Source organism: Lissotriton vulgaris, chromosome 9 (assembly GCF_964263255.1).
Source record: "Lissotriton vulgaris chromosome 9, aLisVul1.2, whole genome shotgun sequence".
In the NCBI taxonomy this organism is placed as follows: domain Eukaryota; kingdom Metazoa; phylum Chordata; class Amphibia; order Caudata; family Salamandridae; genus Lissotriton; species Lissotriton vulgaris.
Window position 1 is genome coordinate 308700724 of NC_141697.1, and position 72089 is coordinate 308772812.

Genomic DNA, 72089 nt, shown 5'->3' on the forward strand with positions numbered 1-72089 from the left:
TACACCACAGAACATACAATCATGTCTTGGTAAAACACCCATAAAACGGGAACAATTCCTTTCTGGTTAGCGCAGAAAATTACTCAAATAGAGGCAGTATTTCCGAATAATACCCCTATTGAGAAACACAGAATCCTGACCATCTGCCTTCCAATGGGGGTCGCACCACACGTGGAGGACTTTGACACTTGGGGTACAGTCTTTGCTGACATTTACACAAAAACGCATGGTGTTCCGTCAATGGCGGTAATACCAGATGTGCTAAAACAGATTCAGAATGAATACGGTCCAGAACCTGCTTTAACTCTTGGTATGAAACTACTGAAAGACTTCAAGCAGGTCTCGGCTATATTACTAGCCAATATAAAAGGAGAAGCAGCATCTGTGGCGATCCTCCAGAAATTGAAGGAAACAGATATAACAGATGAACAAATTGAGCTTGCCAGAATTATAGAAAAATGTTATGAAGAATTAGGTAGAGACAGCTTGGGTGGGAAACCAGTAAAACCCCAACTACTCGAAAATCCTGAAAAAATATTTATTAAAAATAATGCAAACATTCCAAAAAAGAACGGGGATGTAAATAAACAATCCACTCCCAAGGAAAAAGTTTTCCAGTCCAGAGGAAGGTCTCCTCGACGGAGGGAAAGAACTCTAACTCGAGAACACCAGTCTCCCCAGAGGGAACACTCTGAAAAAAGATATAACCTTAGAAATAGGGATAATTTGAAGAAGCCTGATAGATATCAAAGTATTGATACACGTCCCTCTTGATCTTTTTCGCAGAAATCGGAAAGAAGAGGACGGTCAGACCCAGGAGAGTCCAAAGACAAGGAACCTGCTCAAAGTAAAAAATCACAATTTCCAAGAAAGAAGGTAGCCAGTATTAGAGTAATCGAACATGCCGAGAATACTGAGGACACAGTTGAAAAACGGGGAGTGGGCACAGACAATGCTTGACAGTGCAGCAGAAATCAGCATAGCTCGCAAGATCCTGATGAGTCATCTGGAGACAGTGGACACGAATGAATACATTCAAGTAGAAACTGCCGACACCAGAGTTAGCGAACCTCATAAGATATACGAAATAACACTGCGTATAGAGGGCGATAAGACTAGGAAAATAAGGGGTCTGTTTTGGGATAAACTCTCAAAAGGCTATGACATCCTGTTAGCTGAAAAAGATCAGCCCCCAGAGTTTGTCAGGGAGTGCCCTCGTGGCGAAGAAATGATTATGCCTGCCTTCTCGAATCACATTCCGATTCACACTAAATATATATATGCAAGGAAATGGGCAGTAGCCCAGGCACCAGCATTATATAAAAATCATGTACGATGGGATGAGGACTCTCCTCCTCACAAAATCCAGTTAAAAAGTCAACCGACTGCACAAAGGCAGTATCCAATTAAGCAAGAAGCTAAAAAACAAGTCAGGGAGATTTTAGATCAACTTGAATACCAGGGGGTGATTGAAACATGCACCTCTCAAATGAACAATCCTTTGTTACCTGTCTCCAAACCGGACGATTCATATCGTCTAGTCTTGGACTACAGACACCTTAACTCATGTTGCAAAACATTTGCAGTACAAAATTTGCATAGTGCTGCACTAATGAATAACATAGTTTTAAAAAAATATAAAACGACATTAGACATATCTAATGGTTTCTTTTGTCAAAACATTGCAACAGAAAGCAGATACTTGACCGCTTTCTCAGTAATGGGGTCACATAAAAATTTCTGTAGGCTCCCACAGGGATTCAAGAACAGCCCAAGACTATTCTCAGCCAGAGTAACAGAGTTACTACAAATGTATGATGATGAGGCATTATCTTATGTAGATGATATCTATCTCACAGACGACGACTTGGAGACTCACTTGAAAAGAGTGAACCCCATAATACTTCGGGTTCGCAGCAGATGGTTACAAATTCAACTTTAAAAAGTCTCGAATTGCCCATCTGACAGTATTATTTTTAGGATACGAATTATCAAGTGAAGGAAAAAGCCTAGCGGACAACTTCTTAGAGAAGTGCGCTGTACTCCAAGCACCTAAAACGCCGAAGAACTTAGTATCAATTCTAGGCTTCCTGAATTTCGGTAGAACTTACATTTAAAATTATGCGGAGAGGGTTAAACCTCTCTACGAACTAATTAAACTTGATTTTAACTGGACTCAAAAACACACAGAAATGTTGAGATCACTGCAAACAGACATGTTAGCAAAACCAAAATTAGATACACGTGACAATACATGAAACCTTGTAATCCGAGTCATCCCAGGAAGATGCGGATTCACGTACCTGACCTCTAATGAGGAAGAAAAGGTACCAATAGCTTACAAATCACACCTGTACACACAAGCAGAAAAAACATTCAGTCTCACAGAAAATACTGTGAAAGCAGTGCAAACTGCAATAGCGAATGAACGAGAACTAGCACACGGCAAAAGGATCACTGTCTTCACTGCGAAATCCGCCTTCGAGGTGCTATTCAGCCCAGTAAACCTGCCTACAGTGTCACTGGATCCGAAATGGATACAGTGTGTAAATTCTCTTGGCGCAGAAGATGTGAAATACTATTTCGCCCCGCACATGAAAAAACTGAATGATTTAACCTTTGAACAAGAATATCCTCTGCCAATCGAAATTCTTCCTCTACAACAATACTCCTGTATAATCTATACAGACAGATTCGTACAGCATTAGAACGTAGAAAATAAATCCTACAATGCAGCCTGCGCGATTGTTAAAGGTCGCTGGCTGTGCGGTAAATTCAGACCGAAAATAATAAAAACGGAGTCAGTGAGAAACTGTTCGGCTCAGCGAGCTGAAATCAGATCTTTAAAGATGGCGCTTGAAAATGCCGAACGTGAATTCCCGACACTAATCGTGTGCGATTCGCATTTTTGCGTCAACTCTTACAATAACAAGTTGCAGAGCTGGGTTCAAAATGATTTCAAAGATGACACAGGTGCCACAATCAAGCATAAAATGCTTTGGAAACAGGTAGTTCTTTTACAGAAAGAACTACAAAAGACTCACGTGATACACACTCTGAGTCATCAACGTGATGGCGTTTACATTGCAGGGAATTCATTGGCTAATACAGCCACAGCGGAAGCAACTAAACCGGCTTCCGTAGCCACAAAAATCGTTCAGAAAAATACATAGACGGGGAAACCATGCTGGCAGTAAAAACGTCCTCAAAGGGCAGCAGTGCAGCACTAGCCGTGAACTATCCACACAATTATGCATACGTAATTGATGCAAACTCCGTTCCTTTTGCTCGAATCCCTGGAGTGGAGGATAGGGTAATTCCAAACATGAACCGGAGAAAGTTATTAATAGCAGACGCACACATGGGTGAAGGTCCAAGGCACAATGAAATGAGGGAATCTCTGACCGAATTACAGTAAGTATACTGGTGGCCGGGAATGAGCCTGCACCACTATAAATATGTAAAGAACTGCCCGGACTGCGACAGAGATCGCAGCAATGAGCCAAGCGCATTAATGCCATGGTAGGCATAATGCTGTCTATATGCCATCCTGCGTCCTAATAATTATTAAGGCTAAAATTCACTTAAAAAATGTGGCCCCAGCGCTCGGCTGACGCCAAAACTGTTATAAAAGATCTGCGAGTCTTTATCGGCACGTACGCAATTGTCATCTTCCATTCTGACCAGGGTCCTGCTTTCAGCTCTCGAGCTTATAAGGAGGCCATGTCCAGTATGGGCGTTGGGTTGCGATACTCTTGTCCCTCACACCCCGAAGGGAACAGTGTAGTGGAAAGAAAAAACCGGGACATAAAGCAATCTATAACAGCGAAGGTATTAGGTTCGGGTGATGGGTGGGTCAAACATTTAATAAGTGTCCAACTTAGTCTAAACAATTTGCCAAGAAGTTCTCTAAAAGGTTTCAGCCCATACGAACTATTGTTCGGAACTAGAACGCACATTCAGGACTTAGATAGTCAGGTATCTGTGGTAGAAGCTAAGAATAAAGACTTTGACATCAAAGATGGTTTGGCTGTTTTACAGGACTTGAATGAAACAATAAAATCCTTAAGCAACATAAAGTTAAAGCAACAGGCAACTACCACTGAAGAGGCACCACCAGCCCCAGCAAGACCTGTCTGGATTCCAAAGATTGGGGAGTCAGAGAAAAAATAGCAGTGAAGAAGGAATTTGGGCCTTCTTAAAGAAAAGCTGTACCTGTCTTGGCAATCAACGGAACAAGATCAGTAGTACTACCGCCCCTTGCTGGTAAAAAGGAGAACAGAGTTGTATCAATCGACCTGGTAAAACGACAAGCATGTGGCCTATAATCAACAGTAGGCCCAGTGGACTCCCGAAAAACAACAGAATACCCAAATTTGCAACAATCCAAGAGGTTCAAACTGAGAGACTAATCACATTTGATAAACCTGCAGTGCACAGAGAGGGACTATGCAATAATGCCATGGAACTCGTGCCACTTGAAACACAGATTGAATCAGTTCATCAAGAAACACCAGTCTACAATGATGTGGCATCAGAATGTGCTACCGAAAGACAAATTGAAAAACAATTCCTACAATTGACAGAGCTGCCTCTGGCTACTTCATCAACTTCAATAACTTTTCTGAAGATCAAAACGACCCTGAAGTGACGCCAGAAACAAAGACTTTTAAAGAAAAAGCAACAGAACTCTTTCATCAAATGAAAGAAGTATATCTGGATGCACCATTGATTGAGCATTGGATAATCTCAGGGGTACCTATACTCCTACTATGCCTAATTTTAGTTTTAATTTTAGGAAAGTTTATTACAGTTGAATGGACACAGCAAGTCAGAACATCAACTTAGTCCTCAAACCACACAGATCATCCCACGTGAAGAAAAGAGAACTATCAACAGTAAATGTCACAACCATTCCAATACCCTGCGGGGTAGTATGGGACAAAACTGACTATCAAATATATGGTCCGGTCGAAATCCTGAAATATCCTCACCAGTTCAAGGTTTCCTTAAGTGACTTTGTAAAACCAAGTAAATTTTCTGATGATTGGGATTTTGAAAGTATTAATAATAAGATGTCTGATTTAGTGTTGTCAGCAAGATTTACAGAACATGATTATTTACAAGGTTCGTCTAATTATGAACAGATGTACTGCTTCTCACATTACAGTGACCATTATTTACATAAATCTGCACAACCTAGAAATGTTTTTAAATATAACCAATGGGAACATTGTGCTACTCCACCTAAAAGTAGTTCGAAAACATTCTATGAGAAATTCCAGTACTTCTCAGGGTTTAACACAAGTGATGCAGAAACATTTTATTATAAACTGTTGGATAAAACAGGGTTGAAAACTATGCTGACAAATACTAAATTGATATATTCAGAAGCATTTTATGAAAAAATGATGACATTTGGTTTTGATTTTTGGAAAAATAACATTGAAACAAAAACCATCTGGGGTACAAAAGATTGGCAGGTACAAGGCCTAGAAGCATTACTTCGAGCCTGCATGATCCCAGAACAAATAATGTTCTTAAATGACACAATTCACCAAAAAACCTGTCTTGGTCTAGCTAAGATTAATGACCTTAACAAACCATCTATTCCAAAGCCAATACCTGATAATGCAACTACAGATATTGAAATAGACGTATCAAAAATTTTACATCTAAACAGAACACATCCTGATTGGAAAAAGTGGTTAATCTGGCCTACTGACACGAATTACTGTCAAGATAGATTCCTGAACAAAACACAGGGGTTAACAATGACCAGACAAGACCCTAGATACTCCCAGAGACAACATCCAGGGATAGTAACAACATACAGTGTAGGGAAACTGTGACTTGAATGGCTAGAATCATCCACACTGGCAGAAATTAAGCAACACTTATCTTTACTTAAAGATGGTGCTGATTTGCGCGATTTCATTTTGGGACCACGCAAACAGTGTCAAAAACTTTTCATAGCGGAAAGTGTATATGCGGCTTACAACGAGGCTTGGAAAGTAACACAAATTGAAACAGCTGAAAAAATACGAGAAATTGATCGTATTAATTTGGAAAGATCACTTTCTGTTGTGGATAATGGGTTAATGACTCTATCCTTCAAAATATATTCACTGGACAGTATTGTATCATCTGCCATAGATATAATAGACAAAGACTTGCTAATGTTACAGCATGGCCAGTCACAATTGCGTTCTATTGTACAGTTAGGCTGGACGCTGCAAAATCTTCGTTCAGGCTATGTGCCATGGCGTTTAATCAACACAACATCATTGTTTTCCATCTTTAACCTTACTGATAAACAAATCAGCTTGGCACAGAAAGGAGCAGACTATACAATCCTGAGCATCGAAAAACTTGAGAGATTACCATTGACAATGTCAGAAAGTCCTGTCATTGAATGGATAATACACGGGATTATCACAATTCCGATAACAACTTTCCGATTTAAAAATTGCCTTGAATACATACCAACTGGCCAGTATGAACGTTTGGGTAAAGGGTACATTAAGTCAGCATGGAAATTACCATATACACACATATGCTGTAGTGACAACAACAAAAATGTATTTCTTAGTGGTGAAAATTGCAAACATTCACTAAGCGGTATACTTTTGTGCCAGGGTATTAATTTACACGGGGCCTGTGAAGGAAATTCAAACAACCTTTCATGCCACCAACATGTAGAGCCTTTCTTTAAGCAGCTCTCTAACGGGAGTTACATTCTAATAACGGATCACAGCTGTTGTGGCATTTTGCCAGGGAAAGCATATCTCGTACAAGTAACTTCCATGGTCAAATGCTGTATGCAAGCATTGTTTCCAAACGGACCTGGTGGAGACTCCGAGACTCCCATATGGCCTCGTTTGAATGTCTCTTCTATACGAATTGATACTTTAAGCAGAATGAAGTCTGTGCTTTTGCAGACAACAGTGCCCATCACGTCATCAAAAGAGACGTATGATCTCCAAGTTGCAAGGACAGCATCGGAGATTCAAGACCTTTTATCAACAAATTGCCCTGTGCATTTCACAGAAATGCTTAGCCAAATTCTAAATATGTCAAATGCCATAGGCATCCAAGGCGTATTTAAAGCCATTTTTTCGGGACTGTTAACACCATTCAAAGCAATTCTGGGAATCATTCCAAATTTTGTCCATTCAGTCTTTGGCGGCATACCCCTGATTTTGGGACTTGTAGCAGGCATTTTGTTTTTGACCCTCCTGCTCCAATATGGCAAGCCAAAACACAGACATGACTCCGGCAAGGATGGAAGAAACGATCCTAGCAATACGCTACAGGGACCGAATAACTAGAGTCCTTGGATTGGCCAGGCTGAGAGATCTGAACATGACCTGGTTTCTTTCATTCAGACCTATATGGCAGACCTGCATCTTACCTGTGCTTCGATGTATGCTATGCAGAGAAGAATGCGTGTTGGACACCTGTCTTCCACTTCCATCAGCAGTACCAATGGGTATCAATACTTTGCTAAGTCCTGTAACGGCTCACGCATTGTGTTGTCCCCAGCGGTTACCAATCCTGATGACGGCATTCGTTGAGACTCCTGTGCTACGACTAGGTGGTGACAGTGGAGCGAGAAATAAAAGCAACATCACCGAGGTACGACCTTTTGTGAGCATTGCTGATCCAGACACAGATGATAGCAATCATTCTCACACCTGCCAAGTTACAGCATTATCGAACTTGGTCGAACTGTCACCTGATTTTATGGACCCATTCTTTGAGAGCCTGTCTGATATGATGTTCTCCCCTGAACAGAAACAATAATTTTTGAAAAGCATTCCGACACACAGCGTTCCCATGAACTCTGAATTCGGCCTTCAGTTTTGATCAACAAAAACTATTAAAAAGCGTTGGAATTCTATTCCCCCGTTCACCATGAAAAGTTATTTTTTTTTTGGTAAAGTAGAACTATTCATAAAGAACAGAACTTCTATTTTTAGGAAGATCTAGAGACATAATAGCTTTACATCAGCCTCTATCACATGTTACAGCAATTGCATTTATATGTGATGAAATAATCTCGTCCTTCTTTTTTGTATAAAGAGATATTTCATGTGTAAATTTTTTCGCAAAATCGTTCACTGATTACATATGCTATAATTTGTGAATGATTTCTATGCTTAAAGACGTACAGTACCTGTATTTTCAGGTATTTTCCATTTCAAATGCAAATATGTATTTTGGGTTGGGTAATGTTACACATGCATCTTATTGCTTTAGTTTTTAGTAATTTGATGGACATAAATTCGTGGAGTGGTTGTCGTGTTCTAATCTAGGACCCCGATCAATACTGTGACCTTATGCCACAATACGGCTATAATCTATTTATACCCCTATAATGGCATAAACGATCAGAGCCATATTTCAGCAATATTTCAGAAACTCGCCTCTGCAGCTCATTACAGTACATGACACAGCAGAAGCCACTATCTAAGATTCCTAGATTACACTCCGAGTTCTTCAACAAGATAAAACCCGGCAACCTGGGAAAGACCCGCTTGCTATGTTTTGATTAGTAATAGAACTCTAATGAGCACTGAAAGGACGATCACTTCCTAGTGACATCTTTACTGACGTCTTATGTCCAAAAACGTAGGTCAAACAAGGCACCTTTCAGGTAAAAATATTACCAAAGTTGCCTTATGCAAGTGCGACGACAACGATGGTGTGGTGAATACAGGAGCAGAACAGCTGTCCCTTGCAGAGCCCAGCAGATGCAAGCAGCCCACGGACGCTGCCCCTCCTCCTCCTTGACACGCTGAGAAAGACGCTGTCTTTTCTCCTGCCGAGAAAGTCCAGCTCCGGCATTTCCAGCCTACCCTTGCGGGTGACTGGGATATTGAGTCCTGAAAGAAGATACAAGAAATCCAACATTCTATTCCAGAGGTATGGTGTTGACTAAACCCTTAGAGAGAATTCTTGATGCAAACCTTGGCAAAACCAACTTAACTTAAACTGCTACTTACTTACTCCCTCCCAAGTATTAGGCTTAGGTCAGGTACACTGGGGTAGGCGTAGTTAGAAGCAGCAGTTGAGTACGTTAGGTAAATGTATATATGAATGTATATATTTTATTCATTTTAACCATTGTATGGCTAAGAAACCATATCAATGCTTTTACAGTATTATTTCGCAATCCTCATTTTACTGTACGCACTTTTTATAATAACAAGTCTTGCAATTGTGGCAATTCATTTCTCTTGCATGAGAAGAAAGATTGTTCAATAAATAATACCTTTTATTGAAAACGCCCGTCTCTCAATTCTCTTCATCTTGGTGAAAGTAATCTGCACAACTGACTGAGTAAAATAACTGTCTATTGTTTCACACGACTCTAGAGATTGACTCTTATTCTAAGGAGCAAAGTTGTCATGTGTATGCGGTTGTTGGAAAACTGAATCCCTTCTTGTCTGTGCAAGGGAAGCTGATCACTTCCTATTCAGTCACAAAAGTTTCCAGTGACCTCTGAGCTAGTTGGTAACGAACCCAATTAAATTTAGCATAGTCAGTAGAGACCTGGAAGACCGCACTTCTACGTCTAAACTGCTGTTTATGTTATTCCAATGCGCAGGCCCTATATGGAAAATAGGAACTACACTACATCATGAGGCACAGGGTCAGACTGATTTGCGTATGGCCATGTCCGAACTGGGGTGGCAGAGTGGGCTAAAGAACGGTGATGGATTAAACCCAGATCAGTTGACTGGGGGTGAGTGCTTGTATTGTCAACGCTCCGTCCATCATTTCCTTTGGTTTTTCTTTGTTCGCCATAAGTTGGCAGGGTATGCTCAGACGTGAGTCCCTTGCTCACTTTGCCACTGGATTCAAGCAAGCCGGACTGAAGACGGCTGAAATGCCAGAAACCGGTCCTCGGTAGCTTGTTTCCGGTCCAGGGAAGGCATGGCTTGGCAGTTCGGGCTGGACTGTTCCCATAAGGCACAGGGTCAGACTGATTTGCATATGGCCATGTCTGAACTGGGGTGGCAGAGTGGGCTAAAGAACGGTGATGGATTAAACCCAGATTAGTTGACTGTGGGTGAGTGCTTGTATTGTCAACGCTCCGTCCATCATTTCCTTTGGTTTTTCTTTGTTCGCCATAAGTTGGCAGGGTATGCTCAGACGTGAGACCCTTGCTCACTTTGCCACTGGATTCAAGCAAGCCGGACTGAAGACGGCTGAAATGCCAGAAACCTGTCCTCGGTAGCTTGTTTCCGGTCCAGGGAAGGCATGGCTTGGCAGTTCGGGCTGGACTGTTCCCATGAGTCACAGGGCCGGACTGATTTGCATATGGCCATGTCTGAACTGGGGTGGCAGAGTGGGCTAAAGAACGGTGATGGATTAAACCCAGATTAGTTGACTGTGGGTGAGTGCTTGTATTGTCAACGCTCCGTCCATCATTTCCTTTGGTTTTTCTTTGTTCGTCATAAGTTGGCAGGGTATGCTCAGACGTGAATACCTTGCTCACTTTGCCACTGGATTCAAGCAAGCCGGGCTGAAGACGTCTGAAATGCCAGAAACCGGTCCTCGGTAGCTTGTTTCTGGTCCAGGGAAGGCATGGCTTGGCAGTTCGGGCTGGACTGTTCCCATGAGGCACAGGGTCAGACTGATTTGCATGTGGCTATGTCTAAACTGGGGCGGCAGAGTGGGCTAAAGAACGGTGATGGATTAAACCCAGATCAGTTGACTGGGGGTGAGTGCTTGTATTGTCAATGCTCCGTTCATCAATTCCTTTGTTTTTTCTTTGTTCGCCATAAGTTGGCAGGGTATGCTCAGTGCTCAGACGTTAGTCCCTTGCTCAGTTTGCCACTGGATTCAAGCAAGCCGGGCTGAAGACGGCTGAAATAACAGAAACCGGTCCTCTGTAGCTTGTTTCCGGTCCAGGGAAGGCATGGCTTGGCAGTTCGGGCTGGACTGTTCCCATGAGGCACAGGGTCAGACTGATTTGCATATGGCCATATCTGAACTGGGGTGGCAGAGTGGGCTAAAGAACGGTGATGGATTAAACCCAGATCAGTTGCCTGGGGGTGAGTGCTTGTATTGTCAACACTTCGTCCATCATTTCCTTTGGTTTTTCTTTGTTCACCATAAGTTGGCAGTGTATGCTCAGACGTGAGTCCCTTGCTCACTTTGCCACTGGATTCAATCAAGCCGGACTAAAAACGGTTGAAATGCCAGAAACCGGTCCTCAGTAGCTTGTTTCCGGTCCAGGGAACGCATGGCTTGGCAGTTCGCGCTGGACTGTTCCCATGAGGCAAAGGGTCAGACTTATTTGCATATGGCCATGTCTGAACTGGGGTGGCAGAGTGGGCTAAAGAACGGTAATGGATTAAACCCAGATCAGTTGACTGGGGGTGAGTGCTTGTATTGTCAACGCTCCGTCCATCATTTCTTTTGGTATTTCTTTGTTCGCCATAAGTTAGCAGGGTATGCTCATGCGTGAGTCCCTTGCTCACTTTGCTACTGGATTCAAGCAAGCCGGGTTGAAGACGGCTGAAATGCCAGAAACCGGTCCTCGGTAGCTTGTTTCCGGTCCTGGGAAGGCATGGCTTTGCAGTTCGGACTGGACTGTTCCCATGAGGCACAGGGTCAGACTGATTTGCATATGGCCATGTCTGAACTGGGGTGGCAGAGTGGGCTAAAGAACGGTGATGGATTAAACCCAGATCAGTTGACTGGGGGTGAGTGCTTGTGTTGTCAATGCTCCGTCCATCATTTCCTTTGTTCGCCATAAGTTGGCAGGGTATGCTCAGACGTGAGTCCCTTGCTCACTTTGCCACTGGATTCAAGCAAGCCGGGCTGAAGACGGCTGAAATGCCAGAAACCGGTCCTCGGTAGCTTGTTTCCGAACCAGGGAAGGCATGGCTTGGCAGTTCGGGCTAGACTGTTCCCAAGAGGCACAGGGTCAGATTGATATGCATATGGCCATGTCTGAACTGGGTCGCAGAGTGGGCTAAAGAACGGTTATGGATTACACCCAGATCAGTTGACTGGGGGTGAGTGCTTGTATTGTCAACGCTCCATACATCATTTCCTTTGATTTTTCTTTGTTTGCCATAAGTTGGCAGGGTATGCCCCGATGTGAGTCCCTTGCTCACTTTGCCACTGGATTCAAGCAAGCCGGGCTGAAGACGGCTGAAATGCCGGAAACCGGTCCTCGGTAGCTTGTTTCTGGTTTACGGAAGGCATTGCTTGGCAGTTCGGGCTGGACTGTTCCCATGTGGCACAGGGTCAGACTGATTTGCATATTGCCATGTCTGAACTGGGGTGGCAGAGTGGGCTAAAGAACGGTGATGGATTAAACCCAGATCAGTTGACTGGGGGAGAGTGCTTGTATTGTCAACGCTCCGTCTATCATTCCCTTTGGTTTTTCTTTGTTCGCCATAAGTTGGCAGGGTATGCTCAGTCGTGAGTCTCTTGCTCACTTTGCCACTGGATTCAAGCAAGCCGGGCTGAAGACGGCTGAAATGCCAGAAACCGGTCCTTGGTAGCTTGTTTCCGGTCCAGGGAAGGCATGGCTTGGCAGTTCGCGGTGGACTGTTCCCATGAGGCACAGGGTCAGACTGATTTGCATATGGCCATGTCTGATCTAGGGTGGCAGAGTGGGCTAAAGAACGGTGATGAATTAAACCCAGATCAGTTGACTGGGGGTAAGTGCTGTATTGTCAATGCTCCGTCCATCATTTACTTTGGTTTTTCTTTGTTCTCTATAAGTTGGCAGGGGGTGCTCAGACGTGAGTCCCGTGCTCACTTTGCCACTGGTTTGAAGAGGCTGAAGAGGACTGATATGCCAGATACCGGTCCTCAGTAGCTTGTTTCCGGTCCTGGGAAGGCATGGCTTTGCAGTTCGGGCTGGACTGTTCCCATGAGGCACAGGGTCAGACTGATTTGCATATGGCCATGTCTGAACTGGGGTGATAGAGTGGGCTAAAGACCGGCGATGAATTAAACCCAGATAAGTTGACTGGGGGTGAGTGCTTGTATTGTCAATGCTCCGTTCATCAATTCCTTTGTTTTTTCTTTGTTCGCCATAAGTTGGCAGGGTATGCTCAGTGCTCAGACGTTAGTCCCTTGCTCAGTTTGCCACTGGATTCAAGCAAGCCGGGCTGAAGACGGCTGAAATAACAGAAACCGGTCCTCTGTAGCTTGTTTCCGGTCCAGGGAAGGCATGGCTTGGCAGTTCGGGCTGGACTGTTCCCATGAGGCACAGGGTCAGACTGATTTGCATATGGCCATATCTGAACTGGGGTGGCAGAGTGGGCTAAAGAACGGTGATGGATTAAACCCAGATCAGTTGCCTGGGGGTGAGTGCTTGTATTGTCAACACTTCGTCCATCATTTCCTTTGGTTTTTCTTTGTTCACCATAAGTTGGCAGTGTATGCTCAGACGTGAGTCCCTTGCTCACTTTGCCACTGGATTCAATCAAGCCGGACTAAAAACGGTTGAAATGCCAGAAACCGGTCCTCAGTAGCTTGTTTCCGGTCCAGGGAACGCATGGCTTGGCAGTTCGCGCTGGACTGTTCCCATGAGGCAAAGGGTCAGACTTATTTGCATATGGCCATGTCTGAACTGGGGTGGCAGAGTGGGCTAAAGAACGGTAATGGATTAAACCCAGATCAGTTGACTGGGGGTGAGTGCTTGTATTGTCAACGCTCCGTCCATCATTTCTTTTGGTATTTCTTTGTTCGCCATAAGTTAGCAGGGTATGCTCATGCGTGAGTCCCTTGCTCACTTTGCTACTGGATTCAAGCAAGCCGGGTTGAAGACGGCTGAAATGCCAGAAACCGGTCCTCGGTAGCTTGTTTCCGGTCCTGGGAAGGCATGGCTTTGCAGTTCGGACTGGACTGTTCCCATGAGGCACAGGGTCAGACTGATTTGCATATGGCCATGTCTGAACTGGGGTGGCAGAGTGGGCTAAAGAACGGTGATGGATTAAACCCAGATCAGTTGACTGGGGGTGAGTGCTTGTGTTGTCAATGCTCCGTCCATCATTTCCTTTGTTCGCCATAAGTTGGCAGGGTATGCTCAGACGTGAGTCCCTTGCTCACTTTGCCACTGGATTCAAGCAAGCCGGGCTGAAGACGGCTGAAATGCCAGAAACCGGTCCTCGGTAGCTTGTTTCCGAACCAGGGAAGGCATGGCTTGGCAGTTCGGGCTAGACTGTTCCCAAGAGGCACAGGGTCAGATTGATATGCATATGGCCATGTCTGAACTGGGTCGCAGAGTGGGCTAAAGAACGGTTATGGATTACACCCAGATCAGTTGACTGGGGGTGAGTGCTTGTATTGTCAACGCTCCATACATCATTTCCTTTGATTTTTCTTTGTTTGCCATAAGTTGGCAGGGTATGCCCCGATGTGAGTCCCTTGCTCACTTTGCCACTGGATTCAAGCAAGCCGGGCTGAAGACGGCTGAAATGCCGGAAACCGGTCCTCGGTAGCTTGTTTCTGGTTTACGGAAGGCATTGCTTGGCAGTTCGGGCTGGACTGTTCCCATGTGGCACAGGGTCAGACTGATTTGCATATTGCCATGTCTGAACTGGGGTGGCAGAGTGGGCTAAAGAACGGTGATGGATTAAACCCAGATCAGTTGACTGGGGGAGAGTGCTTGTATTGTCAACGCTCCGTCTATCATTCCCTTTGGTTTTTCTTTGTTCGCCATAAGTTGGCAGGGTATGCTCAGTCGTGAGTCTCTTGCTCACTTTGCCACTGGATTCAAGCAAGCCGGGCTGAAGACGGCTGAAATGCCAGAAACCGGTCCTTGGTAGCTTGTTTCCGGTCCAGGGAAGGCATGGCTTGGCAGTTCGCGGTGGACTGTTCCCATGAGGCACAGGGTCAGACTGATTTGCATATGGCCATGTCTGATCTAGGGTGGCAGAGTGGGCTAAAGAACGGTGATGAATTAAACCCAGATCAGTTGACTGGGGGTAAGTGCTGTATTGTCAATGCTCCGTCCATCATTTACTTTGGTTTTTCTTTGTTCTCTATAAGTTGGCAGGGGGTGCTCAGACGTGAGTCCCGTGCTCACTTTGCCACTGGTTTGAAGAGGCTGAAGAGGACTGATATGCCAGATACCGGTCCTCAGTAGCTTGTTTCCGGTCCTGGGAAGGCATGGCTTTGCAGTTCGGGCTGGACTGTTCCCATGAGGCACAGGGTCAGACTGATTTGCATATGGCCATGTCTGAACTGGGGTGATAGAGTGGGCTAAAGACCGGCGATGAATTAAACCCAGATAAGTTGACTTGGGGTGAGTGCTTGTATTGTCAACGTTCCGTCCATCATTTCCTATTGTCCTTCAGGAAGAAATTGAAAACCTGGCTATTCAACCTCTGAAAAACTGCAAAGATCATATAGGAGGGTAAAACAGTACAGCGCCAAGACGCCTGCGGGCAATTGTTCGCGCTTAATAAATACCAAAAATAAATAAATAAATACATAAAATAAATTTCCTTTTGTCTTTCTTTGTTCGCCATAAGTTGGCAGGGTATGCTCAGACGTGAGTCTCTTGCTCACTTTGCCACTGGATTCAAGCTAGCCGGGCTGAAGACAGCTGAAATGCCAGAAACCGGTCCTTGGTAGCTTGTTTCCGGTCCAGGGAAGGCATGGCTTGGCAGTTCCTGCTGGACTGTTCCCATGAGGCACAGGGTCAGACTGATTTGCATATGGCCATGTCTGAACTGGGGTGGCAGAGTAGGCTAAGGAACAGTGATGGAATAAGCCCAGATCCGTTTACTGGGGGTGAGTGCTGTTATTGTCAACGCTCCGTCCAACATTTCCTTTGGTTTTACTTTGTTCGCCATAAGTTGGCAGGGTATGCTCAGACGTAAGTCCCTTGCTCACTTTGCCACTGAATTCAAGCAAGCCGGGCTGAAGACGGCTGAAATGCCACAAACTGGTCCTGGGTAGCTTATTTCCGGTCCAGGGAAGGCATGGCGTTGCAGTTCGGGCTGGACTGTTCCCATGAGGCACAGGGTCAGACTGATTTGCATATGGCCATGTCTGAACTGGGGTGGCAGAGTGGGCTAAAGAACGGTGATGGATTAAACCCAGATCGGTTGACTGGGGGTGAGTGCTTGTATTGTCAACGCTCCGTTCATCATTTCCTTTGATTTTTCTTTGTTCGCTATAAGTTGGCAGGGTATGCTCAGACATGAGTCCCTTGCTCACTTTGCCTCTGGATTCAAGCAAGCCGGGCTGAAGACGGCTGAAATGTCAGAAACCGGTCCTCTGTAGCTTGTTTCCGGTCCAGGGAAGGCATGGCTTGGCAGTTCGGGCTGGACTGTTCCCATGAGGCACAGGGTCAGACTGATTTGCATATGGCCATGTCTGAGCTGGGGTGGCAGAGTGGGCTAAAGAACAGTGATGGATTAAACCCAGATCAGTTGACTGGGGGTGATTGCTTGTATTGTCAACGCTCCGTCCATCATTTCCTTTGATTTTTCTTGTCCACCTCAGGCACCCTCCGTGAATCCTTACCGAAAAGCCGGTCATGGTCCTTTGTGACTCCCTCAATTAAGTATTCTAGTTCCTGCTCGGAAAATTTAATTTTCCTTTTCCTTCCAGGGGCACTGCTCCCTTCTTCTTCCTGGGACATTTTCTGGGGTTGTTTGTCTCCTGGTTTGCTGCTGCAGGTGGTCTTTAGTGGAGCTCTGGCCAGTGCTGCTTCCACTTTCAGGCTCAGTGAGCAGAATGAGGGAGGGAACTGCCTACTTCATGCTTGTGATGGCATCATTGTGCTCAAAATGCAACTTCCCGTTTTTGCGATCTCGCAATTAGCGAGATCGCAATTTGCGATTTCGGTAATTGCGAGATCGCAATTTGAACACGGAAAAAGGGCGATTCTGCGATTTTTGTGCAATTTTGGCAATATCGCAAACGGCATTTGCTGCCGATTGCAAATCTCTTTTTTTTCAATAGCATTTCTTCATGAATCCCATTCTACGAATTCGAAATTGCGATTAGGTAATTATCGCAATTTGGAATTTGCAGAATGTGGCTTTGATGAATCTGGGGGTACGTATCAAAACATCAATGTAGTTCTTTTGCTCTTTATATGAAATTCACTTTGGTAATTCAAACTAAAAAATTTTATGTAAAAGGGGCTTCCTTCTTTAAACTGTTGTGGCAAAGGGAATTGACATGCAATCTATAATTTCCCTGTCTCTATTGCTTCAAATTTTGAAAATATGTGTTGATGAGAACCTAAACTATTCAAATAGTTAATTGAAAGTGGGAGCTGTTAAAGAACATAGAGATGAAGGTGAAAAACAATCCAATGAATATAAGTTCCGCGAAAATCCTGCTGTTTTGCCTCACATTATCCTAATAGTCAGTTTTGTCCTGCCAGAAATTATTCTTGCCACAAATGTGGTAAGCAAGGATATTTCACAAGGTGTGTGTGTCCGAGGATAAAGTTAATTTCTTGTATGCTAATGATATGAAGGGAGGTGTATCTAAACATGTAGTGAGCTCTATGAATGAATAAATTCTGGTTGTTAAAGATGAGCCAGGCAATTGTGTGGATCCGTATGTTGATATAGTTACGGGTGTTAAATCCTTGCAGCTTTTGGTGGATTATGGGGCGCGTATGACCATGATCACTGAAGAATTGTATGATCAAAAATGGGTCTACTAGTCATCGGAAGCACCGGACTTTGATTGAGTTGCCTGGGAATCCCTATTGCTCACTATATCTACATTTGGCCTCAGTCCTACGTTTATTTCAGAAACTGTATAACAACTCGGTGGCAACAGTTAAGCTTAACGGTTTTTCTTCAGACCAGTTTTCAGTTCAAAGTGGTACGCGGCAGGGCTGTCCGCTATCCCCTTTACTGTTTGCCCTTTAAATTGAGCATTTTATAAGGCATTTTCTGAAAAATGTAAGCGTTTCTCCAGTATGTGGCAGTGGCCTAGAATTAAAACTGACTGCATATGTGGATGATATTGCCCTCTTTTCTTCTAATCCAGTCAATACAATAGTTGAAAATACACAAGAGGCTGAGTCCTTTTGCTCCTTTTCTGGCTGTAAATTGAACTTGAGTAAAACCCAGACAATTTAAAAGTTCATCCTTAAACAGGGCCTGTATCACTAGGGGTTATAAGAACAGCTTCCTATCTGTGAGTTTGTCTTAGTAGTCAAGTAGATGATGCGGTCTCTATGAATTATGAGCACTTCTTAAAACAGTATTGGTGTAACTTTGTAGTTGGCATCTGCTCTCTCTCAGTATGGACGGAAGATGTAATATAGTTCAAATGAATATTCTCCCCAAATTTGTATATTTATATCGTTCAATATCCCTGCGGGTTCCATGGACCTTCTTCAAGCATTTAGAAAGTGCAATAGGTAGCTCCATATGGGGATACAGGCGTGCCCGCAGGGCTCTTAGGTATATTAAATTATCTTACAAAAAGAGGGTTTTAAGCTCCCAGATTTCAAATTTTATTTTTGGGCTGCATTTTCTGGTTGGATCGGAAGCTTGCTCAGGGGGTCTGATACCTGCACTGCCTCGCTAACATATCAGCTAGCCAGCGGACCGGTCTCTAGGGTCATGCTGTATAAGACTTCTGACTCCAAATATTTTGAGCGGGTCAAGTTCAAGGTAATCAGAAACATTTCTAGCATGTGGCAAGACATCTGCAAAGAATACTTTCTGCCGATTCTGCATCTGTATACGGTATTATGGGGTAACCCTCTGCTGCCTGACATATTTCATGATCACATTAAAAAATGTTGGCAGCATAAGGGCATTAATCGACTCGGACAGTTATATGGCGGGCCGGGATTTTGATCATTTTTAGCTCTCAAAAATGAGTTCGTACTTTCACAGAGTACATTTTTCAAATTTTTGCAACTTCTGGACTACTTCTTTTTGACCTCTGGGGGAGGAACCATAGGTACTGTCTATCAGACATTTTTAGCAGTTGTCAGTGATGACAGCTTGCAGATAGCTACAAAATTAAGCCGGATTTTTCAAACCGATATTGGACACATTAGACCGAGCTGTTGCTTCTGTTAATTTGAAATTACAACAACATCGGACAGTTTTCAAGTTGTACTATATGCCTGAGCTTATCTCTAAGTGGGCTACGTTCCAATCTTTGGCTAAACCATTCATGCCAAAATGGCAAGTCTTTGCTGCAGATTTAAGACACGTTTGTTACCTGCCCAAGGCTTAACATATCCTGGAGAGCTGTGTCTCTCATACTTATGGTCGTAGTGTTCAACTTACTGAGAGGGAAATAGTCTTGGGGTCCATATACGATGTGGCTAGCCATGAGTGCTTAGTAGCTGCAATTTTTAAAGCATGTGCCCACTTATGTATAGCCCGTGTCTGGATTAACAGAACGAGCCCAAACGTTAATGAAGTCTGTGTTCTACTCAGGCAAGTGCATGAAATGGAGCTTGCCTAAGCCAAGGTCAAAGGCACACGTCCGTGGTTAAAATGTAAAAGGGTTTGATCCAATGGGATTAACGTATAATTGTCACCTTGTATTTTGTCACTATCCTCCCTTAATTCCAATTCTGTGATTGTGTTCTGACTTTGGTACTCCTCCTTGATATATACTACTATATCTTTACTTTTCTTTTTTCTACTCTCTCTCTTTTCTCTAGTGGCTATATTTGAGTGATATATCGATTTGAATTATGTTGGTACTGGTAGTTCTATTTTTTACATGATATCTATGTTTTATCTTTTCTTAGGTTTCTTCATTTCTGTGTTGTGTTAAGGCTAAATAAACTAAAAAAATGAAAAGTAAGGAAGCACCAGACAGAAGTCTGGTGTCTTATGAGGGCAGAAGGCATTTAAAAAAATAAATATATATTTTTAAGGATTGTTGTACTCATGGCAAGGTTTAGGTAGCCAAGAAGAGACACAATATCTTTGGATGGTACCACCAGGGTCTTTTTGGCATGACATTAAGGCCAGGAACCAGAGAAAAAGTGTTGCTGGTAGCGGACAGCAACCAAGGAGACAGAGTACTTTTATGGGCCCATAAATACAAGGATGACTTTGCTGATCAATTGGTCTGCATTAAAGGGTTCATCACCTTTTAAGGAAAAGATCAAGCAATTACGGTAAAACTCAAGCTGGGCAATGTACCTTACAGTATTAGGGATGATCTTTCTGATAAATTTAGGAAGATGTGTGTGTCAGGGCGCATTGATCCAATTGAATCTTACAACACCCTGGCTGCTTTTCACCAAGTGTGCCTTTAAGGTGGGATTACTTAAAAGCTCCTCCCTCTGAACACCGCCTGACCCCCCCGCCTCCCCCTCCCCTAATCTGCCTACCTGCTCCTCTCACCCACCCCCTCCGGATTGGGACCCTCTTTGAAGATTCCCCCCCCGCCACCACTGCTGCAGCTGCTGCGCATAGCCTTGGACGACACTCACAACAGGCATGACAGAGCATACACTTACCCCTGCCCGTACCCCCATCCCATTTGCTTTATTAAATGCTTTTTTAAATTTTTTAAAATTTCTTTTCATTTGTGTTAGTTTTCAGTCCCTATTTTCACAAGTTCTTAATTGCTGTTGATTGCTATGAGCAAAAGATAAATGGGTATTGATTGTTTGCAGGTCTCCTTTCATGAGGTGTACTGGGTGACTGTAAGACGACATTGAGCGTACAGTTGTTGAAATCCCCCTGGGATGAGCGCAACACTCATGGACATAACATAAGAGACACACCCTGAGAACGAGGGGTGATGACAAATGCTGCACAGGTTCTTCCATGGAGCAGCACCCTAACCGTCCTGCTCCCCCTCACTATAACGCTCCTTCTAACTGGGATGTTACCTATTGCCCGGGACGCACCGCACCTGTCCTGCTAGATGCACTCTCGTCAGTCTCCTGATGCGCCCACTTCCTTTTCACCTGTCAATTTATTGCCATAGGTACCCTATCACATGGGTTTTGTTTTGCCAGATAAGACTGGGTTGAGCTGTAACCCTAGCAAACTGTTGTCATGGAGAAATATATTTGTACAGCTGTACATAATATCCTTGTAATGCTATTCTTTATCCTGTTTCATCTTCTTCATTTGCACGTTCATGTAATGGTGACGGATGTGAAATGCCATACATCATCAGTGCTACCGCTGTAATATCTTGCTTTCCTGTACTCTCATGAAAGAAATGCAATAAAACATATTCAAACAAAAAAAATGATCCAATTGAATCGATTTGATGGCTTTCACTTCTGGCAGTTGTATGCAAAAAGAGTGGTAATTTGAGGGTAGGCAATGACTTGTGCAGTCGAAAAGAGAAATGTGAGTCGACTCACATCTGATACCAAAGAATGATGACATTTTGTGTTAAAGTAGGCTGGTGCCAAATATTTTTCTAAAATCGATTTATCCTCGGCCTATCATCAGGTAGGGTTGGACAGTAGTTCTAAACATCTCACAGCATTTGTTTCTCCTGTAGGGACTTTTCAATTTAGAAGGATGCCTTTTAGGCTTGCTTCAGCAGCCTCGTTTTTTCAGTGCATCATGGAGAGCGTCTTGAAAGGTGTTAGAAGAAACTGTAGTATTTCAGGATGACATCTTAGTTGCAGGAAAAACTGTGGAATTACATGACAAACATTTGACTGAGGTTTTAAACAGACCTCAGGAGAAGGGCATTGTTGTCAATAAACAGAAATGTGTTTTTGGTATTGAGTCAATTGTATATTTGGTGCATGCCATTTCCTGTGAGGGAATTGAAACATATGAGGGTCTGATAGAGGAAATTATGAAAGCCCCTTGTCCCTCGTCTAAGAACTACGTGTTTATCATTTTGTGGAGTATGTGAGTTCTATTATAAATTCAGTTCCAATTTTGCTGCCAAGACTGTTCACATGAGGGAATTGGTGAAGAGGAAGGTCCCATTTATTTGGAGTGGTTTATGTCAGAAGGAATTTGATCTGATTAAAAAGGAACTGCTTACTTGTAAGATTCTTACACCTTTTAATCCGTAGAGTGAATGTATAGTTTTGGTGGATGCTAGTCTTGGTGGGTTGGTTGGTATGATCTCTGAAATCAAAAATGGCAAAGAATACAATGTTGAGTTTGCTTCATGTGCTTTAAGTCAGAGTGAAAAAATACTATTCGGTCATTGAAAGGGAGTTATTGGCTTGTTGTTGGGCTGTTACGAGGTTCAAGTGTTTTTTTGTGGGGAATGTCTTTAAAATTGTTAACTGACCACAAACCTCTCATTCCAAACTTGAATGGAATGGTTAAAGATCAGTACAGTTTTGAGATTGAGGACATTCCACGGGAGAAGAACACTAGAGCAGATTGTTTCTCTAGATCACTCGTGTCTTTGAAAATGGAAAAGACATTTGTGGGTGATGAATATGAGGAATGTTTGATTGCTGCTGTGAATGTGTGATATATGTCAGTGGGTTTTCTGAAAAACAGCTGTTTGAGGGTTTACAGTGAGACAGAATTCTCACCAGAGTAAAGGAGCACATCATCCAAGGGTGGCCTAAGAAGAAGAATTGAGGAAATGGGGTTTGCGGATGATGCCTGGGAGTGTGGGTGAAGTTAAGAAGAAGCCTACCTCTGGATCTAGGTGTATTGACAAAAAGGTAGGAGATTCTACTATGATGGAATCTAATATCCACGCAGGGGACTGGATTAGGATCAAACTTCCTCATAAAGTTGCTATGGGTTTGTCAAAGTTTGGTCCACCCACAAAAGTTGATGCCACATCTCGTTATGCTGTGAGAGTCAATGGGAGAAGTTGGTGAACATCTCTAGAGTGTACTAGAGTCTAGGACATATTGAATCTACAGGGCTTGTCTGGATATGACAAAAGTATTCAGGTTATCAATGATTTTTCTGTACCTTTACAACAGCAGTGTAAAATGCTAATGAACACAGAAATGACAGGAATTGAGGGAAATGAGCTTCTGAATGTACCTTTGGAACAACGGTGTGAGCCACGAAAAATTGATTGGAAGGTGATCCCACTTAAACATTTTGGTTGGTAATTTTCATTATCATTCTCAACCTATGCTATTTCTCTTTCTTTTTAACACTAGGGTTTTATTGATATTCCTCTTTAGTTTTCTTCTTTGTCTATTTCTTTTGGTTTATATCTTTCCTTGTAATACCCCTTTCCTTTAAGTGTTCTGCTCTTTGTTTCTCAGTTTAAATTCCTTTTTCTCCTGCAAAAAGGAGAGAGATCTAGTAGATAATATGTCAACAATGATCTCAGTGATTGTGATGCTGTCTCTTAGGATACAGAATGTTACAGTTTAAATGTAAAAGTTGGTTGCAGCATTCTTTCTGGAAGCTGTGGAGATGTACAGTCAATAAACGTAGTGTATACTACTTACCTTCCTCGGCGTGATCACTACAGACATCCAGGATTGCTTCTATGTGGATGATTTGGCCCATATTTTTTTAACGTAATATCTTCATCTCACGAGGGACCCATGGGGGCTAGCAATACTTATAAACCTTAGCATGAACCTTACAGTAGAGAGAGTTGTGTGTAATTCCCTCAATACATTGTGTCCTTTTAGATTTCCTCAATAATGATAGGCTTTTCTTACTGAATGTTTATAAATCTGTTTCGCCCACAGTTGACACTGATGCTATACTGGATCTGAAAACATTCGTGGATGATTATCTTTCTGGGTTGTCTAAATTTACAATGATTTTGCTTTTTGGGGACTTGAATTTACATAAAAAACTAGTAACCTGGAAGTGGGTCCAAAGGACAGTTTAAAAACCAAGCATGGATTTCTAACCCAAACATATTGCAAATACACACAACAATCCCTGGGTCTGCAAATAATGCAATCCTATCAATCAGGAAACCTCAGGAAGCAATGAAACTGTTAGTAAAACAGGAGGATAGCTTGTCAAGTGATCCTCCTGTTTAACTCACAGTTTCATTGCTTCCTGAGGTTTCGCGATTGATAGGATTGCATTATTTGCAGATCCACAGATTGTTGTGTGTATTTGCGATTTGAAATTACATTCATGTTTTGTTTGTCACAATAATGACAACACTTTTGACTCATCCTTTGTTGTGGACAATATTCATTTTCAGCATTCACATCATTAATACTCTGACCACAGAACACAATTTAGTCAATCTGTTATCCTGGGGGAGTAGTTCTGCTGATTTGGTCCACATATTCAAGGGAAGGGGTTTAAACACTACTATTGATAAAAAAATCCTCAGTTTGTCTCTTCTTTTCCCTTATTAAATTTGAAGTAGTTGATGTTGCATGGAGTGACAAGAACTTAATTTCAGTTTCATTCCATTTGGAAGAAAATGTAAGCAAGGCTATGCCCCATACATATAAGGAGCCAGTAGTACCCTATGACCCGCGACATGGCCCAAGGACCAGGGCTGACATTGTTCCTTTGGATATACTTTCCAACCTGGTTGTTTCTAGACAATCTGATGTTTCTAGTTGCCTAGATGAAGAGGTTTCTGGCCAGGGCATTTTAGAGTCATTTTCTGTTATCTATAGAGCAGTTAAGTCTGCCTTTACTGGGGCAGGTTCGGATTTGTATCCCCAGCTTCAGAAAGGATTTGATAAGAAATGCTCGAAAATGTTTTGATAGCATTATTGCATATGAAGCCGTATATAAAGGATGACATACAAAATGTAAGGGCCCAATATATTCTTGCCATTAAAAAACCAAAACATGAACTTTAGAGGAAGGCCTGGGAGAGTTTACTCACTGCTAACAGTTATAGAATAGTGTCACCTTTTGGAGAGTGGTGAACTACCCTTTACTTCCCCCTGAGTGTCCAATTTAGCCCGTACAGCCACACCAAGTGACTGGATTTCTCATTTTGAAGCCATCTATAATTCATCAGGCCCACATTTGCCATCAATGGGCATTATTTCAGAGGACCCTCTTAACTTTTGTTATGAAGAAGTTAACACCACTATTTTAGCCTTTCCTCAGGCAAAGCCTCAGGACCTGATGGGGTGCCAGTAGATTTACATCAAGCCTGTGTTAAACTCTGGGGCCCTATTATAACATGACATCTGAATATGGTGTCTCGAGGACCAATGCCATTGCCTTGACATAGGTTGGTAATAGTTTCTGAATTTAAAAAGGGAAACTGAGCACGTCCTTCTGTTGCAGGCCAATTTCTTTGGTTGATTTAGAGGTAAAGATCATTGGTCGGATTATATTGGATTGACTAATGGCTTGGACTTCTGAGCATAGCATCCTCTCTGAAGTTCAATGCTGTTTTAGGCTTGGGCGGGGCACCCTAGAGCAGAGTTTGAATTTATTCTAGCTTATTATCAAGTATGCTAGAGCTAAGAAGGGGGTTATTCATCTTGTCTTCGTGGACCTCAGCACGCCGTTTGATACTATCAAGAGAGCTAAGCTCTGGGTCATGATGGGGTCCATGGGGGTAGAGTTTGCACTTATCGCTTTTCTGTGCAATATGCACAAGGGGATCTCAGCCTCAGTTACATTACATATGAGCCAAATGGAGAACGCACCACTCACTTTAAATTAATGAGAAGAGCATGACAGGGCTGCATCTTGGCACCTTTTCTTTTTATTCTTTACCTTAACAGTTTTTAATCTAATTTACTTGAGCTTTGGCAGGATGTACCTAGGTTAGGGGATTGATTTGTTCCAGTGCTGCTATACACGGATGATATTTTTGATCTAGACTCCAATTTTACAAAATCCTATACTATGTTGGTTAGACCCAGGGGTTTCTAAATGTATAGAGTATATGGCTAGAGGGTTTAATGTTTTCAGGATGAACAATTTAGGTTATTTCGTAAGTCTGGGGGTGAACTCTGCTCCTCTCTGGATATTTTCAGAGATTTCTGCACTCCGCGTTGCGATTTTTCCTCATTTGCGATTGGCGAGTGTGGAAAATCAACTTCTCAGCAAGATTTCTCAGGTGGTCAGATTTCTCAGATTTCAGGGTGGTCACATGGGTTTGTGTTGAGAAATTGTACTTTCGCATTGAGAAAGCTGTCACGCCAGTAAAAACCTACTTGAGACTACTGGTGCTAGAGGAAGGCGGAAATCAAGCAACCCTTGACAAGAAACCAGGCAGCAGGCAGCGGTCAGCTGATTCAGCCGATTCAGGTGGACACCGGCTGAAGTGGTTGTAGCGTGCTCAGCTCTAGCCCCCTAAGCTTTGAACACCTCAAGGCACCTCAACCCCTGTAACCTTAAAACCGAGGTTTCAGAATCGGCGGAATAAGCAGGACCGAACGGCGGGACCGGTTGCCGAGGCGGCTGCTGAAGCGGGACCGGTTGCTGAGGCCACGCCGGCACAGGCTTTGAGGTCCCTGAGCTCCCTGACTGTGGCAGCTGGGGAAACCCGGGAGGAGGCAGCCAGACGGAGCGGCAGAGGCACCACAAAACAAAAAAACGCTGTAACGACTGATTAGATAATTAGCTCCAGCTCTTGGAAAGCACACAGAACACAAGGCACAAGCTGCATACATCAAAGGGAAGCATAGCGAGCATGACCGCCAGTAGGGGGTGGTTGGAGAGTGTGTGCACGGATAGCCTAATGAGGCAGCCCGACTAGGTTGGGTGCAGCCTGTGGGCTGCCAGTGAGCCCTGCTCACCTGAAAGCTACAAACAATCATAACCGCCCAGCCAGGCAAGAGTGAGTTCAAGGAGTCCAAGGAGAGCAGCGGATAAGAGTCCAAGGAGAGCCGCGGAATAAGGGACAGAGCTTCTATGCGCCTGCTGCAGACCCTACATGACCCCACATGTCCTAATCTGCAGGCAATTTTCAGTTGCCCATGGTTCAACCACAACCCCAAATAATTAAGCAAAAACGGCCTGAGCGCCACTAGCGGGGAAACATAACCAAGCCTCCCTGTGGCACACTTCGAGGCACACTTTGAGGTGCAATTGAGGCACTACTGAATACAATAGAGCTCAACTGATAAATCATAGACAAATTGACCCCTAACTTGCAATTCGATTATCACCAAGGACAATAATCATTGAGCAGGCCGTCATGAGGTCAGGCAGAGTGTGGAAGGCCCCAACAAAAGTAAGACCACAGACCAAAGCAACAAAACGGAAAAATGACAGCAAGAGGGTGCAAAGTGACAATAGTTCACTTGATTCTGAACCTGACAACAACAAGATAAAACATGAAAGACTCGATGAGATAAAGGAAAAGCCATAGACAAGTATGCTTCCCAATCCACACAACACTTTCTATTTCAATGCCACAACCAATTATGATTTTGTTAGCCAGGAAGGAAGTAACCCTTCTCCAACCGCAACAACTGAAACAGTCAAAATGAGACAGGGGCCAGACGATCGGGCTCCAGAAGATCAGGACTTAATTAGACAGGAAGGGACCTCACTAATCAGAAACCCTTGTACCTTCCAACTCAAAATATATACAAAATGTATCTTCCTTAAGGACCCCACCACTGCAATTTTCTCCAAAAGTGGTATTATAGACGAACTGCAATCCCCTCTCCTGCCCATAGAACTAGATGGTAACGATTAAATCTTGCAACCCACAACGACCTTACAAACAGCTGCACTAGTTCACTCTGATGAACACCCACCGGAAAAACACCCATGGGAGCACCAAAGAGGAAAAGTCCCTTCATCAACAAAACTGCAAATTGATACAAGTAGCTGAAAACTTAAGCAAATCATGGTTTGATAAGAAACATGATTATGTTCAAGAAGGCCTTCAAGACCATCAACTTGGTCATCAGTCAGACAACATCATCATCCAAATGACTAACTCTAAAACCATTCCCACAATACCACAAAAAACTTTACCGGGTAGTTTACGCATCGAACACAATGCTCGGACTTTCCCCTTGTCCTCACACACGTCCATGAAAGGACTTGAGGGTTTATAAGAGACAGCTACTTTAATACCTCACGAGCAAGGGGAGAAAATGCCTTGACCAAACCCCAAGCATCACCAAGCCGCATCACAACCTGCAGTGACTATTTATAGTAAAGACACCCAAATTTGCTTACAACAAGCAGAATCAAACAACGGACTCGCCTTAAAATACCAATATGGCCACTAATACAAAACAGCTCAGCCGGAAACACAGGATATAGCTAACCCTGGGCAAAGCACTACTCTACGCTCGTGTAGTTTGCGAAGTTTCCGCTACTTCGCACTACGCGAAGTGCATGTAGCACAGTGCAAACACGTATAGCGTAGTGCTCCAGTCATTTTTTCCTTGCTCGTGGTCCTCAATGTCAAGTTGGCGAACGCGAGCAAGCAAAATGACATACCGGCGAGACTTTTTCCTCGTTCGCAATCAGCAACATCAAGTTGCCGATCACGGGAGTGGAAAATAAATCTCCTGGCAAGATTCTCAATGCGAGGAGGTCAGGTTTCTCATTGCGAGTGGTCGTGTATGCTCACGACCGCTCGCAATGAGAAACTACCAGACCGCATTGAGAAAGTTGCTGCTCGAGTAAAAATCTACTCCAGCAGCAGAAAACTACAGCTCGCACTGTGCAAGATGCCGTTTTCAATGACTGCACAGTGCGGGAGGCTTGTCCGCATTGTGCAATCATTGAAAACAGCATTGCGAACAGGCTACTACGCAGTTCGCGTAGTGCTACGCGTAGCTCGATTAGTGCGAAGTACACTTTGCATAGCTTCGCGTAGCACTACTTCACAAACTACGCCCAGCCCTAGGTATAACAGAACAAAAAATAAATGAACACGCATCACCATCTTCAAAGTATTCTTTCCCTCATTCTTTACCAATCACTTATCCAGGATTGACAGCACCTCCTGTGACCCTTTCAGCATCTGACACACTCTTTGAAAAATTTACATCACTGCTCACCGAGCCGCCTATTTACGGAGACTTCACCAACCGTGGCATTACTTTTCTAGCCTCCCAAGAATGGGAGGAATTTGTTGCCTCTTACAATCATGACTCTAAACCTTCAAAAACTATTACCTGAGAAAAAAGTCACCCAAGCAATAATTTAATTTGGGAATCGATACTAAGCACAATGAAATATTCAACTGCGGCATTACAATACCAGTCACACAAAATGGATCTCCAGTTGACAATTCTCCAAACTCTAGCCAACTTTACTTCGGGGATTGACAGGAAGTTAGCAGACTTGAATGGTTTAATAAAGAGAGGGCAGTATGCAGCCTTCAGTACACAGCAATCACAATAAGAATGCTGCTGTGCCCCAATAGTGGACCAGTTACTAACTCCCCCGACAATACTAGGTGATCTATTGGCTGTCCTGAAAACAACTGTCACTAACCAGAAATCTGAAGGCAAAAACAACTCCTTAGAGAGGGAAACAGCATTGACCTCACTTCTCAAGACACCGCCACCATCAATTCGTGAACCTCCAATTGAAGGCGGGGGACACCCGCAAAACAAGAAGCCAGAATCTTTCAAAGAAGTCAATTCTCCAGTAAAAACTGGGTGGTTGGCAAAAAAGGAAAGGAAGGAAAAAGAAAACACATTTCCAGGTCCTACACTCAGCAGTTCTGATTACACCTGACCACGCAAGTGAAGGAACACCAAACCCCCCAGCTCCAGCTCTAGCAGAAGTCAGGAATATACGACAAACAAATTCAAAGACCTTTCTTGACCACCAAAGAGACCCAAGCCTCATAGTCAATGGCACCAATAATCTGCAAGGCAACCAAGAACCAATCAGGAGATCATTCTATAGAAGCCTTACACCAATCCCCTCTACTAATGATAGTAACTCGGTAAAAAAAAATTCTAACAAACAACCACTTAAAACAATTTTAAAAAGTAAGACTTCAACCGAGGGGACACAAACCACAAGGCGAATGCAGAGCTCAACCTTTCAGGAGAATCAAAATGAACCAAGCTCAATGTCGAGCCAATCCCTCAAGCAAGTATCACACAAGCGAGAAATAACTTGGACTCCAACTGTTCAACTAATATCGCCTCATATCAACACAAACCCGGAAATAAATCTGGCTAACGACTCTCCCTTGGAGATTTTTGCCCGTACAGTGATTCACATTACTGGCACCTATGCTTCAAATCAGAGGTTTTTTGCAAACACCGCAATTCAATGTGACAAAACAATTCTTCATAATCTGATATTGCCAGAAGTAGAAGATTCTGACACTATTATCTTATTCCCTCAATATAAATCACGAGGCCGAATTGACATATTAAACAGACAAAATGTGTTACGGCTCTTACACTCCATTCCAACTTTAGCTGACATTACATCGTCTGACTTAATGTCAATTGAATTCTTGCCAAACAGTAGTAGTCAAAATGCAGAAGCTACCAGAACCAGATGGGCAAACTCAGAGACCATAGGCAGAATCTTACAGGAAGATGATCAACTACAAAATTGGGGGATAATTCCGAAACCTGTCCCAAAACCATTATATCTAACTCCTTCCCTAAAAAACTATGCAAACAGCTAAAGCTTGACGACGCTCTCAGTCCTGAAAGGAGTCAAATCTGTCAATTGCATTATTACCAACTGCGACTCAATGCACACTAATACAACCTCCAGTAAATAACAATTGGTCAGGGATACAGCGCATAATTACATCAGAACTCACAAAGTTACAAAAGCTGGGCGTATAACTACCACCCCAAACTGAGCAAGAAGGACTTACAATATGTGTCTGGAATATAAATGGCTTAGCTTCCAACCTTTTTAATAGAAATAGGTAAGACTTTCCCACTAAATACCTATTTATCACCTCCAAGCTGCATCCAGGCCATAAAAGTAATGCTTAAGATTAACCAGCTCTTATAACATTATGGCATAATATATGGAATAAAATACGGAAATCTTCTAGAGCAGCTAATACTACTCAAACCCTATTTTTTATTTACAACAGGTTGTTAGTTACTCCCTCTAAACTACACACTATAGATCCTACTATCCCCTTTACATGTTGGTCCTGCCCAAATACACATGCAGATCTCAAACATATGCTTTTTACGTGTCCTTTGAATCACGTTTTTTGGTCCAAAGTATGGCTATAATTTAACACTATATTTTCTACCAACTTTCCTTTCTCACTCACTCACATTTTTCTAGGTAGTCTATGTGACATATGGTCTTCCTGTGCCTTTAGCACCTCCATTATTGATCTTCTCTTGGCTGTGACATTTCAGCAGATTACTAAATCGTGGAAGGATACCTCAGTCATTTCCTTTCAGGCTTGGTGGTATGGTGTTTGCTTCAATCACAGATTAGACAGAGCTTATGTATATCCCATTGCACTCGCCATTAAACGTGATCTACTGTGGTTACCGATTACTACCTTTTTGGATAAATTTACTCAATCTCGCCCAACTCATACTCCTTCCATTGAGGAGGTATCCAAAGCTCCATGATATGTTTTTCATGATATGTTATTTTAATATTTCAATGCCTACTGTTATTAACCACTTCTTTTTTATCATATAAGGTTCTTCTTAGAAGCTTTACATTGTTAAATGTTATTTATATTTTTTCTTCTTCTCTTTTTCCTCATCTTTTTATTTCTTTTTCTTCCTTTTTCTTATCTCTCTGTCTAATATTGTGGTACAGTATTTCTAACTTGATTGCATTTTACTTGATATTGACAATGTATTGTACTCTTCCTTTATTGCAATCTTTATTTTCAATAACATTTCTTTTAAACAAAAAATAAAAAAGATTAACCAGCTCCCACAGGACGTAATAATAATAATAAATATCTATGTACACCCTAAACAAAAGCTAAAAACAGCAAAGGAGCTGTGAATGGAAATAGCGAGATTAATGGAAGAGGAAGCAACAGATCTTATTATTCTTGCTGGAGATTTCAATATGCACCTTCTAGGCAACAATCAAGAAGACAACCTAATTCGGGATCTATCCGGCGCATGGGGAATTCCGACGCAACCCTAAATCACGGCCATCAAGCCAGTGCGAAGCGTGAATCACCTGCTTCGGGAACTAGAGCACTTAAATATGAGGGGCCTTATTTATGAAGGCCTTGCGCCGCCGGTGCGTCACTTTTTCCCATGTTAAAAGTGACGCACCGGCGGCGCAAGTCCTTCATAAATAAGGCCCCTGAGCAGCAAATGGCCAATTCAAGGACGACAATCCATCAGCTGTCACGTATCACTGAGCATTAGCATCTTCCCATCTAGTCTATACTTTTACAACTTTAACACTGTTCAACCACATAGCCACTTTTGAGATCGGTAATAACGAACTAAGTGACCACATGCCACAAGAATTAGGTCTCAAAGCAAGTTCAAGTCAGACATTGTCTGTCAGTAAAACTATTTTGCAAAACGAAACCAGCAACCTTAAAAAAATACGTGTAACTCCACGAATATAGAGGGAATATTATCTATTGCCAACGATCTGTACAAGCAAGGGGGAAAAGCCAGCCTTTGGAATACTGGAACAATTTTGTTACAACGCTTGGGGAAACATTTTTAGACAGGCAAGGCCCGAAATAGCTGAATGCTTCACAAATTCCTACCAAAATGGTAAAAAGCCCAGAGTCTAAAAAAAGTAAAGCAACTAATAAATCATACTTTAAAACAACTCTGCAAATTTCCTAACATTTTGAGCCTCCAAAGCGTTCTTCGCGAAAGTAAGAAATCATTAAAACAGAGGAGATAAGCAATCAAAAGAGCGAACGATAATGAAACATGGGTAAAACTTCTCCATGATGCAAAACTGAAAAATAACACCAAATTTTGGCAAACAGTTAATACATTACAGAGACCCAACCATCCTGGTATCGATTCTAACATCACAGAAGTGGTTTGGAATGAATATCTATTCGATCACTTCAATGACCCAGCTGAGTTTGCCCATGAAGAAGTAGGCATGCGTTTTATTTTTTTATTTTATTTGTCTTTGCCCTCTACTTTTGTGGTTATCTGTATGGTTGAAAGAGTAACTCAGTTTTAACAAACTAATTTTAAAGCACTGCATGAGTTATGATCACAGGTTCAATATTCTTTGGTTATCACATATCAAAAACAAAATGAGGGACTTGGGTAGACCTGATCTCTTCTCTGATCCTTACCGTACTACTAAAGCAGATACCATGATTGATTACCACCTGATCAAACCTAGGAGACGCCTGGAACCCTATTTGACACTTGAGACTGCTGGTTACCATAAAAGGCTATTGACCCTTTTTAGACTTAACAGGATTTCTCAATTATTTTTATGTAATGATGGGTGGCATTACACTTCTGTATTACCTGCATGCATCAGTCACAATCTCTCTGTACTTGAAACTTCGGATGCTGTTTTTATTTGCCCACGGTTCAGTACCCTTCGATTTAAATATATTGAACCACTGTTGGCATCTTTGAATTTTAGACAAGTGCTTCCAGCTTTATTATACTTACAATATTTATCTACCGCGCAGGTGTGTTTCTTTATATTTATCAGGTGTTTTAAAACCGAAATAGCAAGATGCACTGTGTTAATATCTTTTTACTGCTGATTCTTTTTTATTGTATTGAGATGTGTTTTTAATTTCAAGATTTGCATTGCTCAAATCGAATAAAGTTGACTTGATTTTAGGTCTAAACTAAGGGGCAGATTTATGAAGGGCTTGCGCCACGTTTACGCCGCCGTTGCGTGACGCAACGGCACGGAAACGTGGCGCATCCCTGCGCCCTATTTACAACGTGACGCATCTAGGAGATGCGTCATGTTGTACAGCACTGCGCCATGAGGAGGCGTTCCTGCGCAGGGGGGGGCGTTCCTGCGCAGGAACGCCTCCTGAAAGTGGCTGAGTGAAATCTATGAGATTTCACTCAGCCACTTTCAGGGCAATGCTGCGTCAAAACCCTGCGCCTGCTTGAAGCAGGCGTAAGGCTTGAGGCAGCATTGAAAGAATCGGCCCCCCCAGAGCATTGCTGGAACTGCGTCGCGTTGCGTCACTTTTACGGACCAGATGCGTGACGCATCTGTGCCGTATTTGCCCCATGGTGCGCCGCATCATAAATGCGGCGCACCATGGGTGGCGTAGCTGTGGCGCACTGTGGCGCATGTTAACTGGCGCATCCCTCGGGATGCGCCAGTTAACATAAATCTGCCACTTAGACTTTAGGTCTAAGTTTACCTTTGTGAATAAAACCCAGCGTATCTGACCTTGATTCGTTGTCATGCTTCTTTCTTTCATTACCTTGAACCTTCTGTTTTCCCCCATGCCATTCTTTTTATTTTCCCACCTTTTCTGCCTTTCCTCTTTCTTGCTCTGAGTGAAAAGCCGGATGATGGAAAATAGGACTAGCGCCCCAAAAAGTGATGCCAGTAAGGCCGTATATAAACACCTGCGCAAATTAAGCAATGGGGTTGTCCATGGCCGAAAAGAACGAAACTTGCTCACAACACAGCGTGTGCCACAACTGACTGGATCCCTGTATTAGTTTTGTGAATCATCTCCTTTATAATTCTGACCCTTCTTTGTAATGGTCACATTGCTAGAGGGGTGCATCATGGAGTAAATGACAGCACAAGCAGGAATGTGAAGCCGACCTGTGTGCATGATCTAAGACTGCTGGATGCCAGTACTGTAAATAATGTGATTTGGAGGTCAAAACTATTAGACCTGCATGTATGAGGATAAACTTTACAATCAAAAAAGGGAGAAGACCGTAATATATTATTGCCTCCTAAGGCGCAGTGGTGACTGACTATTTAGGATATATAATTCAACAACACACCCAATACTCTATTAAGAACTTTTCAGATTAGGATGAATGTTAAATAAGGCCAACTCATTTTTGATGTTTTTGTTCCTTGTAGCGTATTTCCAATAAAACTGTGCATTGTGATGAAAAGCGTGCACAAATTCCCCACAACCATGGGCCATCAAAGAGACGCCACATGCTAAGAATGGAGTTCAGGGATGGGAAACTATACAAAAGAACATTCGAGCTACCCCATGGAGAGAAGTCTGGGAAATGTCACAGATTACCACTTTTATATACAAAGCTTTGAAACATCTCAACATCTCAGATCCACTGCGACTCCCAGACTTCAATGTGGCTGCCACTCACCCGAGCCCAACAACACAGACCGGCACTTGATCTCCCAGTAATGTAGAGAAGAAACAAACAGAAGAGAGGGTTGTGTGTTTTCTTGAAGACAGTCTGAGTCAGAGTACTTGGGCGGGGAAGGGCGACTTTATACCGTGAGGTTCACTCATTCAGTAAAGAAGTTTCGCTTCTTTTGAAAATATTAAAGCCAGTGCTGTTGCTCACACTATAAAATTCTGGTTGGTCAGAGCTAGAGTAAATGCAGGCGAAGTACCCCAACTGACAATTTTACCTTGCTTAATATATAGCTCTAAATACCACAATTTCTTCCATCTCCCTGTACTGTAATAGATGTGACTGTTTACCAATTTAAGGTACTCAATTTACCAACCATTAATGGAGGGAAGGATGAGTCTAACTTTGCCAAGATTTGCATTCATGACAGCCTGAAGACCGTATTCTGTCAGTGGCGAGTGTTTAGTTCAATTAACCATCCCAGTTCACAATGACTCATATTGACCCTCATCTGCGCCTAAAATCTTAAAGAGATTGCTCCAGCCTGCTCCTCATTTTCAGAATGTGTTACAATCATCATAGAAATAGCATGCATATGTGTAGAGGCACTAAGTTTAATATGCTTTTTTTATTATTGTTTATTTGAAGGCACGGGCCACGACTCATGAGACGTAAAGTCTCTAAACGTTTCTTTTGTCCTTTAGTCTTTCGGCATAGGTATTAAATAATATATTACTCTCGGTGGATGTGCATACATTGCTTACACCATACCCTAATTGATTTCAACGAAAACCTCAACACTAGTGCTTAATTTGAGCTGGTAGTTTTCGGTTCTCAGCACCAGCACTTAATTGTCAACATCAGCACTTATGACAGTCTGCTACATGGCTGTGCTGTTTGTCTAATTTAGAGATGAGCACAACAGCAGTTGTTGATTAATTTAACATGCCTAACACATGACTGTGTGATAGGTGCCGAATATTTCTCCCTAGATGGGCTTACATAATTTTGTACCCCAGGCCAGCCTTTCACATAAGGCAGAGCAAAGGGGGGCTTACAGTCTTGATCCCACTTAACTTTTCAAACATTAAAAATCATTTCCTCTGATTCGTATTTTCAGTGTTTGAATTTGCCCATTAATGGTTATTATGATATGTTGTTAATTAATTTTAATTTTGTCTATAAAACCTATTGATGTTATTGAAGATATTCAATATTTTATATAATTTTATGTCATTAGAAGCCATACACAAGTAGCTGTAAGTAAGTGATTTTAAATTCACCAGCTGTTCTCTAAGGGGAGATCGTGTCTGTGGAACACCCAATTCACAGGGAGAGAACATTATACATTTTTTACATACACCTTATGGGGAGGCAATAAAAAAGTGTAGTGCTATTGATTTTATATTGATATAATCAGACTTGGCGCCAGGAGTTATAGATTCATATGTTCTACCAGCCATTTTTAGCGACCATCATCCTGTACACTGTAAAACTGCACTGCCCCTCGCTCAGTAAGAACTATACAAAAGTAGTAAAGTGTCACTATACAGTCAGTAATCACTTTATTTGATTTGGATTAAACAAATCATAAAAATACATAAAAACAAAGGAACAGAATGACTGCCTAAGCAAGAAAACATATAGTCCATCATCATAACTTCTCCTGTATAAGAATGAAACACATCAGCTAAAAACTATGATACATAAAAGCAAACAGTAGGTGTGTTCAAAAATTGAAGGTACAATATGAGAGGTCTTACTTGAGTAAAATTATTTGACTATATAAGAGAACAAATCAACTTAAAATGCAGCCTAGAGAATTTAGAACATATAAAAAAACAACGTATAAGGTATCAAAATAGCAGCAGAATCACAAGTTTTAGAGGGAAACTCTAAGGATTTATACTAGGCTATCAGGAGCTGGGGAAACAAGTTCAGCTGACAATAAGTCAAAATTCGTCCTCAATGGACAGGCATGTCAATCATCAGGTATAAATCAATGAGATTCAAGGATTTAACCAAAAACTAGTGCACAAGAGAAAATTTGGACATCATGCTTGCTGCCCTTTTTTCGGGAACTTTATGAAAAAAAGCTTGTTTGACCCAGAGGAAATTAGCTTTAGCAGCAGTATCTGGGTCAGAAAAAAGATCTGGTCTACCAAGGTTCCAATAATAATAACTACAATAAAATGGTCTGACAGGTGTTGCAGGCCATTGGCAGTATGCGATATAAGGACTGTATGAGCAGTGTATAACAAGGTTGGTAATAATCTATCACCAGCCCTTGGGACATCCTTGCACTGTTTTAATAAAAAAAGACTCCAGCTGGATAATATATAAAATATTAAGCGAAAGTGATAATAAGCAGCACTGGCTGCATCCCCTAGCCAACTTAAAGTGCGGCATACACTCCCCATTGGGGCCAAATCTTAAGGACGCTTCCAGCCCCATGTGCAAATTTTGCAGGAAAGTGAAGAGTGCAGTATCCTCCCCAAGGATTTCAGCACGATCCAGACCTTCCATCTATTGACCCCATGAAAGGCCCAGCTGAGGATAATGAGGGCCAGATGGATGGTAACTTTCTTTACTGTGGTGTACTTGTTAATCAATAAGTAAAGGCTCAGATTTCGTTCTATCGTCCCCTGTCCTGGTCTAAAGCCAGATCGAATATCTGACCGTATGTTATGCTCCTCTGCCCACACTGCCAGTCGATTCAGCAGGACAGCGTCAATGGTTTTTTACTTCAGTGTCGACTAAAAAAAATGGGCCTATAGCAGGATGGATCCACTCTAGTCTTTTTCATGAACAAGAGAATGAATAAATTTACGATTTTTTCCAGGGTAAGATGGTTTGGCTGTGATTTGCTGCATTCAAATTTTGAGTGATGATAGCGGCCCAGAGATCCACTTAAAATGTATAAAGATCTCTTGGCCTGGAGCTTTCCCAGATGGTAGAGCCAAGATAGCTTCTCTAACTTTCCCCAAATTAAAAAGGGGCACCTCCCCACTAGAAGGATGAAAACAGGAAGAGGATAAGCTTTCAGCTTTATAGATGGACTCAAAATAGCAAACCCAAGCTTGGGATGGCATAGTGAGAACCATATTTGGTGAACTATTGGTGTGAAAGAGGGGCTGATTAACTACCCTTCAAATAGCCAACCTGTCCCTAGGCAATCAGCGTCTGCTGTCATTACAGATGAGAGTCAGGCAGCGCTACCCAATGGGTATAGACCTTCCAAAAAAGTGCCGTTTTTCGCGCGTTTTTTGGCTTCTGATTATCCAATTAGAGCGGGTATTTAATAAGGAGGTATACACAGCCTAAACCACCTTTACTCCCGCTCGGACGCTGGCCATTGAGGTACCGACGGACAGGTATGGCTCCCTGGAAACCTAAGATCTAGCAACTAGGGATACTATTTAAAGTCCTGTTAACTGAATTTTTGTTGCCCTGTATGCACTAATCTAGTCTCTTTGGCATCACCTACACTATGCTCTTAAGAAACTGTTCTGTCTAGGCTTAGCCAGAACCTACAGCTAACTTATAGAACCATTTAACAATCAGTATCACCCCCATGCCTGGTCCTAACCATGTCCTCTTTTTGGGTTGAGTCTCTTTTTAATCAACTAGTATTTGTTAGTGTATATGTATGGATTAGTAGAGTACATTCACTCTGTACCTCAATAGAACCTTCGTTTGAGGTCTTTATACTCTTCCATCCCTAACAGAGCGGGGCCGCCTTCTTCCGGAGTGGGTGCCGGGTGAGGTGAGGTGTTCTCCCACAGAATGTTGGGTGAGTAGAACATTGATAAATTAATACTCTGTAACTCAATCAGTTTCAAATCAGGAGACTTATGTAGCTTCTGAAAGGCGGAGAACAGTCTTCTGCCGCCCTGCCTATTCCTGTTGTGTTGTGTTTTTAATCACCATTATATCACATATGCCTCTTACACCCAGTTTTCTTTCCTCTTCAGGAAAATCACGACCAGTTGGATAAACACCAGAGAATACTTTGGGCTCAAAGATCTGGTAGGATTAATCCAAAATGTTAATACACTTTACTTTTCACATAGTGCAGATGCGTAACATCTAACGGTCCTGAAGAAAGCTTGGACTAGTTGTCCTCCAAGCTGAAACATGTCGACCTCCACGCACTACGCCATGACATAGTTATTCCTTAAGACTATAAGGCGTTGTTTTTACTCTTGACCCTGGACAATACTTAATAAACATATTTTTTGTCTCAGGAGCCAATTTTACTCACATTTGTTTCCTTTTGCACGAGCACTGCACTCCATCGGTCCTACCTCTGAAATACTGTGGTTCAGAATAATACCTTCCAGAACCTATCTCCGCATCATCATCAGGTGCATTGGGAGAGACTAAGGTTCATGGTTTACATCCCACATGACGACACTCCGCCAATAATGGTGGGCTGATGGGAATTTTTCGAACCCAGTATTATCACTGTGAGGACATGTTGGTTTAGTGGTCTTTCGGGCATGACACAACACGTAGGCAAGCGATCTGACTAGGTAACTCCTGTCTATTCCTGGTAGGAGCCATCTGGATTTCTAAACCAATATGTTTAAACAAGTCCACAATGTTTTGATCAGAGTTACCTGTCCGTAGATAGATTTCAAAATTAGTGTGACATTTGTCATCAATTTCTCTAAGTAATAATCTGGAATTACCTTGGCCCAGCTTATCCAATGGTCCTGATCCATTGGTATAATAGGCTCCTTAAACAACGGGGTTTCTTGCAAGTTATCACATTCACTTCAAATTCTGCTCATATCAAGTTATGATCGCTAAGGACACTCCATATTGTTATAAAATCAATAAGGGAGACAAATAAACTAGGACACTTCATAACAAAATCAATGATGATGCTAAGGTCTCTACCCTTAAAATTGGGCATTAAACCATCCGAGTGAAACTACTCCCAGGACAGTAAATTAATAAGATTCCAATCTGCCAGCACATTGTTTTAAAAATCCTCCTGCTGGGAGTGGAAGAAACACACCTATTCGGAGTCAACACAAAATTTGTTCTTCAGAGTAGGGCCACAAAACATGAAAGGATGCAAATTAAAAGCACCCACCATTAAAATCAATATGGGTTTGGATACTGCCAATAAAAAAGCATCTAAAACATGTTGTACATTTGGAACAGGGGTGGACGTTGAGGAAACGGAATTGTCAACATTTATAACTTACAGCTTTGTATCATTATGGAAAGTTATGAGCACTCATAAGAGGTTAAGTGAGTCAATAGGGACAATCTTCAATTCAAACTAAGCCCAATTTTTACAAAGGTTACAAGGCCCCACTTAGGACTTTTATGTGACAAAGCTATCACATTGACAGACATCAGCATAGTCATCCATATGCTGGTCTCCCGAGACATAACAATCTCTTGTAGACAAATAATCCCAGAGGATTGCAGCACCCTACTCTCACTCATCTGACAAAATAACTAGAGCAAAATTCCAGCCCAATATCACGGGACACCTACTGGTTTGTGTCAAACCTCATCCTCCAGTTAAAGGCCCAAGTCTGGCTGAGCGTCAAACTTGCTTGTCAAGCTTTGCTATAGGGGCAAATCTGTTGATTATCTGGAGATCGGAACTAGGTCCTATTTAAGGTGCGGATCTTCAGCTTGACTGGAGATCAGAGCAGAGACCTCTTGAGGAAAAATTGGGCAACCGTCTTTCAAAAGTTGGCTAAATTACACCTCAGGGGAGGATCTAGCATGCTGCAGGGGTAAAAGAAACCTAGGGGATAAAGTAAAATATTGGTTCTCATTGATAAATCAGGCCTGTACTAGAATAGAATCTTTTCAACCAACCTCAGATTTTTAAAATTGGCCACAGTAAAGGCTTCTGTGCTTGATAAAAAAGAATCCCAGATCCAGCCCACCGTGCAAACCATAATTATTTCATTATATAGGAATGGACGTGAGCGATCCAGCCAATTTGAGATACACCACACTTTTTTAATAAGAGATTGTGGATTATATGTAATAGTGTAGATCCTGAAAGTTTTTTTAAGGAGCTAATTGCTGGAAATAAGGTTGATGTTAAATGTTGCTTATCTGAAGAAGCAAACCCTAGGGAGAATATTACTGGTTTTGAAGCTATATATAGAATTAGGTACTGCATGTTAACAGCCATTCCATCCCAAAAGAAACCACCCTCCCCAGAGGAGACAACCCTGTGTGTACAACTGCTCTAAATCACCTCAAATGTGTCACAAAGTATTAAGGACATTATATTATAAGACTGTCCTGCACCAGTGAAAGGAGGAAATAAGAAGGAAGGCATTGGAAGACCTAGAAGTTGCTTATTCTCTTCATGGTAATAGAGCCTTCTGTGAAATTGTAAACCAGTCATTTTTTTCTGAATCCCCTAACCTTAAAACAGAATGTCATATTTCAGCTGATCAGTGGGTGCTTCATATTTCCAAAATGTTTGGACAAGAAAAAAATCTTTTGTCCAGTCTGATCAAATTGATACACATTATTTTGATTTTAATAATTTACCTATTTTGAGTGAATCCATTGATTGTAAATATGTTTTGAAAGTAATTATAAGATGTCCAGCAAGCAAAGCTCTAGGCCAAGATGGTGTCCCAGTTGATGTTTTTAGACAAAATCCTGATTTTTGGGCACCATTGCTAATGAATGTACTCTGTGCAGCTATAAGTGGGAAGCTACCAGACTCATGGAGTGAATCTACTATTGTCCCAATTTTCTAAAAAGGATCCAGATATCCACCAACCTTCTATTGCCCCATATCCCTTTTGGTTTCAAAATAAAAGGAAACCTTGACAGAAATAAACTATTTTCTTTCAGATGTTTAATATAGTTACCGCACCAGTTTAGGTACAACAGCACAATCCCTAATCCTCTCATTAAATGCTGGGAAATATGACAAGGCCAGGAGAGGATCATTGCATATGGCATTTATGGACCTCTTCTGCGCCTTTGATCTGGTAGATAGAGGGAAGTTATGGAACTTGATGAGTAGAGCAGGTATGGAGGCACCTCTTTTAAACATTCTTACACTGGGATAAGGCTACAAACATTTGCTATGGTCCAGATGGTGAATGTGCCTATTAATTAGGACAGGTTGGGGGGGAGAAACAGGGTTGTATTTTTACACCATATATATTTATTTTTATATACATTTTCTGGACTCCGTTTTAGCACAAAAGGGGAAGATCTACCCAAAATAGGTAAACACCCTGTCCCAGTTCTCCCCTGCGCCGATGACGTGGTTTTAATTGTGCCCACAGCCAATGGCCTTCAGATTTGATTGGATTATTTTAATGATTTTATGGTCAATTTATATTTTCAAATAAATGATCAGAAATCCTTTATTTTGATCGTTGGCCCAAAGATTAACCACTCCAAGAAATTCCACAGTGGCAGTTCCACATTATCTAAAGTTCATAATTTTAATGTAGGGATTATTTTTGGTCCAATTAAAATGGGACACGTTACGGACTAAGAGGGCCCAGAAATATTCAGTTGAAATTTAAACAACCATCATATTTGCCAATAAATAGGCCAACAGCCCATAAAAGAGATGATATCACAATACAAACGCAAATTTATTTTTGTTGGTCTATATGGAGTAGGAGTGTGGGGCTATGTACGCCCAGGAAACTTGCAAAAACTTGAGAATACATTTTAAATGGATTTCCCAGAGATTACAGCTATTTTAATTTTTTTTATTGCAGATTTTGTATAGTGTGAGCTCAACCTGAAAGTATTGGAGCACTTTATATGAGCACCAGTTACGTTATACAAGACTACATACATTAGGCGCAGGGAAATTACGTGATTTGCCCAGAACAATAGGATGTTGAGCCAACACTGAGGCTCAAACCTGGGTCCTCTGCTTCAAAGTCAGCAGCTTTAGCCGTAAGGCCACATCCTCTTGCCGAGTAGTTACATCACTCATTCAAAATTGGGGCTCCCTTTTTTAGAGGATGTGCCAAGAGGCTACATTTTCACGAATGGTGCACGAGCACTGTTTGAGTGAGGACAATCCAGAATGGATCCCATTGATAGCCTATGTTAAGTATGCTTTTTATGCACTTGGGACCCCACATCTATATTACCATCCAAATGAGTGTGCAAATACAGTTAAAATGTCCAATTTTAAACAGTACGATGATGTTAGGTTTGCAAGTGTTTTAAAGGTAACTACTGTGAGATTTTGTTTACTAATTTTAACTTCTGAACGTTTGGAACCGTATTTATTATGGACACTCATCTCTGATTATAGATATTATCTCACAAGTTTTAGATTGAGCCCTGTGCACTTCCCCCCAGAGGTTTGCTTTACTACCCTGTTGCCCCTATGATCGCAATTTCACCACAGTCTACAACTCTTTTTTTATTTTTCTAATTTTTATAATATCCCAAGAAGACAATACTTTCGTCCTATAAGGGAAAAAAATCATTTTACATCTTGTAAATTAAGCCTTCATTTTCTCCAGCGCTGAGAAAATCAGCATACCTACCACGCCGTGATTATTTTCATTAGATGGTCATTAATACTTAGAGACAAATACGCAAAATAGGCACTGCCTATTGGTAACTCTAGATGGATATCTTCAAGGCTTAATGTTCTAAACGTATGTACCTAGGATGGTTGTTTAAGACTAAAACATTAACGTTTTTTATTTGTGTTTTATATATATTTTAACATTGGACTGCACTTTATATGTTTTACTGTTGTTTTATTTGTATTGATGTGATATATCTTTTTATGAGAAGCAGATTAATAAAAGTGTTTTTGACTGACTGATTGTGTGATGGTTAGTAGTTGTGTTGGTATTGTCATTGGTAGTGCTGATAGGGACAATGGAAGGTGCCAGCCGCAGTGACTTCCCCACGAGGACCCTGGCACTTAAACTTTTTTTTACAAATTAAGCACTGTTCAGCATAAGGCATTCAATATATGCAGTAAGACTAAATATCATCAAATAGTCTTTGTGATTACAGACTAAGTATTTTCCTCTGTATTTTAATTATAACATGGTATCTGCAAGGGACTAAGCAGTGGTGTGTTCAGTTAATTAAACAGCAGAATGTTAATTCTGAAAGATGTGACCATAACACTGCAACAATGAATGCTAAGATATATATTTAGTAGAGCACTTGAATCAGATAATACGTTTAATTTGAACATATTTATTTTTCAGTGGCATGGCATAAATGATTTCAATTTATAATATGGCAATTAAACCTCCAATGGACATTGTTAAACCCAGCTAGCATGCTTTCATTGAACACTTCTGTTCTTCAATAAATCAAGAATCTTCGAATCTGAGCTGTAAAATAGCACTAATTGCACCTCAAAGTGCCCTGTCTATAATAGTATAGACTCTCTACCAGTATTATGCATCCATTCATTTTATATTGAGAGACACCATATTATGATGTTTCTCAATTCTGCATTTATAGTTCCTCCTGCTCCAATACGGACATTAATGATCACCGGAACACCTTAATTAATGGGAGTTTCTACACAGCATGTTCCTTTTGCATTCCATGGCACAAACTACACAATTCAAGAATCATCCAGTTACTTCTTTTTCCCAACGTTGCTTGCGTCACTTTTGTTTAACTTTTTCAAGTGAAAGTGGAAAGGGGCGACCACTCGGTCCCCCCGAACGTATGGCAGAGTGCCTCGATCCCCCCGGGAAGCCATTTTGGGCGGGAGGCGCGTCTCGGCTGGTATGCCCGAAGCGGCGTAGCTGGGGCGCGCCCTTTCCCGCCCTAGAGTGGGCTGGCCTAGACACTGACGCAGCCAGCCACGCCCTCGGGGCAGGCAGGGGCGGGTGTACGCCCGCCCTGAAGACGGATAAAAAGGGACGCAAGACCAGAAGACATCCTCTTGTTCTTGTGCTCTGAAGCTGCACCTCCTCGCTGCACGTGAGCTCGGGACAGAACGAAGAGCCAATTTTGAGCGTTTTGATCTTTCTTTTTGTCTTCCAGATACTTCGTTGGAAAGATGCCCAAGAAAGGCGCGAAGAGAATGACGACCGACCAGATGGTTCGAGTCCTCATGAAGGAGATGTCCGAAATAGAGAAGCGGTTGGCGGAGCGAGACGGGGAGGAGGGATCGGGGCGTCCATCGGCTGGAGGGAAGCCAAAGAGGCCAAGAAGGGGGCCAGCCGGGGGAGACGTCCCGGTTCCCTGTGCCCCGCTCGAAGCGCCAGCCCCGGTACCGGTGGACGGGAATCCGATTCCCGTCGTAGTCACCCCGACATCCACTGAGGATATGCCTCCCGAGTTGGCGGCACAGCTAGCAGCGTGGTTGGGCGACAGTAGCGAGGGCGCCACGGCCGCCGAAGCGCAAGCACTGATGAAACAGTTGCGCGAGAAACGTGATGCAGCCAAGGTGCCCGCGCCGGCTGCAGTGATAGACAAGCCACGAGTGGCGGAAGCAGCGTCCAGTGCAGGTAAGCGGCCATTGCCGATCGCGAGGGATGAGTCAACACCCTCTCGTAGAGAAAAATTGGGGCAACATGTTCCTTTGGCAATAAAGGAAAAGATTTGGGCGGGGGAATATGTAAACATTTTCTCCTTGCTTGTTGATCATTATGAGGTTGAAACTGTTAAGGGTCAAAAGGATCTGATGCATCCAAGTGTTTGGCGCGCAAAAATGGCCGCCTTTAAAGTGAATGAGAATATTGGCAACTGGGGCAATGCATGGGGAATTTTTACGTCGATTTTGGGGGAACGTAGGCCTGAATTGCTTCCTGAGTTTCCAGTCTATCAGTCACGAATTATGGGGTACTCGACATCGCACCAAGGTAACCATTGGTTCTGTTATGATAACCTTTTCAGGAAGGCGATGGAGCATAACAAAAGTTTAACCTGGGACTGTTATGATTCTTTGACATGGGATAAAATGAAGGAGTCAGGGATGTTGAAAATGCCGTTGGTGGGGGGCACTGTTGGTGAGTCCTCCCGCCAATATGGGGGGACGCCCTTTCGGTCAGGTACGGGTACCGACGATTATTCGAGACCTGCCGGCAATACGGGGAAGAGGGGTTTCTGTTTCAATTTCAACAAAGGTAAATGTACTAGGCCCCCGGGATCGTGTAAGTTCAAGCACGAATGTAGTGGTTGTGGGGCACCCCATCCTGAGTCCTCGTGCAGAGCCAGAACGGGTGAGAATGGGGGTAGAGGAGGCGCCAAACAGGTCTAATGTAGTCCGAGGGGCGCCTTTACCAACCCCGATTGATACCTTGGCGATGATTCCCTGGCTCAGTGAATACCCAGATCGTACTACTGCCGGGGTGCTGCGGAACGGTTTTTCATATGGTTTCCGCATCCCGGTGGGGGACTTTCAGGGTGTCGGGACGTGCAAAAATCAACTTTCCGTCTTGCAGCATACGACCGTAGTGCAGGATAAGATCCGGAAAGAGGTTATCCGAGGTCGGGTCGCCGGCCCGTTTAGTGTACCCCCGGTACAGAATTTTGTCTGTTCTCCTTTAGGAGTGGTCCCCAAGAAGGACCCAGGTGAGTTTCGATTGATCCACAATTTATCAGCTCCTCATGGTCTTTCTGTGAACGATGCAATTGATCCAGAGGTATGTTCGGTGCGGTACGCATCATTCGATGAGGCCGTAGCCATTTTGAATCGCCTGGGGCCCGGGACGCTGATGGCGAAATCAGATATCGAGTCAGCGTTCCGATTGCTCCCGGTACACCCGGACGACCAGCGTCTTCTGGGATTCATGTTTCAAGGTTCGTATTACATGGATAGGTGTATGCCGATGGGGTGCTCTATATCTTGTGCATATTTCGAGAAATTCAGTAATTTTCTACAATGGGTCTTCACGAAGGACACGGGTTTCCGAAATGTAATGCATTACCTTGATGACTTTCTGTTCCTTGGGGCCGCTGGGGATGACGAATGTGGCCGGGCCTTGACTGAATTTTGTGTGTTAATGGATCAATTTGGCGTGCCATTGGCACCAGGTAAAACTGTGGGTCCCACGACTTGCCTCGAGTTTCTGGGGATTGAGTTGGACTCTAGTGAGGGTTGTTTTCGTTTACCAGCTGCCAAAGTGTCGAAATTCAGGGCAGCCCTGCAAATGTGTATAAATGCATCTAAAGTTACGCTGCATCAATTGCAGCAATTGGTGGGGAGGTTGAATTTTGCCCTGAAGGTGATCCCAATGGCCCGCCCCTTCTCCCGTTCAATTGCCCAGGCGATGGTTGGCCTAAAGGAGGGTCATCATCGCACAAGACTATCGGCTGAGGTCCGCCAGGACATGCGTATTTGGTTAGCATTTCTGGCGGACTTCAATGGTCGAGTCGTCTGGAACAAACCAGCCATGTCCTCTGAAGAGCTTGGTCTATGGACAGATTCAGCGGGAAGCATGGGCTTTGGCGCCATCTTCGGCAAAAAATGGTCGGCACAAAGGTGGCCAACATGGTGGCATGAAGAGGGGCTGACGAGTAATATTGCTTTCCTTGAACTGTTTCCCATTTTGGTGGCCCTCAGAACCTGGCCCGATGGGTTCAAAGATCATTCTGTCATATTTTGGTCTGACAATATGACCGTTGTAGAATGCATCAATAGTCAGGCAGCACGTTGTAAAATGATTTTAAGGCTGCTCAAAGAAATTGTCTTACTGTGTATGCAACTGAACGTGGTATTCAGAGCAAAACATGTCCCAGGGGTGATGAATCAGGCGGCTGATGCACTGTCTCGTTTTCAAATGCAGGCTTTCTCGGGTTTCCTTCCCTCAGCGGACCCAGAGCCGGCACCCTTTCCCGAAGCTCTCTGGTCTCTCGGTGCCCGAACTTCGTCACCTTGTGGGAGAGAGTCTAGCACCAAGGACGAGGAAGGCATATGAAGGGGCGTTTCGGGCCTATTTAGCCTTTTTGGGGACTGAGAGAGAGGGGCTTTGGGGGCATGAGGATTGGGTAGTACATTTTCTGATGTCCTTGCGTAGGGCTGGGAAGTCGTGGCTACAGCCCAGAGGCATCGTGCTGCCATTTCCTTTGTTGCCAGGGCTCATAATATCCAGGACCCGACAGCGTCTTTTGTGGTACAGAAAGCGCTGCGTGGGTGGCAACGCCTTGAGGGTCGCAGAGTAGATGAGAGGCGCCCGATAGGTCTGGATAGGTTGTCCCAGTTACTGACCACACTCCCCGCCACATGCTCGTCTCAGTACGAGGCCTTTTTGTTCCGAGCTGCTTTTACGCTTGCATTTCACGGGGCGATGAGGATAAGTGAGCTGGTGGCAAGGAGCAAATGGGATGTGGTGGGGGGTTTGTGCCGGGAACACGTTCAGATCAGGGGTGAGACGATGACTGTATCCGTTGTCAGGTCCAAGACCGATCAAGATGGGATAGGTGACTGCATAGTCATTCGCAGGATTCCAGGGTCCTCCATGTGTCCGGTAAAGTGTTTAGAAGACTACCTAGCACGAAGGGTGGCATCATGGGGAGGGACATTGTTGAGACACGCGGACGCCACCCCACTGACGAAATTTCAGTTTCAGCGGGTGCTTGCGATGTCAATTACCGCAGCGGGCTTGGACCCGGGCGAGTTTGGGACCCATTCCTTTCGGATAGGGGCTGCAACTGAAGCTACAGCCAGGGGTCTTAATGTGGAACAAGTAAAACGAGTGGGGCGTTGGTCCTCCAATTGTTATAAGAGATATGTGCGGTTGCACATGTTGTGAAGCTGTAATAATGTACTCACGCTTCTTGTCTTTTGTTTGGTTTTCAGTTGCGCAAGCCTACGAGGCGGGGCGGACTATGCAGTCGACCCAACACCAGGCCAGCGGTCAGACATCACCGGCTGTGAGAAAAGAGGTGTGGGTCGTGGGCCACTCATACGTGAGGCGTGCCGCAGACGTATTCGAAGCAGGTGACATGATTCACGTAGCTGGGGAATACGGGTACAGGATGTCCTTCTACGGAAGGGGCGGTCTCTGTATTGACCAGTTTCAGGCATTCTTTGAGGGTTTGTTAGGGCGGACGAGGTCACCGCCGTCTATAGTCATAGTACATTTAGGGGGCAATGATTTGGTCACCACCGGTAGACGACTTCTCCTAGAGGCAATGCTTTCCACTGTAAGTTGGTTGGCGAGGAAAGTTCCGGGGTGCGTAATTGCATGGTCTCATATGATCCCACGAAAAGTGTGGCGGGGGGCTGTTTCGATTCCTGCTTTGAACCATTCTGTTAGAAAACTTAATAACAAAGTGAGTAGGTTGTTCCGTTCCAAGACATTGCATTCTATCTCGCATGGTTGTATTAATGATGACAGTATGTATTTAGGGGATGGTGTGCATTTGTCTCGGGTGGGAAATGAGTTACTCATAGGAGACTTCTTAGCATGGTTAAAAACGTTGAAACATGACCTTTAGGTAGGAGTTTTGTGGGGGGTCCGGATAGCCGGTCAACTATCCGGCCTGTGGCGGTAAGGTCATGATCGGTGAGCACTAATTAGTAGATCCCTATGAGTGGGCGTCACCCAACACGGATGGGAGCGCTCGGGAGAGGTGGCCATTGGCCCCTCAATGGGGAGGCGGTCCCTTCTAAGGATGGGTCGCCGGAAGTAAAGGAAAGGCGGTCAAGGCCCCTTCCTTTGTAGGAGGGGTTACAGCCCCCTCCTGGGGAATTTCCCGGGGCCAGTGACATCTGCGACGGCAGATGCGGTAAGTTGTGTGGGGTTGGGATAAGGTCTACGATACCTTCTAGATACCTCACACGAGTATTCGAACGACCTTTAACTGGCGTCGAGTTTTTAGGTGCCCCCGTCAAGTCAAGGGAAATTGGTAGTAGTTGCACTTGAGGTACGCCTCCGTGCTGTCGCCCCTCCCAAGTGGGAGGGGTAAGTCTGGTTAGGGATCTTGACACCGGTTATGACCTTGCCGTTGGCCCTTAAACGTTAGGATGTACAATTTCAATATGTCAAGAAAATGTTTTGTAGGATGCTAGTTCGGCTAGGAGAACCTCTGTATTAGAGAATCTGTTAAGGTTAGCCAAACATCGCAAGGTGGTAATGAAATTGTACATAACATGAAACGTTTAATGTTTTTAATTTTGTTTTAATAAATACGGCCGGGATGGTCACTCCATCCCACTTCCAAAAACGTCAAGAACTGTTTCCAGTTTCCCTCCTTTTGGGGATTGTGTTGAGAGGGGGTGGCGGGTATCTCGGCCATATGGAAAGGGGCGACCACTCGGTCCCCCCGAACGTATGGCAGAGTGCCTCGATCCCCCCGGGAAGCCATTTTGGGCGGGAGGCGCGTCTCGGCTGGTATGCCCGAAGCGGCGTAGCTGGGGCGCGCCCTTTCCCGCCCTAGAGTGGGCTGGCCTAGACACTGACGCAGCCAGCCACGCCCTCGGGGCAGGCAGGGGCGGGTGTACGCCCGCCCTGAAGACGGATAAAAAGGGACGCAAGACCAGAAGACATCCTCTTGTTCTTGTGCTCTGAAGCTGCACCTCCTCGCTGCACGTGAGCTCGGGACAGAACGAAGAGCCAATTTTGACCCACCCACCAGCCCCTGAAGACAGCCAGTTGTTTGTAATAAAGTTGATTAATTCTGCTTCTCTTTCGTTTGCAGGTTGTAGTGTCATGTTGATGTTGAGTATAATAAAGAATGGTCTGTTTTGAGTACGTTTTGCCATTAAAATGATTCAGATATAGTGTTGATTTTTTAAGCATGCTCTTTCGGTCATAGTGGCCAATGTATTCTTAGGTTTAGTTAGCACTGTCGTATTTATTTTGGTAGGCGGTAAGGTCATGATCGGTGAGCACTAATTAGTAGATCCCTATGAGTGGGCGTCACCCAACACGGATGGGAGCGCTCGGGAGAGGTGGCCATTGGCCCCTCAATGGGGAGGCGGTCCCTTCTAAGGATGGGTCGCCGGAAGTAAAGGAAAGGCGGTCAAGGCCCCTTCCTTTGTAGGAGGGGTTACAGCCCCCTCCTGGGGAATTTCCCGGGGCCAGTGACATCTGCGACGGCAGATGCGGTAAGTTGTGTGGGGTTGGGATAAGGTCTACGATACCTTCTAGATACCTCACACGAGTATTCGAACGACCTTTAACTGGCGTCGAGTTTTTAGGTGCCCCCGTCAAGTCAAGGGAAATTGGTAGTAGTTGCACTTGAGGTACGCCTCCGTGCTGTCGCCCCTCCCAAGTGGGAGGGGTAAGTCTGGTTAGGGATCTTGACACCGGTTATGACCTTGCCGTTGGCCCTTAAACGTTAGGATGTACAATTTCAATATGTCAAGAAAATGTTTTGTAGGATGCTAGTTCGGCTAGGAGAACCTCTGTATTAGAGAATCTGTTAAGGTTAGCCAAACATCGCAAGGTGGTAATGAAATTGTACATAACATGAAACGTTTAATGTTTTTAATTTTGTTTTAATAAATACGGCCGGGATGGTCACTCCATCCCACTTCCAAAAACTTCAAGAACTGTTTCCAGTTTCCCTCCTTTTGGGGATTGTGTTGAGAGGGGGTGGCGGGTATCTCGGCCATATTAAAATTACACAGTTGCGATCTTCCTCCCCTTCATTCTCGGATACATACTTCTCAAGTAAAAGAAAGGTATGTTAATTTGTTACGTTATGCAGAGCATCCACGCCAATGCATAAAGATAAAATAGTACCATGTGCCTTCTTAGAAAATGGTAGAGAGGTGACACTGTGAGGGAGGGGTAGAAAGAAGTGTGATATAAAGAAGTTTATTTGAGAGAAAAGAGTTGAGGTAGGGTTGTGGGAGAGGGGTAGGTACATCGAGATGCCCACGAGATTGAAAAAGACTGGTGACATAGTAGAGATGAAGTGAAGAAGACGAGATTTATGACTTGGAAAGACAGGAAAGACAGAACAATTATATGGATCTTGGTGCATACGGAACAGTGACATAGAAGAAGTCAGTAAGGACAGATCGAGAAATAAAGTAGAGAGGGCTGGAGATATAGTGATTGAGGAGATACAGGTAGATGGCAAACAACAAAATAGAGGGGTAGAGTGAGAGCTGTAGTAAAGAAAGATTAGGGAGAGAGGCAAGGAAGCCATAACCACGCAGTCCCATGAATCCCAGCTGGAGGTTGTGGGTGCACAGATTTCCAGTCAAAAGCAGCCCTCACGCCTAGACAATGCCCAGGAAGTCAGCGAACGTCAGAAACAATCCAACGTACAAAAAAAACTATAAAGGAGAAAAAGTTAAAAGAAGGACTCAAGACATGAGGCCATAAACTCTCATTCACATTCAGGTACCACAGGGTGCCTCGGTCTCAAAGGAGGCTGGCAAAGCATAGTTCTTTGTAGAGCTGGTGCTTTATGGGTTCTCTTTGATGGACAGAGATAGTTTTTGACAATGTGTAATGTTTAGGAGAATATTAATTTTTCTAGACTGCAGTACTTTAATGTCCTGACATTGCGGGTTCCCTCAACAGGATTAGTAGACTCATTATAAGGGTTGCTGCCATCTTGTTTGTCACAAGGAAACCTGGGTGAAGTTATTATAGGGAGTTAAAACGTCAATGTATTGCACTGTTGACTGTCTTCAACTGTGGATTTATCTACAGCATGTAGATCTGTGTTATCAAACTTGTATTGCTAATTTATCAACAGTTTATAATTGTTTTGAGATACTTCATGCCCACTAGCATTAACTCTTCTTGTCACAATTCACCTGCTCTGTGCCATTTTATGGAGTACCTGTATGTTGTTTACCTGTGTATCTAAATAAAGAAATATACAGATGCAAAAATAAGTGCATCTCTATTTGTTCCCTAAAATATGTTGTATTTTGCCATGGGAGCTTAGGCTTAAAATTCTTCATGAGAAATCAAGTGTTTCTTGCTGAATGCCATAGATTTCTAAATGGTTTGATGACAGAACCACACATTGCATTACAACACAGACCTTCACAAGTATTCTATTTTACCTTATGTGGTAGCTTAGTATATATCTTTACATCAAACAAACTTTTACGAATCATTCATACTCACTGGATGATGTCATCAGTGATGTGATCAGTAAAGTAATTTGACATGTTACTGACCATGTCATGATTAATGCAATAAGTAAGGTCATAAGCAGTGCATTGGGGGTGTAAGTTTGCTCAGGTAACTATCAGCCACATGCATCAAAAGAAAAACCGGTCGCAAACGAGCAAATTCTCAGAATATGCCCCTTTGCGACCAGTATTTTTGCATTTGGGATGCATCATCCCAAATGCAAAAATCGCTATTTAAGTAATCGCTAAATTGCGATTACTTAAATGGCAATTGCATTTAAGGAATCTCAGATTGAGATTCCTTAAATGCAATTCATTAAAGTGAAAAAATCAGTGATTTCGCTAATAGGCGGCGGAAATTACCATGAAGTTGAACTTCATGGTAATTTGCAAAGTTTCATGTTGCGCGCACACTTAGCCCTTAGAGCATGTGTGTGCACTACATATTTGCACAGTTTAAATTCAGGGGTGCAGAGGGTGTCCTTTTGACACCCCGGCACCCTTGAAATTGCATTCTCAATTTGCGATTCTCTAATTGGGAATCGCAAATTGAGAATGTCTTCCCGTTCATTCCTATGGGCCTCTAGGCCCATATGCATAAACAATAAGAATCCAATAGAACACAAGAAAGGGTTTCCCTACTGTGGTGGGGAACACACAGTGTTGGTAGAATACCCCTCACACACCAAAAGGACCCTTGGTGTCATGCTTCATCATTGGGGTCTTCGTACCCCTCTACAGGATGTGGCGTGCTACGACCTGCGACTACGCGGGAGCACTTAGAAACACTATGTGTGGTGTATGTGAGTTTTTTTTATTTTTTACTTTATGTGCGTGAGTAGTGAGGTTATCGACGAGTGATGTTAAAAAGAGCCTGGCTCGAGGGGTGAACTCAAAAAAACTTTAATTGGGCCTCCGGGCTGGCGCTATTAAAAGGTGAAAAAAGAAAGGGAGGTGTGTTATGCAGGACAATGTGCATTACCTCCTTTGTGTGTCTGTCAACATGTTTCAAAGTCAGAGCTCCTTCTTCAGGACGGGGTACACAAATCCCCACCTTACTCACGTTTCTCTACTCAAAAGATGTTTATATTAACAAAAGTGAGATATGGTGCAGGAAAGTGATGTTCCTACAGATTCGTTTCAATCGCAATTCTGTTGACTTGTAAAGGAAGGGGATAAAAAATATTTTCTGGTGGTCCACTCCATTATATACTCTAGGTTCAGTGACCCGTGAAAACATAGTGCGGGCTACGATCTCTAGACAGGAACTGTCATCCTATGCGTGAAATCGTGCCTCGCGTGAAAAAAGGGACAAATACTCGACATACAAACACATAACGTAAAGCACACACTCTACAATAAAAGTCGTTTTTTTCTAAACATGCCCCCGTGGTGATAATGGGGTTCAAAGTTATAACTAGGTACTGTGAGAGGTAACAAGTTAGAGCATACTGATACGTTTAAGGTCTGGTGCCTCATGAGCCTCATAAACGCTGGGGTCCTTGTGCCAATATGCTACATGTAATGAATATACCAGTTAGGCGTTCCGTGGTACTTACATCGTAGCTGGTCTCTTAGCCACTTCTCACTAGCGGTAATACTCCCGAAATGCAGGAGAAACTTCCTCCTGACTGCCCCATGCGCGGCTCTGCAGATAGTGCAGTGTCTAGGGTTGGGCGCCCTCTGTTATATACCAGTGTTGATTGTTGAATGGCCAATTAAGTTAACCGAAAATGCCCTAAAATGGGTATTCCGGTGGGAGCGGTTATGTCCCCTGATCTAGGCCCATAGGACTGAATGGAGATGTATTCCTTAATTGTGAGTCGCAATTTGTGAGTCGCAATTAAGGAATGTTTAGAAATGGCTATTTTTTAAGCAATTTCTACATGCATAGGCTTTCGCGATTACTTAATTGCGATTCCTAAAAAATCGCAATTAAGAAATCACAAAAGCCAACATTGATGCATGTGCCTGAAAGCTGCTGAACTTCAATGGTTTTGTTCATATAAAATCTAAGCCTACCTATAATGTCCCCATAACCTTTGTTTTTTAGTGAATTTCAAAGTTTAAAAAACATTCTATTTCCTAACTATAATGTCTCTGTGCCCCTTGTATTGTTAAGTGAATTTCTAATAGTTTTAAAGTTTTATTTGTTAACTATAACGCCCCTGTAATCTTTGGGATTTTAAGTGAATTTCCAAGGTTTTTAAAATTGTATTTCCTAACTGTAAACTGTAGCCTTTGAGAGTGGATGTGTGAGTGGCCGTATGGGTCTGTGAGTGGGTGTGTGTTTAACTGTGTGGGTGTGTGTGTGGGTTTTTGAATGGCTGTATGGGTGTGCAAGTGGGTGTGTGAGCAGCTGTATGGGTCTGAATGGGTGTATGAGTGGCTGTATGGGTCTGTAAGTGGGTGTGTGAGTGGCTATATTAGTTGGAGAATGGGTGTGTGAGTGGCTTTGTGGGTGTGTACATGGTTATATGAGTGTGTGAGTGGGTGTGTGAGTGTCTGTATGGGTCTGGGAGTGGATGTGTGAGTTATTTTGGGGTGTGTCAGTGGGTGTGTAAGTGACTATATGGGTATGTGAGTGGGAGTGAACGGCTGTTGGTTGGTCAGTGGCTGTATGGTTCCGGTGTGTGACTGGCCATAGAGGTCTATGAGCAGGTGTGTGAGTGGTTGTTTTCATTTGTGTGTGTGAGTGCTTCTGATGGCGTGTGATTGCCTATATTAGTGGGTGTGTAAGTAGTTGGGTGGATCAGTGAGTGGAGGTGTATGTGATTGTGTGGGTCTGTAAGTGGCTGTGTGGAACTGTGAGTGAATGTTTGAGTCGTTGCATGGGTCTGTGAGTGGCAGTGTGAGCAGCTGTCTGGTCATAAATAGGCGTGTGACTGGTTGCATGGATCTGTGAGTGGTTGTGTGGGTCTGTGCGTGGGTGTGGGAGTCTATAAGTGTGTGTGTGAGGGGTTGTGTGGGTTCTGTGAGTGGGTATGTGAGTTTTTGCATAGTTGTGTGAATGGGTGTGTGAGCTGCTGTGTTGGGCTGTGAGTGCGTTTGTGCACCGCTGTATGAGTCTGTGAGAAGATATGTGACTATCTGTATGGTACTGTGACTGTGTCATTAGCTGTATGGGTCTGTTAGTGCTTATGTGTAGGTTTGTGAGTAGGTGTATGAGTGGTTGTGTGAGTCTGTGAGTGGGTTTGTGAATGTCTTTATGGGTCTGTGTGTGGGTGTGTGAGTGTCTGTATGGGTTTGTGAGTGGGTGTGTGCGTAACTGTATGGATATATGACTGGATTTGTGAGTGGATGTATGGGTTTGTAAGCAGGTGTGTAATTGGCTGCATGGGTCTGTTAGTGGGTGTGCGAGTAGCCGTTTTGTGGTGTTAATGGGTTTGTGTATTACTGTATGGGTCTGTGAGTGGGTGTATGAGTATCTGTGTGGGTCTGGGACTGTGTGTTTAGCTCTAAGACTCTGTGAGTGGGTGTGTGAGTAGGGCTGTTACCAATAAAAACACACTGGAATCTGTCAATCATACAGCAAGCGGACAACCTGAAAGTTTGTTTGACTATACAAACTGGACTCATTATTGGAATTTTACCGGTGCACCTCTCCATTTTCTATCATCCTGAAAGTTTGTTTCCACTGCTGAGGTGAGCAGCGTGTCCCAGGCCCTGTGTGTGATCACTGTCAATGAATATTCCCCAATCAAATTAGAGCTACCATTTTAGGTTGCTGGTTTGAGAGCTTCAGTTGTACAAGGAAACAAACACATACACTTGTCATACACAGGTAGACACCGGGAAGTCAAATCTTCCTTTCTCTTCCGTTGTGGGAATTATCTTCCATTTTTACACAGATATTGATACAGAGAGATGCAAGTCTGGGAGTAAAGGGACGTGGGACTGTGCTGTCCTGTCCCATTCACGTCTAAAGGCCTAAATGCACCCCTGTTGCAGTCAGGCAGGAAGCATCCAGGTTTATGAACACACATTTATGGCTTTCACGAGTTTTAAAGTAATTCACCCTATTTCCAGTCTGAAAGTGCTAATTTTGTGCAGCCACTTTAAATAAAAACAACTTTCCATACACAGTGAAATCAGCCCTGAATTAGTATATACTGTTTTTTTTTTGCAAGCCTCTTGCTAGGAAAAGGTAGGAGCTGAGAACTGCTTTGTTCTGCCTTTGCCCATGTTATAAATACTTGCTTATAGAAGGAGTTACAAAAACCAGCTCAGGAAGCAGAGCACCACACCTGAGATGATTAACAAGGAGATCCCCTTAGCAAGGTGTTACCCTTTTCATACGATATCTGCTGCCCATAACTCCTTCTGCCCCTCAGTGAGTAACTGCCCTGGAGGAGTGCAGAGGAACAGGACGGATCATCAGTGCTTGTGTGATAGAACCCCCTTGCCCCATTTTAGCTGAGGAAGTGGTGACTAATGTTTTGAAATCACTTTAATGCTGAATGGCTGACCTCCCACAATGAAAGGACCCTCCACAAATGCCAGATAGGGCCACCTTTTGTAAGAAACAAAATGTCATAGAGCACAGCCACTTACCCAGTGAAGCTATGGGTAGAGAGAGGAATAGTCCCTGATACTAACCCCTCCCCCATTAAGAACCACTCCGAGAAATGTTTATCAGGGCTCCTCTGTCCCTTTAAACTTCCAGAAGCACCCCATCGCTCCAACCTCAAGGACGCACACATTGCTCAACGTGGTCCACAACAATGGAGAAAATGTGGAGAGGCCCCATTAGGCTCTTAGGGTCCCCATCCCAGTATGCAACCCTCAAACACAACTTTCTGCTACTTCTTGGATTCAACAAACCAACAGGAGCAGCATGTGAGCCTCTCAACACTGGATGTGTAAATGCACCAGCAGCCCTCACCCCAGATCTGCTTCTAAGCAAGTAGTAACTTGAGCACAGACACAGCAAATATATTATTCACAAGGGCTCAAGTGGGTCACAGATAAGAGCAATGGAAACTCTAGAAGACACTACCCATGAAGTGCCTGCTCTGCCGCCACTCGTGCCTCTGACACCCTTTGGCACCGAGGTAGGCCTATACCCCCTCCTACAACTCCCCCCTCCAAGCTGCTCATGTTGGATCTCACCGCCAGCCATTCAACTCTCCATACATCCTGGGGCCTCCCAACACATACCAGGCGCTGTTCAGTGTATGTTTATGATGGGTTCTATGGCTCCTGCCTGAGCCCATAGTTCCTGCTGTCACTGCTCCTGTGATGCCTCTGCAGTGCTCCATGTTGCTGCTCCATAGGGATTGTGATTAGGAATAGGAACCCAGTGAATCCTTCTATCTGAATGGCCCACGGGCATGGGGCACAGTGTGTGGGAGTGTATGAGACCTGTGACTGTGATTATATAACTAATAATCCCCATTATTTCCCCCGGACCTGGCCCACCCGGGAGGCATATAGAAAACAAGCACAAAAGACCTTGCTTGATTTCTTCCAATGCTGCAGTGAATTCGGGAATCCACTGCAAAATTGAAAAAACAATGCTTTATGGATGGTGGTGGCCCTGGGGGACCCCAGCACCAGGCCTAGAAAGTCAGGGTATTTCTACCCTGCCCATTCTCTTTCTTTCTCTTTTTGTTTTGGACTCAGCTGAGTTTGAGTCTCGAAATGACTGCCAACACTTGTTGATTGAATTGCTGGCAGCCAATCAGATATCTGCATGAGATCGGTTGATTCACAGAGGGTTCCCAACTCTAGATATACAAATGTGGTTTTCTTTAAAATCTCAAAAACTACTAAATGGATTTTCACCAAATCACGTAAGGGTCTCTTGCTGGACCGAGGTCTTCCTCTCTGCCAAATTTGGGGGCAAATTTACAAAGATGTGGTGGAGCGTGTCTTTAGCCTCCTTGGCTTAACAAGCGCTCTGCCACTTCTGAAACACAGGGCCGCACCATATTTACCAGAATATGGTGCAGCCCTGCATTTCCCCCTGGACTGGCACTAAGTTTAGCAGCTCGGCGCCAACACAGGCACCTTTGTACCATAGTGCAACGGTGTCTGCGTTGAGGGGGAGACTGTTTATGTGCAGGAAGGTCCCCCTTCCTGAACATAAACAATCTTTAAATGTTGTTTTTTAACTTCTCTTATTGTTTTGGACTCATCTGAGTCTGAGTCCCAAAATGGGTGCCAACACTTCTATGTTGAAGTGCTGGCAGCCAATCAGATCTCTGCATGAGATGGGTTGGATTTGCAGAGGGCTCGTGTCTCTAGATATACAAATGTGGTTTTCTTTTAATATCTCAAAAACTACTAAATGGATTTTCACCAAATCACGCAAGGGTCTCTTGCTGGACCAAGGGCTTCCTCTTTGCCAAATTTGGGGGCAGATTTACAAAGAAGTGGTGGTGCGTGTCTTTAGCCTCCTTGGCTTAAAAACACACTCTGCCACTTCTGAAATGGAACACTGCACCATATTTACAAGAATATGGTGCAGCCCTACGTTTCCCCCTGGTCTGTCACTATGTTTAGCAGCCTAGCGCCAATGCAGGCACCTTTGCACCATAGTGTAAGGTTGTCTACATTGAGGGGAAGATTGTTTATGTGCAGGAAGGTCCGCCTTCCTGCACATAAACAATCTTTAAATGTTGTTTTGTAGCTTCTATGAGCGTTGCCTAATGTAGTACACATAGAAGTTGCAAATTTTTATTTTTTTTAAATGATTTTTTATGTGAAGGAAGAAGGACCTCCCTGCAGCTAAACAATCATAGTCAATTTGCTGTTTCTCCGTGTGCTGCACAAGGTAGCACCCATGGAAACAGCAAAAGCAAGGAGAAGTAAATGTTTTCCCTGGTCTTACTGTTGCTGCTGCCTCCTATTTACACTGTATTTGTAAATAGCATGCAGCATCAAAATCAATGGGTGTTGCGATGGAACTCCCAATTCAATACCCACTAATCCCCCCTTTTCATGCTAAATACAGCGTGATAGGGTGCCTAATTTACAAGGCAGAGTTAAGCCACATAAAGTGGCTTAACGCTGTCTTGTAAATAAGGTGAGTCCCCTATCACCACCATAACATCACAGAAAGTGAAAGGGTTTTGTAAATATGCCGCTTGGTGTAGTTCCGTCCAGCAGTTCAGGTTTTAGTCATGTCTAAAATCTCAATTGGAATTTGCATGGGGAAAACAAGTTTTTGGACCCCCTTTTTCTTGCTCCCACTTGACTATTCACCTCAAACGTTTCCACACAGCATCTGAACTCAGGTGGCGTACTAGTGTCAGTAGTTTGATGAAGATTTATCAAATGGCCCAAAAGTTATTGGCAAAACAAAAACTGCTTTCCAATTGAAATATATATATATTTAACCTATTGGCTTCACCACAATATAGTTTCAGTAGGAATTTTTTTTTGACTTGCCTATGTCTTTGATATGTTTGATGAATCTTTATGAACATTTCCCAAAATGTGTGCCAGTGATTCTTCTTGTGCATTGTATGTTTGGGGTGATCCATCAAGGGGGGAGGGGGGGACGAGAAAAATAGGAGTGATATAGAAAGTGCATTACCTATGTAAATTCCTATCGGAACTTTAGCACTACAGCCCGAACTGCTGGACGGAATTACACCAAATGTGGCAGAAAGCTAGCTCTTGGTCCATAAAGAGTGCATTTTTTATTAGGTGTAAACCCATTCAGTAGTTTTTCAGATGTTAAAAGAAAACCACATTTGTATATATAGGGACACAGAGCCGAGAAATGACTCCGAGTGAGAGCACCTTGGCCAAATGTGGAACGGCACTTTGGACAGAGGTATTGATCGACCCACCTAGGATTGGAATTCCACCTTTCCTGTACCACACATAGGTCTAATTCCAGGTTTGTGTTATTAACTGTTAAATTTGGTAACTGTATTGAGCCCGCATTTTTAATATTTATTTAATTTCCTGTGCACAGAAATGTGCACTAACACTAAATTGCAGGAATCTCATGTGCACAGCTGCTGTGACCATAATTCTGTTTCATGTGTATCCCCAGTAACCAATATTGGCCAATAAATAAAGCTTTGCAATCCAGGGGACACATGCCTAAATTCTGGGTAGCTCTATTTCTGCCTAATGCATGCATGTGGAATTTTTAAAAACAGGTCCTCTTTTTGCATAAAGGGACAAAGAAGAACCAGCCCCCCTCTGTTGTGTGAAGGGGCACCTTGTTTCAGTGTTTGTATCTGGATGATGAACTTTGAAAATAACTGTCCTGGTTCCATTTGAGCAGCCCTGTCCTCCAACAGATCTGGGACTGTACCAAACAATTCTGAACACTGGGTTGTGGTCACCCTACCTTTAAGGTAACATTTGCTGGGTGAACTTTCCCATTCCCGCACACCGAGTGTACACCAGAGCAACGCAGCTCAATTCTGCAACTCTGCAAACAATGCAGCAGAATAGAAAAAGGCCTTGTCTTCTTCTTTGCTCATGTTGTTTTTCCAATGGCCGAGGGCGGCATTATTTTTACTTGCTCCTGTGTGCTCACAGTATGGCTAGGAGTAGGACAACCAGGGCTCAGAAGACCAGACATCTGAGCATCACAGTGCCAGTCAACGAAGGACAGGGGACTCTTGCCCCCATATTATGTCAAATACCCTGCACATGGACCATATATAGTCATGTTTACCCTCATTTTGGAACTGCACACATGTCCATGCCAGGTGTCTGACTGAGATTGGGTGCATGAGTCTTTGCCATGTGACTGTCCTAATCTAATGATCTTTTTCAGTTCATGTGTCCAGGCTTTGTTTACACCCAGGTGGCATTGATTACTTCTCAGCAGGGACAGTGGGTGTTTATTAGCAGCTCACTGTGAGGTGAACTTATGGGGTCATCATCAGGGAGGCAGGTGCGGGGAATCCTGTGTGACAGACAGCATGGCTAGGGTGGTGGTAGCGATGCATGGCATTGTATTGCAAGTGAATTTACATGGTGCTTTAAATAAGAACCACTGCACGAGGTGCAGACAGGGCCTGCAGCACCTCCGGGCAGGCGGAGAGACTAGCCAGTACATTTCTCACTGATTTTAGTGATGTGTTCTTCATTTTGAGGAATATGAGGACATCTTCACCAAACAAAGAAGCACTTACTTCATATAGCTAAGACGGAGTACCCTTGTTTGGTAGAGATTTACCTCTTTGTACTCTCATCATCTTCTCCATAGGAAGATTCCTGTTATCACAAATTTCTAAAGAAAGATGCTCAAATAACAATCATATTGCCAATAGACACATGTTAGAAATTGGGGTCTTTAGTTGGCAATGGTTTGCACCTTTGCCCAAATACGGACCCTTCTTCCTAGTCAGGGTAAGGGGGATATACTTCTAAAATAACCCCTGCTGACCCCCTTGGTATCTTGGCATGAGCAGACAGGTGACAGGGGCAGTGTGTAAAGCATTTGTGCTTGTATACAGTAACACAGTGAAAACACTACAAATGGACACCACAGCAGGTTAGAAAAATAAGTAATTCTTTATCTAGACCAACAAGACCAAAAATGGCAAAAATCCACAACACAGTTCTGAAAAATTGCATTCTGCAAGATAACCTTAAAATTGTAGAAATATCCACAAAACACAGTTCTTCCAAGTCAGTAGCTCTGTCAGGGGCTACTGCAATGCTGCTAACAATTTCAGGTGACCTGGTCGGTACAGGTCAGCTAAAGCATCGACAGACTTGAAAACAGTATTTTTCTCATTGCGGCTGACATGCAAATTGACCAGGGCAACCGATGCATTTGTATTGCAAAATAGAAGCGGTGCAGGGTGCGATGTTCTCATGACATGGTGCAGGAAGCGGCTCGGTGACGATCGTCTAGACAGCATCGGTGAGACCAAGGCTTAGGGTGCTGGGTGAGGTGGTGCCCAATGTGGCGCTGGCAGGTTGCAGTGCTGGTGACAGATCCTGTCGATGTTCGGGTTTTGCAGCAACTGTGTCAATGACATCCAGGCAGGGTGAAATGAGGTGGTGCGGAGTGTGGTGCCCTCAGGATGCGGTGAAAGCAACTGCTAGGTGACGATTGTCTTGATGGCATCAGTGAGAGCAAGGATGTGGTGCGAAGTGCGGCAGGGTGTTCTGTGGTGCATTCATGACACAGAACCTCAGTGACAGAGTAAGCTGCTCCTTTCTTCTGCGGTGACTGAAACCAGTGGTTCCACTGACAGTGCCTAAAAATATGGTAATGTCTTTGCTGTTCCTGAGACCTCTTGAACAGGGGAAAAGCTCTACTTCAGGCCCTTGGAGACACTTTACAAGCAGGATACACACACAGTCTTCTCCTTGGCAGAAAACAGCTACTGCAGGCCAATCCTAGAAAGCACACAGAAAAGGGGCAATACTTCTTCTTCAGCTTCCCAGCTCTTCAACTTGGCACAGGATATTCTTGAATTCCAGAAGTAGTCTAAAAGTTAGGGGTCTGGGCCCCACTTCTATATATTACAGAGTACTAATTATTTTGTTTTCTGGAGGCGGAAAGTGTTTGTGCTTAGGCGAAACCAGTTCTGACCTCTCTGGTGCAGCTTCTAGGCAGGAGGTGGAGCCAGCATTGTCCAAAGCAGACCAGGCCCGTTCAGGGAAAAAGGCAATCTTCTCCCCTACTCTAAAAGCAGAGCAGGTCTGCTCAGCCCAGCCCTGACTCATACAGGAAAGGCAGAACACACATCAACCCCTGCAGTGGCTGTCTGAGAGAATGGGTTAATCAAAAGGGAAGGATCACTTGTCCTGCTCAACCTTGAGTGTACAGGACTAGTAAGGGGTGTCCAAATAAAAAGACCCTCATGCACGTGATGGGTAAGGTGGGTTCAGAGCGGTATATCTTGATTCTCCGCTTTGTTATCACGTGTCTGCATAATCATAAGGTCTAGTTTCGGTATGCAGCCTCCACCCGGAGGTATTTTACCCAAGGTTGGTGCAGTAGTGAGCCAGAAATAAAAATATTAAAAAGACCAAAAGCTCAGATAAGGTAAATTTATTCAGTCTGGTTTAAGGTCTAGTACACTCTGTTATAGTGCAACTTGTTTACTTGGTAATGGGTAGTAGTTGCACTTAGAGTTAGAAAATTACAAAAATAGGGAGGGGGGTGACTGAACATAGGTCGACATGTTTCTGCCTTGATTGCCTGGTTTTTAGGACTTACGGGCATTCATCAGGACCAGTGGTAAGTGAGGTGGGGGTTTAAAAAAATCAAGTGCTCAGAAAAGTGAAAAAAGGAAGAGGGTTATTGACCTGTTCCTATGTTTGGAGGTCTTATGGTACCTGTAACGAGTAAACACAAGTTTGCAACACTCATACAGGGAGGGGAATAGTGGAGGGACACACGCTAAGCAAAAGTTTGCTTCTCATATCCATCAATTATAAACAACTATAAAATGACAATACTTTACAGGACCGGTTACTGTCTATGACAATTTCAACTTACTCTACTACTTTCCTGTCTCATGCAGTCGGCTATAGCATGCTGGTGGAGAAACGAGCATGCATCTCTTGTGAGTATCACATCGTTTTGTGTAGCAAAATGTGCTCGTAAAAGTTTTCGCTAAATGTGATCAACTGTGTTGTGTTTCCTTTTAAATTGTGAAAAAAACACACTTAAAAATGCACAGAATCTTGGTGGGCATCGCGTATTTAATACGTGGAACTAGGTGAAATAATGCGGATATACAGCGCGGTGCACGATGGACTGCTTCCCATGCGTATGGGAAAAGGGGCATTGTGACCGTCGGCGTGTTTTGGCATTACCTCGCGCAAATGTTATGCACACTCCAATCGGTGGTAAGGCTCTGAGGAGGGGCTATGAGGAGAGAAGAAAAGGCAGAAGGATTCTGAAAATTAGACAGAACGCCATTCAATACTTGCGGTTTTGATGGGAGCGCATTCGCGGTGTTTCTTGGCGTCTACCTATTGCGCCCGTCCCGCTGCTTTCGAGGTGATGCGCTGTGCTGCTCTTTACCGAACCGGAAGCACTAGGCATTGCTTCCGGTTCGTATAAATGGGCGTTGGTTGTGTACTTAGCGGCTTCCTATTGGTCTAGAGCTCATGTCAACGTTACTATGGAGACCGAGTATGTTGATCTCGGTGTTAGAGTCCGGTTTTCGGAGGGCATTGAATGCGTTGTTAGGCTCATTGGGTCGCTGGCTCATTTCAAGGTAGAGGGAGGGTTTGAGTAGTCAAAAATTGAGAATATATTCTGGCATTTTGTATTTCGTTCCCTCATGTTTTTGGTGTATTATAATGTTCCTCATTGGGGCACAGATTTGTCTTGCATACTAGACAGTGAGGGGGTCATCGTGGATGTATATTTTCATTTTGCGGTATGTCTGGGTTACTCACTGATTGATCACCTTCTCACTAAGGATAACCAAGGTATATTGTCATTCAGTCCCTCGGTATCGGTCTTGAGTCTATGGACCCATCTTTGCTCTTTTTCAAATAGGGTTTTTTCCGCATTGTGATCCTTATTTGTCAAAGTTTCAAGGATCACCCATTGTAGATCCAGAACAGTGTGTCCTTTCTCCAGATAATGTGAGGCCATTTTGGTCGTGCTTTTTCTACATTTCACGCTGCTTCTATGTTCACAAATTCTTTGCTTCGCTTTTCTGCATGTCATCCCAATGTAGTTAAGTTGACACGGACATGTGATCATATATACAACATGTGTCGTGTTGCAGTTAGTATGGTTGTTAAGTGTCCATCTGAAATTGGGTAAAAGCTGTATTTCTTTTACTGATCTTGTAAGGGCACAGACCGAGCACGAGCCACATGGATAGTGGCCTATAACTCTGGGGTTGCCCCACAAAGAGACATTGTCTCTAGGTGTTTTGGGGGGTGGTCGTGTGTGAACCAGCATATCTTTTAGGTTTCTGCTCCTTTTGTTTGCAAATCTAGGTTTCTGCCAAGTTAGATTACCTGATGTTAATATCCGCCAATTTTTATTGACAATCTTTTTGATGGCATTTGTCATGGGGCTGTATGTGGTTACACATGTTAGAACTTCCTCTTGTGGAGCTTTTTTAACATTATCCAGAAGTGCCTCTCTATTCTGGTTTCGGGCCCGTTTCTTACAGTTAGATATGATCTTCTTTGGGTAATCTCGGGCTTCAAGTTTTTTACAAAGATCGTTAGCTTGAGACTTATACTCTGAGATGTTGCTACAGTTACGTCGTAACCTGAGGAACTGACTGTAAGGTAGATTCTCTCTTAGAGGTCTGGGGTGGAAGCTCTTAAAGGACAGGAGACTGTTTTTCGCCGTGGTCTTAAAAAAGGTTCTGGTGTGGAGGGTATTCGCCTCAGCATAGATGGTGACATCTAAGAAGTCAATGCTTGTCTTGTCTGCAGTATATGTGAACTGTAGACAGGTATCTTGTTGGTTTAGCCATTTGTGAAAATCCAACAGAGTTGCTTGGTCCCCTTTCCAAATAACAAAAATGTCATCAATGTATCTTTTCCAAAACAGTATACATTGATGATAAGGGTTGTTGGTTTGGTTCAAAATGAACGTATCTTCAAAAATACTCACATACAGCCCTGCCACGCTGGGGGCAAAGGTGCTGCCCATCGAAGTGCCGTGGCATTGTAAATACAGGGTGTCTCTGTATTGAAAAAAGTTCTCCATCAGGGCCAATCGACAGCATTCCAGGACAAAGTGTCTGGGAGTTCTGTACATCCAAGTTGTGTTGAAAAGTATATTTTCAAGAGTTTCCATGGTTTTTTCCTGTGGTAAGCTGGTATATAAACTTTCCACATCGAACCCTACCAGAAGCATAGTGTCTGGTGAGTAGTTGATGTTCTTTAGGTGGTTCAGAAGGTCCCTGGTATCTTTGAGATACGTGGGGTTTTTTTGTACGAGTGGTCGTAGATATTGATCTGCAAACTCTGAAAGTGGTTCAAGAATTGAACCTATACCCGACACGATTGGGCGTCCAGGTGGTGGTATCCGCCCCTTGTGGGTCTTAGGTAATGAATAGAAGTAGGGGGTACGGGGTGTAGTAGTACGTAGGTATTCCCCTTCTTTTTTAGAAATCCAGTTGTTGACCTCACCTTCTTCTATCATCATAGCCACAGTTCTCTGGAGTCTAGATGTAGGGTCTGTTGTGAGAATTTTGTAAAATTTGTCATTTGACAGTAGGTCCATGCATTGCTGGTGATATCCTGTGCTAGTCAGACTCCCACAGCTGTGCGCTGCTATCAATATTCTAATCAAAAAGAGGGGAGGTGGAAAATAGATCCATTCATTTTCCAGGTAGGTATAGGTTAATCAAAAGGGAAGGATCACTTGTCCTGCTCAACCTTGAGTGTACAGGACTAGTAAGGGGTGTCCCAATAAAAAATTGAAATTAAAAGCGTTTTTCCAGAAAGACCAACCTACTAATAATGAAGGTGACACCACCCTGAGAAAGAAGTCCTCTTTCTGCCCATTAAACTTCCAGATACCCATTGAGGTACAGACATTCGAACAGGCAGTTTTCAAGGGCATTGACGAAGTAGCCAATGATGTACAGAAACCATTCCAGAACATAACAAGATCCGAACAACAGGCCTTGAATGCTCTGAAGAGTGACCAAGATATTGTTATAAAACCGGCCGATAAAGGCGGAGGCATTGTCCTACTGACTAGCACAGGATATCACCAGCAATGCATGGACCTACTGTCAAATGACAAATTTTACAAAATTCTCACAACAGACCCTACATCTAGACTCCAGAGAACTGTGGCTATGATGATAGAAGAAGGTGAGGTCAACAACTGGATTTCTAAAAAAGAAGGGGAATACCTACGTACTACTACACCCCGTACCCCCTACTTCTATTCATTACCTAAGACCCACAAGGGGCGGATACCACCACCTGGACGCCCAATCGTGTCGGGTATAGGTTCAATTCTTGAACCACTTTCAGAGTTTGCAGATCAATATCTACGACCACTCGTACAAAAAACCCCCACGTATCTCAAAGATACCAGGGACCTTCTGAACCACCTAAAGAACATCAACTACTCACCAGACACTATGCTTCTGGTAGGGTTCGATGTGGAAAGTTTATATACCAGCTTACCACAGGAAAAAACCATGGAAACTCTTGAAAATATACTTTTCAACACAACTTGGATGTACAGAACTCCCAGACACTTTGTCCTAGAATGTTGTCGATTGGCCCTGATGGAGAACTTTTTTCAATACAGAGACACCCTGTATTTACAATGCCACGGCACTTCGATGGGCAGCACCTTTGCCCCCAGCGTGGCAGGGCTGTATGTGAGTATTTTTGAAGATACGTTCATTTTGAACCAAACCAACAACCCTTATCATCAATGTATACTGTTTTGGAAAAGATACATTGATGACATTTTTGTTATTTGGAAAGGGGACCAAGCAACTCTGTTGGATTTTCACAAATGGCTAAACCAACAAGATACCTGTCTACAGTTCACATATACTGCAGACAAGACAAGCATTGACTTCTTAGATGTCACCATCTATGCTGAGGCGAATACCCTCCACACCAGAACCTTTTTTAAGACCACGGCGAAAAACAGTCTCCTGTCCTTTAAGAGCTTCCACCCCAGACCTCTAAGAGAGAATCTACCTTACAGTCAGTTCCTCAGGTTACGACGTAACTGTAGCAACATCTCAGAGTATAAGTCTCAAGCTAATGATCTTTGTAAAAAACTTGAAGCCCGAGATTACCCAAAGAAGATCATATCTAACTGTAAGAAACGGGCCCGAAACCAGAATAGAGAGGCACTTCTGGATAATGTTCAAAAAGCCCCACAAGAGGAAGTTCTAACATGTGTAACCACATACAGCCCCATGACAAATGCCATCAAAAAGATTGTCAATAAAAATTGGCGGATATTAACATCAGGTAATCTAACTTGGCAGAAACCTAGATTTGCAAACAAAAGGAGCAGAAACCTAAAAGATATGCTGGTTCACACACGACCACCCCCCAAAACACCTAGAGACAATGTCTCTTTGTGGGGCAACCCCAGAGTTATAGGCCACTATCCATGTGGCTCGTGCTCGGTCTGTGCCCTTACAAGATCAGTAAAAGAAATACAGCTTTTACCCAATTTCAGATGGACACTTAACAACCATACTAACTGCACCACGACACATGTTGTATATATGATCACATGTCCGTGTCAACTTAACTACATTGGGATGACATGCAGAAAAGCGAAGCAAAGAATTTGTGAACATAGAAGCAGCGTGAAATGTAGAAAAAGCACGACCAAAATGGCCTCACATTATCTGGAGAAAGGACACACTGTTCTGGATCTACAATGGGTGATCCTTGAAACTTTGACAAATAAGGATCACAATGCGGAAAAAACCCTATTTGAGAAAGAGCAAAGATGGGTCCATAGACTCAAGACCGATACCGAGGGACTGAATGACAATATACCTTGGTTATCCTTAGTGAGAAGGTGATCAATCAGTGAGTAACCCAGACATACCGCAAAATGAAAATATACATCCACGATGACCCCCTCACTGTCTAGTATGCAAGACAAATCTGTGCCCCAATGAGGAACATTATAATACACCAAAAACATGAGGGAACGAAATACAAAATGCCAGAATATATTCTCAATTTTTGACTACTCAAACCCTCCCTCTACCTTGAAATGAGCCAGCGACCCAATGAGCCTAACAACGCATTCAATGCCCTCCGAAAACCGGACTCTAACACCGAGATCAACATACTCGGTCTCCATAGTAACGTTGACATGAGCTCTAGACCAATAGGAAGCCGCTAAGTACACAACCAACGCCCATTTATACGAACCGGAAGCAATGCCTAGTGCTTCCGGTTCGGTAAAGAGCAGCACAGCACATCACCTCGAAAGCAGCGGGACGGGCGCAATAGGTAGACGCCAAGAAACACCGCGAATGCGCTCCCATCAAAACCGCAAGTATTGAATGGCGTTCTGTCTAATTTTCAGAATCCTTCTGCCTTTTCTTCTCTCCTCATAGCCCCTCCTCAGAGCCTTACCACCGATTGGAGTGTGCATAACATTTGCGCGAGGTAATGCCAAAACACGCCGACGGTCACAATGCCCCTTTTCCCATACGCATGTGAATCAGTCCATCGTGCACCGCGCTGTATATCCGCATTATTTCACCTAGTTCCACGTATTAAATACGCGATGCCCACCAAGATTCTGTGCATTTTTAAGTGTGTTTTTTTCACAATTTAAAAGGAAACACAACACAGTTGATCACATTTAGCGAAAACTTTTACGAGCACATTTTGCTGCACAAAACGATGTGATACTCACAAGAGATGCATGCTCGTTTCTCCACCAGCATGCTATAGCCGACTGCATGAGACAGGAAAGTAGTAGAGTAAGTTGAAATTGTCGTAGACAGTAACCGGTCCTGTAAAGTATTGTCATTTTATAGTTGTTTATAATTGATGGATATGAGAAGCAAACTTTTGCTTAGCGTGTGTCCCTCCACTATTCCCCTCCCTGTATGAGTGTTGCAAACTTGTGTTTACTCGTTACAGGTACCATAAGACCTCCAAACATAGGAACAGGTCAATAACCCTCTTCCTTTTTTTACTTTTCTGAGCACTTGATTTTTTTAAACCCCCACCTCACTTACCACTGGTCCTGATGAATGCCCGTAAGTCCTAAAAACCAGGCAATCAAGGCAGAAACATGTCGACCTATGTTCAGTCACCCCCCTCCCCATTTTTGTAATTTTCTAACTCTAAGTGCAACTACTACCCATTACCAAGTAAACAAGTTGCACTATAACAGAGTGTACTAGACCTTAAACCAGACTGAATAAATTTACCTTATCTGAGCTTTTGGTCTTTTTAATATTTTTATTTCTGGCTCACTACTGCACCAACCTTGGGTAAAATACCTCCGGGTGGAGGCTGCATACCGAAACTAGACCTTATGATTATGCAGACACGTGATAACAAAGCGGAGAATCAAGATATACCGCTCTGAACCCACCTTACCCATCACGTGCATGAGGGTCTTTTTATTGGGACACCCCTTACTAGTCCTGTACACTCAAGGTTGAGCAGGACAAGTGATCCTTCCCTTTTGATTAACCTATACCTACCTGGAAAATGAATGGATCTATTTTCCACCTCCCCTCTTTTTGATTAGAATATGTCTGAGAGAATGCACATCCCCAGCCCCTTTTACTAAGCCTGGGCACAGCACTATGCTACGCTCGCATAGTTTGCGAAGTTTGCGCTACTTCGCACTACGCGAATTGCACAAAGCACAGTGCAAACAAGCGTAGCATAGCATCGTGGTCACTTGCTCGTGGTCCTCAATGTCAAGTTGCTGACCGCGAACGAGCAAAATGACATCGCGGCAAGACTTTTTAATCGTTCGCGATCAGCAACATTATGTTGCAGATCGCGAGCGTGGAGAATAAACCTCCCGGCGAGATTCTCAACGCGGGGATGTCAGGTTTCTAATTGCGAGTGGTAGCGTTTACTTGCGACTGCTTGAGTGGCAAAAAAACGACAGCTCGCACTGTGCAAGATGCCGTTTTCAATGATTGCACAGTGCGGACAAGTATTCGGCACTGTGCAATCATTGCAATCACTGCGAACAGCGCACTACGCAGTTCCCGTAGTGTTACGCGTATCTCACGTAGTGTGAAGTGCATTTCACGTAGCTATGCGTAGTGATACTACACGAACTACGCCCAGGGTTACCTGTTACTCCAAAGCCAGGCAACCAATACACAAACAAGCAGAGGATGGCTAAGCAAGAAAATACCTACTTTCTAAAAGTGGTATTTTCAAACACAGAATGTAAATATCCTCCTTACTAAAAGATGCATCTTTATATTCTGAGTTGAGGCATACTTAACTTTAACTTCCTTTCTTGTCCCAATGGGAAGTTACAGTTATAAGATTTTATAAATAAACTCCCATTCCATCCAAGGGACAGATAGCCTTTCAATAGTGAAAAACTAAATACACTATTAGGACATGTCCTACCTTTCACATACACTGCCCAGCCCATAG